At 39.6% G+C, this 72,089-nt stretch overlaps 3 protein-coding genes across 3 annotated transcripts; 2 read left to right on the top strand and 1 right to left on the bottom strand.

Moving 5' to 3' along the window:
- The first annotated feature begins 3,771 nt into the window (after nucleotides 1-3,771).
- Nucleotides 3,772-4,725, top strand: LOC143869957 (uncharacterized). Its single transcript, XM_077376497.1, has one exon. The coding sequence runs from the start codon at nucleotides 3,772-3,774 to the stop codon at nucleotides 4,723-4,725; it is 954 nt and encodes a 317-aa protein (XP_077232612.1).
- Nucleotides 4,726-27,582: 22,857 nt separating this feature from the next.
- Nucleotides 27,583-50,856, top strand: LOC143856226 (chaperone). Its single transcript, XM_077366376.1, has 3 exons — nucleotides 27,583-27,736; nucleotides 28,515-28,681; nucleotides 50,398-50,856. The coding sequence occupies exons 2-3, from the start codon at nucleotides 28,569-28,571 to the stop codon at nucleotides 50,615-50,617; spliced, it is 333 nt and encodes a 110-aa protein (XP_077222491.1). The 5' UTR covers nucleotides 27,583-27,736; nucleotides 28,515-28,568; the 3' UTR covers nucleotides 50,618-50,856.
- A 442-nt stretch (nucleotides 50,857-51,298) lies between these two features.
- On the bottom strand, nucleotides 51,299-53,613 carry LOC143869956 (uncharacterized). Its single transcript, XM_077376496.1, has 2 exons — nucleotides 52,013-53,613; nucleotides 51,299-51,905 (listed from the first exon to the last, which is right to left on the bottom strand). Exons 1-2 carry the CDS (start codon nucleotides 53,611-53,613, stop codon nucleotides 51,299-51,301), a joined length of 2,208 nt encoding a protein of 735 aa, XP_077232611.1.
- Between the last annotated feature and the right edge of the window lie 18,476 nt (nucleotides 53,614-72,089).

The raw sequence follows: 72,089 nt of genomic DNA, 5'->3' as shown, positions 1-72,089 counted from the left end.
TGTCTCCTTCCAAAGAAATCCATGCCAAATTCCACTAAAGGATAGAATTTTTCTTGAATTTCTGTGGAATGTTGCCTTTTTTTATCTCTGTCTCTCTCTCCCTCTATATTGGTAATGACACTCCCTACAACTACTTTGTGAGGTTGACAACCGAACACTACGTACCACTATTCTACATGGGAAGTTCCAAGTAAATCTAAGGTGTGTACCCACCCTATTGAGTACTTGTACCACTCCTCTACGTGGTAACTGCCTGCAATCAAACATTTCCCATTGTTAAAACAAGGGGCGTTATCACCAGCCATCATTCAAATCTAAAAGTTAATAATGTACATTTTTCATCCTTTCGTATATGGATTGTCAAAAACCATACAATAGGCAATGCCTCACATTTTGTAGGTAAAATCTAGTTGAGTGCATGAATGGGCCCCTCCTGGTCTAGCTTTGACGAAGAGGTGATTGGCAGGGGTAATCCAGGTGGTGGCCTGCAATCACAAACAAGGGTTATGGATGCCTGAAGTTGGAACTTTGGGGAAACACTTCGACACTCAAGTCAATTCGAGGCAACATATGGAGCTAAGCACAGTGAACAAGTTTTCTATGAGTTATGGGTTTTGCGTACCTAGGTCCTCCTCTTTAGAGTATGGGTTTCTCTTTTTATAGGCTGAGCTTCCGAGACTCACGGAGTGAAGGTGGCGTGAGGCCATGTGATTGATGGCATTGGTACCTATATAGGTGCCACCGGTATATCCAGTCGTCACAGTGATGATTCTGACCATCGACGGGTTGTTGCAACGTGGTGTCATGATTGGTACTTACGTTGCTCCATCCCAGGAATTCAATGGTGATATTTGATTGATAGGTGAGGCTGCGGGTGATCTCTAGGAGTGTCGTGTTGCCTGGAAGACCAATCATTAACTGAGCTGTGGCATGTCCTGTTGCGTGGTGATGTTTTCTTGGGTTCTTTATAGGTCCAGGGGCCACTTGTCATCATACGATTATAGAGTTCCTAGAACCCCACATATCTGGTCTGTTGTGTCACCATTTTTGAAATCCATCTGAAAATGACTTGAAATCCTAAAATTTCTAAGAAAAACAATAAAAAATCAAATCAAAATCCTTATTAGGACCAGATCTGATAAGGAATTGAGAGTCGCCACCTAGGATTCCTTGATTGACTCTGATATAAGGCTTAGATTGAACCAAAGCACTAGGCTGTACTAGGTTACATGGATGGAACATTTGCTAATTTTTGAAATCTCAGTTGAAAATCCAAAAACCTTCAGACTTTGAATAATCTGAAAACATCGTACGAATCTGGATCTCTTTGTACATTTTGAAACATACGAACATCATGGGAAACCTCCTCGCGACAACTTATCATTAGCATGACCTTGACAAAATGGGGTGTCTAGAGGTTGGAATACGGAAAAAGTAAATATAAGGACAGAAATGCCCTTGTGGCAAATATCAACGTGATGAACCCATTCACTTACCACAAAGGGGCTTATCAAGTCCTCAAAAGGGGTTAACAAGTCTCTAAATAGGGAATCTCAAGTATGTCAAGTCGACAAAAGGGCTTATCGAGTCCTTAAAGCCGGTTATCAAGTCTATAAATAGGGGTTCTCAAGTATCTCAAGTCCAAAAAGGGCTTATCAAGTCATCAAAGGGTGTTATCCTCTGAAGCACGGGTACCCCTAAAAAGCCCTCGTACCCCTCGTACCCGTGTCGGGTGCGTATCCGGTACGGGTACGTTCGGGTACGTCCCAGGTACGCACCCGAGGGAATGTTAAAAAAAAATGGATTTTTGTGAGTCGGGTGCGTTTGGGGTGCGCACCCGATGCACCTGACACGTTTATCTGTTTTTTTTTTAAACCAAACTTAAGGGGGGTGTTTGGAGTAAAAGGGGGGGGTTTAAAAAAAACATGACTTAAAAGCAATGATTTGGGTTTTTTTTTAAACCCTAACCTGCAACTCATCTCTCTCTCTCTCTCTCTCTCTCTCTCTCTCTCTCTCTCTCTCTCTCTCTCCCTCTTCCTCTCCCTTTCCCTCCGGCTCCCTCTCCCGACAGCCCTCCCTTCGGCTCCCTCGTCCGACGGAACCTCCGTCTCTCTCTCTCTCTCTCTCTCTCTCTCTCTCTCTCTCTCTCTCTCTCTCTACCGACGGCTCTCCCTCCAGCTCCCTCCTCCGACGGAACCTCCGGCACTCTCTCCGGCTATCCCTTCCACTCTATTAAAGGTATTTCTCTCTCACTCTCTCTCTCTCTCTCCCTCTCTATTGCTCTCTCTCTCTCTCTCTGATTCTCTCTCTCGCTCTCCCCGTGCTCTCTCTCTCCTCTCTCTCTCTCTGTTACTCTCTCTCTCTCTCTCTGTGTGATTCTCTCTCTCTCTCTCCCCGTGCTCTCTCTCTCTCCTCTCTCTCTCACAGCCTCTATCTCTCTCTCTCTTTGTTTCCCTCTCTCTGTGCCTCTATCTCTCTCTCTCTCTCAGCCTCTCTCCTCTCTATGTTTCTCTCTCTCCCTCTCTGTATCTCTTTCTCTCTCTGTTTTTTTTTATGGGTTTTGTCAATCGATTTTGATTCCAAAACAGATTATTGAGTCCAAAAATCTGCTTTGGATTCACAATTTGTTCTCAAAATCCAAAAGTCAAAACAAACAGGGCCCAATAATCATTAATCTGTTTTGGTTTTGGATTTTGAGAACATTTTTTGGATTTTGTCAATCGATTTTGAGTCCAAAACAGATTATTGGGCCCTGTTTGTTTTGGATTTTGAGAACATTTTTTGGATTTTGTCAATCGATTTTGAGTCCAAAACAGATTAATGATTATTGGGCCCTGTTTGTTTTGACTTTTGGATTTTGAGAACAGATTGTGAATCCAAAGCAGATTTTTGGACTCACAATCTGTTGAATCTAATTTTGAGTCCAAGAATCAGCTTCGGACTCACAATCTGTTCTCAAAATCCAAATCTGATTTTTGGGTGCAATACATGTTGGCTGCTGTTGAGAGTCCAAAACTGAGTTTTGGGTGCAATACTTGTTGGCTGTTGAGTGTTGACTGTTGAGAGTTCAAAACTTATTTTTGGGTGCAAATACTTGTTGTCTGTTACTCTGTTGAGACTTGAGAGTCCAAAACTAATTTTTGGATGCAATAGGCCAATACCTGTTGAGACTTGAGACTTGAGAGTATAAAATTGCTTCATTATAAATTTATAATTGCATTGCATTGGATTGCCATTTGCCATTTGCCATTTGCCATTTGCCACTTGCCTTTTGAATTTATATGGGTATGTTTGGTTGTGTATACAATTGCTTAATTTACATGGGTATGTTTGGTTGTGTATACAAATTTACAATTGGTGTTGTCTTGTAAGTTGTAACCTTGTTTGTTTCAATTTGTGTAATTGAGAATTAGAGTCCCTTGTTTTATTGGGTTGCAGCGTTGCGTACTAAAATTGTTTTTGTTGTTTAATATATTTTAGAATGTCTTCATCCGGTGCTAGTAGCGCCGCCCAAGCCGCACATACGTCTTCTACTGATGAAGATTTGTCGAAGCCTTTATGGAAGCATGTCTCTAGATTTGATAAAGATCCTAAGGGTGGAGGGAATGTGAGGTGGCAATGCAATTTTTGCAGTAAGAGTTTCAGTAGCTCTTACACAAGGGTTAGGGCGCACTTGTTGAAGATAGCGGTGCAAGGAATCAGACCATGTCCTAAAGTGAAAGCAAGTGATCTACTTGCAATGCAAGGTTTGAGGAAGAATGCAAAGAGATTATGAAGCAAAATGCTCCCAGGAAAGTGCCATTGCCGCCATCGTCGAGTACTGGATCATTGGGTTGCACAAGTATGTTTGTGGCTCCAAGTTATGATTTGAAGAAGAGAAAGACAAGTGAAAATGTGAGTGCACTTGAAAAAGCTTTCAACATGGCGGCTCGTGATCAACTACATGCCGAGATTGCTAGGATGTTTTACTCCGGTGGCTTGCCCTTTCACCTAGCAAGAAACCCATACTATGCTAGTTCCTACACTTTTGCCGCCAACAATGCGCTTTCGGGGTATTTGCCTCCGGGGTACAACTTGCTTAGGACAACTCTACTTCAAAGAGAGAGGGCTAATATTGATAGGTTGTTGCAACCTATTAGAGACACGTGGAGGGAGAAAGGCGTGAGCATTGTTAGTGATGGATGGAGCGACTCACAGAGGAGGCCTCTCATTAACTTCATGGCGGTGTCGGAAGGTAGAGCTATGTTTCTTAAGGCGATAGATTGTTCGGGGGAGACAAAAGACAAGCATTTCATTACTAACTTATTGAAGGAAGTCATTAATGAGGTTGGACATGATAAGGTTGTCCAGGTAGTTACCGATAATGCTCCAAATTGCAAGGCGGCCGGACAACTTGTTGAAGCTCAATTTCCTTCCATATTTTGGACCCCGTGTGTGGTGCACACACTCAATCTTGCTTTGAAGAATATTTGTGCGGCAAAGAATATGGAAGTAAATCAAATTGCCCATGGAGAATGTAGTTGGATCTCGGATATTGCGGGAGATGTCATGCTAGTGAAGAATTTCATCATGAATCATTCGATGAGATTGGCCATATTCAACGACTTCAATAGTTTGAAGTTGCTTTCTGTTGCCGAGACTGGCTTTGCGAGTGTTATTATGATGCTTAAGAGATTTAAACTCTTAAAGCAAGGTCTACAATCGATGGTGATTAGTGACAAATGAAATTGCTATCGAGATGATGATGTAGGAAAAGCAAAGTTTGTGAAAGAGAAGGTGTTAGATGACATTTGGTGAGATTCTATCGATTACATACTCTCTTTTACATCTCCTATGTATGACATGCTAAGAGAGAGTGACACGGATAAGCCTTGTCTTCATTTGGTTTATGATATGTGGGACACGATGATTGAGAAAGTGAAGACGGCAATCTATAGGAAGGAAGCAAAGAGAAAAGAAGAAGAGTCTAGCTTTTATGAAGTGGTGCAAGAAATTCTTTTTGATCGTTGGAACAAGAGCAACACTTCGCTTCATTGCTTGGCTCATTCATTGAATCCAAGGTTAGGTGACTTCAAATTTTATTTAGATTAATAGTTATGTTCATTGTGAACTTTATTTCATACTTTTAACATGGAACTAAATTATTTTTTCTATTCTTGAAGGTATTACAGCGAAGAATGGCTTAGTGCCAGTTCAAATCGTGTTCCTCCACATAAGGATACAGAGATTTATGCATAGAGGGTAAAGTGCCTCAAAAGGTACTTTCCCAATTCAGCAGATCGCACGAAGGCTAATGTGGAGTTTGCCCACTTCTCTATGAAGTCTGGATTATTCAATGACATTGATTCCATCAATGACCGAGCTACTTTAGAGCCTGATGATTGGTGGGCTGTCCACGGTACGTGTGCTCCTATGCTTCAAAGCTTAGCTTTGAAGCTTCTTATGCAGCCTTCGTCTTCATCTTGTGCCGAGAGGAATTGGAGCACTTACTCCTTTGTGCATTCTTTGAGAAGGAACAAGATAACTCCACAACGGGCTCAGGACTTGGTTTTTGTTCATAGTAATCTTCGTCTTCTATCAAAACGATCTCCACAGTATGCACAGGGAGAGACGAGGATGTGGGACATAGGTGGAGATTCATTTGACTCTTTTGAGGATGTTGGGGTGCTTGAAGTTGCTAGCCTTTCACTCGATGAGCCGGATTTGGAAGCCGTTGTTTTTACCGATGATGTAGATGATGATATTGGAGATGAGGCGACGGACATTGTATCTAATGAATGATGCGATCGTAACATCTTGTACTTAAAGTTGGAAGTTGGAACTTATGAAATATGGAGTAATATTAGATTTTGCTATTTTGGTGATGTTAATTGTAATTTGATTGTTCTTTAATTGTTTTTAATTTTTATAAATATATAATAAAATAATAAAAAATATTATTATATTTAACGTACTGTAGACACCCCCATTTTGCTCTGCTGTAATCAACAAAGAAGTTAGTGTTCGTGTTATCAGTCTTTTTTTCAGTGTTTCCCCATTCCCGTGTCCGTCCCTTATGCTTTCTCAATCTTTCCGATCATTTCCGCAATGTTCCGTATTTTTCTTTTCGCTAAGTGTTGAGAATGGTTATGCAGAAGAATCCAAGCCAAGGGAGAATTTGGAACCATTCGGTGGGCCTGCATTGAACATTTATTGAAATTTGGAACCGTTTGGTGGGCCCACATTGAGCATTGGTTTAAATTTGGATCAACAGGAGGCCCGCATATGGTTTTAATGAAAAATGAGTGTTGAGCCTACTCCGATCTAATGCATAAAGATGTCCATCAAGGGAGCTGTCAAGATCTCAGAGATGTCGTTTTAGCAACCAATGTTTGTTGTGACCATCAAGTTGAACAATTCGAATAATCCTTGGAACTGATTTTTGAGGCACAACTTATCATTTGGATTGTTTAGATTATTTCATAGACATAATCTAAAAGGCACAACTTTATCACCTTGCGGCCCGCTACTTGGACGGTTTAGATTACTCTATGAAGTGGGGTCCACCAATATATTTCTAAGTTCTTGCTTCCAAGTGAATTCAGCCAGTGAGAGATAATCGTTTTCATGAACAATTCAACCATGCTCATAGGGGTCCCACTTGGAATCTAACTCAAGATGTCAGGATTCTTTCTTCCTTTCTTTACTATAGTTCATGACCTGCTTTATTATTTAAAACGAAAAAAAGAGAGCAATTCAAACCATAAGAAGCAAGTTCAAGGGGGTATTTGAAGAAGTTATCTAGAGGGAGGATATTCAGACACATGGGGGAAGATCTCATGCTTTTACGTCAGCACAATATTTCTTTTTATATTCATGGTAACGTCCCTCCCACCTTAAGAAGCTGACATCTTTCTTTCCATTATAAAGAAAAGATATCAACATTGAAAAAGAATAAAAGAGAGTATTGTAGGAAAAATGGAAAGTTGAGACTTTGGAGAAGCTTTTTGAAAAATGGTAATATTTTTATAACAAAAAATAAACGTGTTTTCTTATTTTGGAAAATACACCCAAACTCAGCAGATCAACTTTCTATCTTGTAAAGAAGGCAAGTGGGGAAATTTTGGAAAGCAAGGAAAGATATCAACCTTCATTCTACAAATATGGAGGGGGACAACAATAAAAAGGGGGAGGAGAAAAAGAGGGGAGGCCGATCTTGGTTGAGTCTGCCCAACTTCATGTTTTTCAAGATATCGTACTCATCCCCATCTTCACTATTTCTGATCCATCGACTAGCCGAATTCAGGCTGCCCCATATCCTTTTGCTGTAGCTGAGACTCGTATCTTCTTCTTCAAGCCTCTTATCAATTGCATATTGGCAGCCCTCGCACACAACCATACACAGAAACTCTCTTTCTCCCTGATCCGTTGTAACAAAAATTAATTGAGTTTCTCAAACATCTTGGGCAATATCCTCATTCGTGAGATACCGACTACAATTTTTGGGGGGCTGCTACCTTCTCTCCTACTCTAGCTTTGTGACCGAACCTTTCTTTGGTCCAAAATTGTATGATCGAGTCTATTGGATTTCAAAACATTCGTGGCAAATTTCTTTTGGATCAAAGGGCTGGTCTATACCTTGGCGATTGAAATTTAGAAGAACAAAATCTTGGGACCGAAGCTTATTGGTGGACAAATTTGATGGAGTGGATCTTTCTTCTAAAGCTTGGTTCGGTTCTCTCCATAGAAGGTAGGTGTATTTTCACATGATTTTTTATTTATTCTAGATTTGTATGTCCTAGATATTTTATTCTTCAACATCACATGTCTTAGTTTTAATTTTAGCTTTCGTTTGCGTGCTTAGAATTTTATTTTCTATGCTTTAATTAAGGATCCAAATTAGATCTAATAAGAGTCTTAATTAGGAAACCTAATTAGATAACTTTTGAATCCCAGGCTCAAGGGATTTTCGGTTCCTATTGGGCAAAATCAATGATGCAAACACCCAATTTTACAGTCCATCCCATTTTATACCAGCAGCCCATTACCCAACTTAAGCTGATCCAATGGCTCATATCGCAATTGAATTTGCCAAATCCTAGCTCCCCACTGCCCAATTGTGTTGATCCATCTAATTGATCCAAAACTTGCTACCCAACGGTCCAACTCAGACTCACACCCTCTCCGAGTCTAACCTGGACTCGAGCCTAACTCAACCCAAAGCCGCACATCAAAGCTGCACCCCAATCTAAAGTGGCACGCAACTAGGTCCTGCCGGGGTTCAACTTGAGCCAACCCAAGTTCAGCCCGAGCAGCGCCCAAGCCGGATCCAACCCAAACCATGCCCTGACCGAACCCAAGTTCCCCCACTAACTCAAATGGGCTTCACCCCTCACCCTTATCCAGATCTATTATTGTGTGTACATTGTGTACATACGTGATGCACGTATGAGTAATACATACATGTGTATATCAAACCCTCTATGTGCTTCATGCATGCAATTAAAATATGATTTTGGACCCATGACTCAATATCCACCGAAACAGCCCCCCTGAATGCTTAAATCCATGCATTGTGTGTATACAATTGAACTCATCATAAATAATCAAATGCCTGGGCACCCTATTCATGTCCGTTTGTCATGCTCCATCCCATGAAGTCATAACCATAACCCATATTCCATGGCAACAGACCTCATCACAACACACGCCTAATTTTCTCCATGATGTCTCACTCACCCATGGATTTGTAACCCGTTCGATCAAGATGGCTGACTTACCTTATCAAGACCCGAACCCAATTTGAACCCAAATCTAATGCTATCCAAATTTCATTCCCAAACAATACCCTTTGGCAATTAAATTCCATTCCTAAACAGTCACCTAGATCACAAAATTTATTCCCAAACAGTCCATTAGAATGTAATGATCACAGCCCTTTAATCATTAAAAGACAAAAGGTAAAAAAAAAAAAAAAAAAAAAAACGGTAGCGCCAATATCATTCCCGCCATAGTGCTGACTGCCTGTCTTGTGACCTGATTTCGAAACTCTAAATCACAAATTCACAAACAATGCTGAACTACAAAGTTGTAGCCCTATAAATGATCTTTCCAACGCATGTTCGTACATTCAATTTGGCCAAACGGTTAAAGAGTTATGACAGTTTTAGTGGGCTGTGTTTGTTAGATCTTTTAATGGTCAATGTTTTGTCGAATATGTGGAATTGTCAAAACATGGTTGTGTTAACGTCATTTTCCAAACAAAAATCAAAAGGCACTAATCTAAAATACACCCAACCTAAAAGCCACAAACCCAAAATTCACCCATTAAAATTACCGATTTAAATCTATTAAAAGCCATCAACCAAAAGATCACTAAAAGTCACAAGTGAGACTAAAAACTTCTAATCAAACAACTTAAAAGACACCACACACACACTAAAGGCCTCAAGATAATTAAAAGCTTCAAGAAAATTCTAAAAGTTTCTACAAACCCAAAAGAATTCGAGATTCCTAAGAGCCTGTGGATTCAAAATTCCTTTAGGAACCTTTAGGCCCCCCTTAGGAACACTTACGTCATGTCGTGTATTAGGATTTAGGGAGTCCTAGAGTTAGGAGTCCAGCCTCATCACGGACGTTTGCTATGGATAGCAACCGTGCCATAGGTCTAGTTACACTAGTCACCCAATCTTTCCCTAGGACATGCCTAGTAAACTAGGATGTAGGCTAACCTGCATTAGTCTAAGGAACAACTTGCATTTAGATAAGAATCATATAGCATCTTAGATGAAATCCTAGGATAATAAAATCCTCAACTTAAATTAAATAACTTCTCCTAAAACTGTTGAAACAGTCAATCCCGTCTAGGTCGGTGTCTTAGTTGAGTTAGGCATGAGTAGCTTAGCTTAGGTGCACCGAACTACGTCGACTCTGATCCCAGTGAGGCTTGGGTACGTAGGCAGCTTGGATGTCTGATGGCATACCAACCGCGAGTCGGCACCACAACAAATTGTGGTGTTTTGTATATTAATTTTATTGTAAATGCTTAATCAAATCACTTAGGACTTTCCATGAAATTAGAATTCTAGGAGAACTTTCACTAAAGATTGAATCCAGATAAATTAATAAATCAAGATACACATTTAGGATTCACATTGAAATTAAATCATAGGATGCATGTCCCGTAGTTAACACATTAACAAAGAGTTGAATGAGCCATTTAAAATAAATTTAAAAGAGTTAGCTTTTGGAATCGAAGACCGATTATCGGGCAGGAATGGTGCATGTGGTGGATAAATCCCCATACCTTCCATTCTTGTAACCAGGTAGCGAGTCTAGATTTCTGGTTAATCATGGGTCCTAGATCCCACATCTAGGTGGCGACTCTGTCAGTCTCTTTTGTGTGGAATTCGGATTGCCTTAGTGATCCCAAGTTCACATAAAAGATGAATTAAAATCAATAAAAATGCACACGCCAATCGCGTGGGTACGAGAGACCAAGAGAGAGAGCGTGGCGGCTCGCGCCCCACCCCCTCTCGCGGGATCGGGTCCCACACGTACCCGCACCCGGGTTTTTTGAAAAATCACGTACCCGCGTACCCGTGTCGTGTCGTACCCGTACCCGTGCTTCCTAGGTGTTATCAAATCCCAAAACATGGGGCTCTCAAGTATCTCAAGTCCAAAAAGGGCTTTTCAAGTCCTCAAAAGTGGTTATAATGGGTCCTCAAGTATCTCAAGTCCAAAAAGGGGTTATCAAGTCCTCAAAAAGGGTTATTAGGTCCCTAAAAAGTGGTTCTCAAGTATCTTAAGATAAAAAGGGCTTATCAAGTCCACAAAAGGGGTTATCATGCATGGGTAATTCCCAACTCTAAAATAGATATCAAATATTAATTCCCAACTCTTATTAGTATGAGAAGAATAACATCAATAAAGATGGAATAGAATAAGCAGGGTTCTCAAGTACTAAAAGGGGTTATCAAGTTATCTAAAGGGTTATCAAGTCATCAAAAGAGGTTATCAAGTCTCTAAAAAGGGGTTTTCAAGTATCTCAAGGCCAAAAAAGGGCTTAACAAGGATTCTCAAGGATCTCAAATCCAAAAAAGAGCTTATCAAGTATTCAAAAGGGGTTATCAATTCTCTAAACAGGGCTTCTCAAGTATCTCAAAATAAAAAAAAGGGCTCATCAAGTCCTCAAAGGGGTTATCAAGGGTAATTCCCAACTCTAAAATAGATATCAAATAATATTTCACAACTCTAATTAGTATGAGAAGAATCACATCAACAAAGATTTAATAAAAGTAGGAATTCTCAAGAACAAAAAGGGGTTATCAAGTCATCAAAATGGTTATCAAGAGGGGTGATCAAGTCCTCAAAAGGGTTCTCAAGTACTAAAAGGAGGTTATCAAGTCCTCATAAGGGGTTATCAAGTCCCTAAAAAGGGGTTTCCAAGTATCTCAATACCAAAAAAGGGCTTATCAAGTCCTCATAAGGGGTTATCAAATCTCTAAAAAGGGGTTCTCAAGTATCTTAAGACCAAAAAAGGGCTTATCAAGTCCTCAAAAAGGGGTTGTCAAGAATTCTCAAGTCCAAGATAGGGTTATCAAGTCCTCAAAAGGGGTTATCAAGTCTCTAAATAGGGGTTCACAAGTATCTCAAGAGGCTTTTCAAAATAAACCAAAAGCCAAAAACAAGTACTAAGGGATAAAAGACATGCATTTGCACTACAACAGTGTCAACCGAGGCTAAAACGCCTCTAAAACCAACATCATTAGATTCGGAATGGTGCAAAACCCTAGAACAACACTTTGCGGAAGCAATCCCAAAAGAGTTTCAAAATAAATCAAGCTCCAAAGGCATGCGAAAATGCCCTTAAATACTAAAGAGCATCAATCGAGGCTCAAATGCCTCTGAAACCATTACCATTAGTTCCAGAATAGTGCAAAACCCCTAGAACATAAATTTGCAAAAATAATCCTAAAGGATTTATACAAATAATCAAAACTTGTGGAAAATACCCATAACCACGAAAACAGTATGAACCGAGGCTCAAATGCCTCTGAAACTGCCACCATTGAGTTTGGAAGGGTTGAAAACCCTAACAACCCTCACCCCTTTAAAAAATTTGGGCAAAGAGGCATTGAATCTGACCCAAACACTAATTTGACCCAAATAAATAAATAAAGATACAAGGCGAGTTATAGACTCTACGGCAGCGTCACAATGAGCGCAGGTCACGCTCGCATGGTCCGATTAAAATATTATTAATTTTGAAATTTGAAAAGACAAAAGACACGATTTGATAATGGACAGAAGGGCATTTCTGTCCTTATATTTACTTTTTCGTATTCCAATTTGGAACCCTGAATGAAAAGCTTTTAAAAGAGAAAAGTACGGAATGGGGTAATAGTTTCGAGAAATTACGGATTTCGGCTACTTTTGAAAACAATCATCAATCACAGGTGATTCTTAAAAAACGGGTGGAAAAAAGACCCCAATGCCCTTCTGACATGATATCAATCATCCTCGTATGTTGGTCCATGGTACTTGCATCATTCTCTTTACAGGTTCCTTCTAGTGGCCACACATTGTGGTTAGCAGATCGTTAGCTGGCGTATTTGTATTGTACCAGTGGCGTATCTGTATTGTTTCGGTGGCGCACAGGTGGCATACCAGTGGTGTAAGTGTATTGAATCGATGGCGCCCACGTAGTGTACCGGTGGCGTAAATATATACCGGTGGTGTACATCTCTTGTACCGGTGGTGTTGTACCTTTAGAGAAATAATGACCTGATTGGAAAGGGCACCATCATTATGAGGCGTCGTTCCAGGAGGCGGTATATCCGAACCGTCGCCAACTTATTTCTATTTATAGTGTGCCTTGGGTTCTTCTCTCCCATCCCATTCGAACCGTTCCCAACTAGTGCAATTATGCAACTCTCTTCTCTCAACACATTGTCTAAAGAACCGTTCGAAGTTAAATATGACCTCTCCTTCCCGCCAGGATTCGCGTTTGTGGATGTGGAAGTTTTACCTGACAGTAAATACCTCTGGAAGTACCTTGGAGAGCCGGTGGCCAAGAGGACACACTGGGCAACTCTCCTCAAGGCGGAGAGTTCCAATCCCCCTCTTCCCCCCTTCAATGACCAGGGTCTCCGATCTTGAGAGGAGGGTCGCCACCCTCGAGGAGGAAAATAGGGCTTTGAAGGCTCGTGTCCGAGGCTTGTCCAAAGCAGCAGGACTCTCTAGAGACTGATATCAGTGTATAGATTGTATATATAACTTTCTGGTTTGTTTTAATATAATATATGAACGTTTTGGTTACATCAGAAATGAGTGTTAGTATGATACAAAATGTTTGGGTAAATTCTATTTTGAACAGCATTTTACAAAATTATACGATAATTCTAGGCTAAAAATCAAACTAAATTGATTGACTGGATAATTTAATATCAAATATTGTTGGCGTCTTTAATAAGACGCCGGCGTCTTCATTAAAATGCCGGCGTATTTCTCAAACACGCCGGCGTCCTTAATGGAACACCAACGGTATAAATGCAGAAAATGCCGATGTCTTCATAAATTCGTCGGCACCTTATTAAAGACGCCGGCGTATTTCTTCATAAAGTTGGAACTGGGAACAGAATGCTCAATTTAAATGATGCAACCGTAAGGGTTTAAGTCTCGCAGTCCTCTACACATCAGTGGCATATTTCTTGTTATCTATCACTGATCAAATACTATTATTTTTTTGCATGTTTTTATTCTATTGACTCTTAACATGGTGGGTTAAGAAGATGGAGGGGGTAGAGTTACTTTTATGGTATACAGGAGTGTTCCAAGAAAAAATTAGACAATGTACTCGCTAGTGATTTGCTACCGCTTAATAAACTCCCTTCATGTAATAGCAAAATATTGACTAGGAATGACAATGTATGATTAATGATGATTTGGTAGAACTACGCATGTACATTAATAATGTTTGATGATCCGTTTTATAAATTTGAATAGGGGGCGGGAAAATCGCTGCCCTAACAGAATACATACAGATACCCTTGATTCATCCTATACCATACATTTTCCATCAACACCGGTCAAAAATTGATCGCATAGGGTGCATCTAATATGGGGCATGTCATCAACCGTGAAAGAAAAGTCACACTCCTTCAATAGGCAGTCCATGTACTTTACCACAAATACCACACAATCAAATCTACACGCATAGATGTGGTACTGTGGACCCCGATCCCGAGGAAACTAGCGTGGATACGAGATCCCCTCGTCAATCCTCTAAGACCTTCACACCTGAAGGAGAGCTCTACCAAGGAACTCTCGAAAGAGTGCCTCTCACAGCATGAATGGCGATGTAAAATGAGATACATCTTGATTCGGGGACTAGCCCGGAATCGAGACGTACCTAAAATAACTCAGAGTCGTCATCCAAGGAAGTAAGCCCTGAATCCCATACTATACGCTGTCGTAACGGATAACCAGAGATACAAAAGTCCGTGCCTGATGACGAATGGAGAAGGTGTTAGGCGCCCCCAATTCGCCCGAGTGTAAACACCCGGTCTCTTATGCCATTTATTTATTAACTTTGAAGAATTTTGGGTGAAAATCATATGAAATGGGAACGAATATCCCCGAGAAGACGTCTACCTAAGCATGCATATTTCGGGGATAGGCAAAAGAAAAATAAACATCCAGGTCCTAAGAAGAGTTGATATCAGTGTCATCTGTCATTGGAATGAACACTAGAATCCGCCGTCTCATAGAGGCATAGAAGACTAGTGCTTATCCAATATAAGATAACCCTACTACCTATCTCCATACATCATGTCTAACATCCATGCCTAAAGAGAGTTAATACCAGTATCACCTGTCATTAGAATGAATACTAGAACCCGCCGTCTCATAAAGAGGCGTAGAAGACTAGTATTGATATGATAACAGATAACCCTGTTACCAGTCTCTATACATTCATTTCTAGTCATAACTCATCACATCTAGAAAGCGGTAAACATACACATGCATAACTATAACTAAAGATACGAACCTGCACAGTGAGCAAATGTCAATAGATGATAGTAAAATAATAATCAAGCAATAATAAATAGCTACAGCTAAGTATATAATCAAGATAAATAAGAAGATAAATGCTACATCTAAGCATGTGAGAGCTACAGCTAAGAATGTGAGCAAGCAATAGACTAAATAAAATCGACATGCAAATGCTACAGCTAAGCATGTAAATCATCTAAAGAAAGCAATCATTCAAGTATACAAACAAGTATCAGACCACAGACTCTTATGACTCCAAGATAATGAACCCTAAGACTCTAATGTGATGCTTGACTCGGACCAGGATGGCCATCCTAGCTGCTCTACGTATCCCGGCCTAGGGAAGAATCAGAGTCAATGTAGTTCGGTGGCATATTTTAAGCTACGATGCCTAACCATCTAGGACCGCTATCCTAGACTCGATCTAGAAGACTCGACTAGTTTTTAAAGCTGCTTGTACGATTGCTTAAGTTCAAGTGAATTGTAATTTTTAGGACTCCCTATATGCCATAACTAATGCAAGTTAGCCCTAAACTAATGCAGGTGGGCCCTACATCCTATGTATCACTAGGTTGTATGTCTTAAGAAAAATAATGGGCTAACTAAGTGCATCCTAGTCTAGCCATCGGCTCGACTAAGTGTCTAACCGACCATAACTCGAGGCCTCCTATCTCTAGAGACACTCACACGACAAGACATTCAAAGCATCAACATAACTAGGACAAACTCCTAACTCTAAGACAACCCAAACATCTAGGACAAACTCCTAACTCTAGGGGAAGATCTTTTCGAAAACGGTTTTGAAGAGTTTTTTCAATTTTTTAGGGTTTTGAATTTATTAATGATTTTTGAAAGGTTTGAAATGTTTATTTTTAAAGGCTTGACTGGACCTGGGATAAGGATCCCAAGCTGGCTACGTATCCCGTGGAAGGGGATCAAGCCAACGTAGTTCGGAAACAGATTTTTCTAACCACTCCTAATGACTCTTTCCTTTTAAGATATTTTTGGATTTTCATGTCTTTCAAATATTTTTGTTGGTTTTGATACAAGATGGCAGATTCCTATCATCATAAGGGTAGGACAGACTTCTAATATCCCGCAAAGGTTGAACAGAATCCTATACTTTGCGGGGGTTGGACAGAATCACGACTCTGCAAGGGTTGGACAGAATCCTACGCCTTGCAAGGATTTGACAGAATCACATGACTTGATGATAGGTTGGACAGAATCCTAGCTCCTTATGATGATATAACAGACTCCTGAAATTGAAGGACTGACTCCTATCTAGAGGAAGAACTTTCTGGCTAAGGACAGACTCCTATGCTAGTGAACTGACTCATAAACCAGTAACTCTAAGAGAGGGGTGCTAATGAGACTGGGCAAGTCTCCTAGAACAAGAGGAGATAAACAGGGATGTTTGTAAGACTGGGCAAGTCTCCTAAAAGAGAGGACCATTATGATCAATGAGACAAAGCATGTCTTCTATAAGAAGAACAACTAAATCTAATGAGACACTGAGTGTCTCCTATGGAGGGCTCCAAGTAACCTTATCATTGTTCTTGCAATGATAAATAGGGTAGGGTAATTCACAGACCAAATTGGTCTTCAACTAATGTAGGGTGCGCTATAAGTGAGGCTAGGCAAGCCTCCTATGTGTGACTCATTAATGAGACAAAGCCTGTCTCTCAAAGGTACAACTTTTCTACCGAGACAAAGCTTGTCTTTTAAGAGAATGGGCTCTAGATGACTCTTTCATTGCCCTTGCAATGAGAGAAAGGTTCTAATGTCTAAAAGGTGTTTAAAGACTATGCTAGTCTACTAAATTAGAGGGGAGTGCTACTTGGACTAAGCAAGTCCCCTAAGGATGGGCTACTAATGTCTAAGGATGTCTAAGAAAATAAGGACTCTCTACCTATAGAAGAGAAAAGAAGACAGAGTATACAACCATGACAAGGTAAGTCCCTCTAAAGATGGGCTTGGGCTATCGCCTTCATCGCCCTTTCACAATGAAGTAAACTTATCCTACAAAGCAATGAAGAAAAGAAATGACATGATAGAATCCTGCAATTATCAAAGAGTGGTTGGAGCTAATATTATTTTGTATCAAAATGATGAACAATATGACTCTACAGCTAATTTCTATGAAATATGATGAAGATCAGAGGTTCAATGCTACAAATTGAACTTGTAACTCATTCCAACCACCATAACCTATCCAATCCAATTGCCAGTACCCAGTGATTTTTTTAACACCATTACCATCTAGACACAAATACATAAAGGATGTAAAGTGAAATAAAACAACAAACAGATTCAAAACATCTATACAGATTAAATAATGCCAATGAACACTTATAGAATTACATCGGTATTGGTTAGGCATAAAAATTTCAAAAACCTATTACCATCTAATTAAAAGTGAAATAGATATGACTGATTGCCTATCATAGTAAACCTACTGACAAGAACCTGGTTAAGATGAATATTTGACTTTTCATGTTCTAATAGACACAACATTCAATTTCACTATTCATTTTTAGACATTAAAAACGGAATTGATCAAATCCAGGTTGGATCAAAGTACTGATAAGAAAGGATATCCCATACTAGACTCAAATACCAACACAACATCGAGAGAAGGTGAAGAGAAGAAGGAAAGAAAGCTTTTGATACAAAATAATGTTTTCCTTAAACATTATGGTTTAACCTTATCAGGAACATGTTATTGAACTCAACAATTCTATTTATGTTCTTCTAAAGCATTCTTTTTCAAACTTCAGTCAAACAAGGAAAATTTAGTTGTTATAAAATAGTGTTGGACTGGACTCAAATACATACACAGATTATGCTAGGCTAGTTTAGTCACAACATAATGAGATTTGGAATAGATGGAACCTGACCTTATCCTACTAAAAATCATTTTGTCATTTTCTGAAGTCATGAAACATCATTGTCATTTCCAAATAGTTTTAAAGAAAACCTCACAACAGGGTATACAAACTGATCACGCTTCTGTCAAAACCTGATGTGTTGAGTGTAAAATAACATTAACCTCCCAGATTTTTATTTTAAATACTAATATGAGACGAACAAGAAAAAATTGCTACCTAGGCTATTGATAAAGAAGAAATAATGAAGTAATTGGATTGAAACACCTAACAAGAAACATCTCTAGACAAAATAAAGCCATAGTCAAAGAGTGTAGAAATGATAGCTGCAATCTGTAAAAGCAAGATGACAATGGATACAACTGAGGATTGGAGCATTACAAACTTCCTAAACCGATGAAAACAAGACTTACCATAGAATCACCTGTTTAGTTAACACCATCTTCACATAGCAGATATGGCACATACGAACTCTAAATTAATAGAATGTGTATATTTTCCAGCCCAAAAAAAAAAAACAAAAAAAAAAACCAAATGGATGTCATCACAAAATATGCTGGTATCATTATCTATCAGTCTACTTCTAACTACCTAAGGACAGATTGCAAAACTGAAAATGAATTACCATAACGCTTAGATTAATAAATAGAAAAGGAATTAAGCTACACAGTAACCATTATTTAGTCATGCATAATCGAATTGACCCCCAAATATGTTTGACTAATCAATTGCTAATCATACATGAATAGACAAATACTTCGAAAACTTCCCATATTGACATGAATAATATTGGAGGGAAAAGTAGGGGAGCCATATTCCAACACGGCACAAGGATTCCTCGATTAAAGATAATGCCTCTAGATTTACTCATGGCTCCAAAGCATATAAGACAAACTGTATAGAAATGAAAAGCTAACCTTTACAGATCATGAAATCCCAAGATACAAAGCACAAACGAGTATTACACTATTGACAAAAGATTATTTTCTAGTGAGGTCACCATCTTTAAAGAAAAAGAAATTCATCTAAGTTCATCCAAATTCATCACAGATAAGAAAGATATGGCCTTAATTAGGGTTTCGGCATTAGACTTTTGAACAAATGATGGCCAAAATTGCAGGAATCAATTTTCTCATTTTTTTCTATCTCTTTCACCGACTTCATAAAGTTTTAGGTTTTAAATAGATCAAATGATTCAAACTGAAAATAATGAACCTAAGAAAATGAGGAAAAGACAGATTAGGTTAAGGAAAAGCTAGATTTAACATAGAGAAACAGCTCCAAAATTTTATATAAATTCTATAAAAGAAAATAATGAAGAATCTTACCGGATTCCGACAAGAATCATAGGAGAAGACGAAATTCTACCTTTTCCTCTACCTTTCAAGCTCCTTTGCTTCAATCTCCAGCTCCAATCACTATAAAAAGTCTCATAAAATAACTAGATCTTTCTCTTTTAAACTGAAAAAATTGTCTTGCAATTGCTAAGGATAATAACACTTTCTTGAAATGTTGAAAGTATATGCCGATCAGAGATAAATCTACACTTCTCAAGGATAGATCCAAGCAACAACTAGCTAAAACATAGTTTTTTCCTTTTCTTTCATTTTGTGCTTCTGATCTTGTAGAGGAAAAAGGCTAAGCTAGGGTTTCAAGATGATGAATTTGGACGAAGAGACTAAAATTAGTAGCTGTTGTGATGAAGGTAGGGCAAAAGGAGCTAGGCAAATGATGATGTTGACGAAGAATTGGTCGGATTCTGGTAGCTTTCACCGGAGAAGATGAAGAGCAAGATTAGGATTTATAGGTTTCTTAGAGTGGTAGTGATGTCAACGATGAAGCAATTGAAGTCTTTAATGGAGGTTTGAGTGAAGGGAAGAAGAAGGAGCTGGAAAATAGCCAGAGCTTGGCCGGATTCCAACCGGAATCCCATCGGAGAAGACAACAAAAAGAGTTAGGTTTAGGGATTTTGCTTTCTCTCTCTCTCTCTCTCTCTCTCTCTCTCTCTTGATTAGGGAAAAACCTTGATTAGCTGAAAAATGAGGCTTAGCAGGTATTAATAAGAATTTTTGGTGGTTGATATCCGCACTCCAAGTGGATGAGGCGCGCGGAAAATTGATAAGGTGTGCCCGCAATTTTTGTCTTATTCGGCCCAGGCGCATCCCTCACAGGATAAATTCACCCCTTTCCCGGTTTACACTACGGTTCTCTCCCGGCTCGTTCACTGGGCAAACTTGCTCGGATTTCAACAAAATTTTGCGGAGACCCAGATGGGACCCTAAGCTGCCCTAGGGTGAAATTTGGGGTTCCAATTCAATGATTTGGTGGGATTTTGCACAAACATGGAGGTTTAGGGCACGGTCAAAATGGGGTGTCTACAGGTACGCATGATTAATTTTCAGTTGGGGAGATCATAGAGAGAATCTTTTTAAATACACTCACTCGTTATTCTGCAATGGTTGTTTTGTTGCAGTCAAAATTGGCCAGTCTCCGGAATTTTTGCCGCGGGTTGTTAAGTATACCTTAAAAAATTTAACCTGTGCCGACATTGATTATATATAATGTTAGTATGGTTTTTTCCAACTAAAATAGGAAGCAATATATGATTAATTATAGGGAACACTTACAACACTCTCCACAGGTTGGGTGCCTTCTACACCCAACGAGTCGAACATTATGAATGCATTGCATTCCATATCTACCATAAGAAGAAACCAATGGACTCTGGTAGATATCGGAAGAAGTATTTGTTTGATGTCATTAATGGGAATGCGGTCTAAGTCCCTAAGGTATGTTGCTAGAGATGGCATGGTCGGCGGGATGGTTTGATTTAGCTTTGCCTGTATTTACAAGCTAGTAATTATAATAACCATGGAATGGATAATTATAAAACTGGTTAGCAGGCAATCAATGGTTGCTTTCACCTACCACAAGGCGGGACTGAAGGGTAATGCATCGACCCTTACCCTATGCTCCGCTTTCATCCATTTGATTAAGGTGCTCACTATAAACATCAATGACCTACACAGAAAATCGGCCAGCATAAGTCAATGATCAACCACCACATTGTAAGGAAGTTGTTCCATAATGCTCACCGAATCTATAACAAGCCCGTCTAATTTATAGAGGGTTATAAGATGGCTCTTCGTTAGAAAATCCTTTTTCCCAACTACTATTGTTTCCATGTAACAGACAATTAGGTAGCTAAATTGACGTACCTAAATCACCAATATCTCATTCAAAGATTAACCGCATTCAAATACAAAAAGACAAGGGATTTTTACTTCTTCTCTACCCTTGTCCGAGTGCCAAAAAGGCGTCCAACTTCTCATCTCAACTAGGCTCATAGATCTCCAGCCCCTCGAACACTATTGTTCTATCGGACCGATCAATAGCATTTGCATCCCTTTGTAGAACACTCACACGGTTAACTTAAGTTGCTCTCTTTAATCACATTTACTTCTCTCGCAATCTCACTTAGCTTCCGACCGTATTCGCGATACTGTGACTTAACTGTCTGTGGCTCTCCCTTCAAAACCAAAGTCTTTGCTTCGGCAGCTTTACTTAGCAACCTCTCATGTAACAGCTCTTGATGAAGATGATACATAATGTCGCCTGATGGTTCCTATTGGAGGATACTATCATCAGCTTCATGCGTAATATCGCAGCGTTCATGCGCAACGGAAGCAAGGGTCATTAGATTCTGAAGGACCGGTATAGGCTTGGGCTGATTCGCTTGGCCATGGTCATCTTTAGGAACTCGTACACTAGTGGTCTGTCACAATAACGGATGTGTGGTGAAAATCCCGATGTACCGAAGGATGAAATGTATACAATATCGGTGACGATGATACATTACCGGGTCCATGGGATGCATAAACGTAACCTCATCCCGAATCAGTTGTAGAACCCTGATGACATAGACATTGATTGCAACCAACTGCTCAGAATAAGTAAACGTGCAGATTAAATTCAATAAGTGCTGTAACCCCTCACCTGGGAGTCATCCAACTGCATATCCTTCACCAATTTAAATATTCGTTTATGCTCAGTCCTCCTGTTGTGTACAATACCTTTCCATTTTAATATTCGTGGCATCGCATCAGCGTAATTGCAAGTGTGCTCAAACAACCATACCTGAGGTAATGCGAATATATGGTTTAAGATTTTCATTTATGATCTTACAATTGTACTGCTGGATTCGCCAGAATGTGATGGCTTACCTGAAGGACAATCGAGCATCCGGCCAGATGTCCTTTCCTAGTTGCACTTTTATTTATAAATTTAATCGAATTACTCTCACAATCCCACAAACCTAGTAGCATTGTCAGTATAGATTTATGTAATACAAGACCTTCGAGTTTAAATAGATGTCCGAATGGAGTTCTATAGAACACATCATAGTGAACATCCCTAAGCTCTAATTTTAGAGACTTAAGATGCGATAGAAAATTCCTTGGATAGCATCTAGTCATCACTTAACTTTTCCTTTTCCCTGCAATATCACAGTGGTACAAGAAAGTGTGGATTAGTATGGTTTCCATAGGATATATATATTCTATATACGAAGTTGCAGCAATGCACCTGTACTCTTTCTCTTGTGGTTGCATCGTCTGTCCGATTCCGTTTCATAGCTTCACTCGGTTTTACCAGCAAGATGATTATGAGCTCACCCCACTCGCATAGAAAGAACATGGAATGGTATCTTACAACTTAAAGAACGCAATATTGGATTTATGAATCCCACGCTTGGCCAGTGGATAGCCTATGATAAGGTTTGGAATGGAAGAACTCATAAACATCTAAAACCCTAAAGTGGGTTCGTGTCTTAAAGGAGGATAGTTTACAGTAGGTACGCCACTGTTATCACTTAAAACCCTAATGTGAACAATTTGAAATTTACAAAACGGGCGCCACCATTATAGTAGGGATGCCACCGTTATCATTAGGTACGCCACCAGAAGTTGTCCTTTTTTTATTTTACATTGGGTACGCCACCGGAAAATAAGGTACGCAGGCGTAAAGTAAGTAACGCCGCCGGAAGTTGGTCAGTTTAAAATTTTCACTTGGTACGCCACTGGAAATAGTATTTACACCACCTGATACATTGCGTACGCCACCGGAATTGTGACTTATTTAGTTCGTAATTCAATTGAACCAGCACCGTTATCAACTAGTCGAACCGTCGACATAGGGTTTAGAACCCGACTTTTAAATAGTCAAACCCTAATACTCTGCCGAGCCGCGAGAAGCTAGAAACCCTAATACTCCACCGACCCTGTTGGAGATCTCTTTGAAGAGAGAGAGAGAGAGAGAGAGAGAGAGAGAGAGAAAACTCCCCAAACTCTTGAGGTGCTCCTTCATTGTTCAAAAATCTGTAAGACCTGCTTTCCTTTCCTGCTTTCTATTTTTTGTTTGGTCTGCGGAGCTCCATTGCAGATAATTGGGCCTCTTTTGCGTTGCATTTAGAAGAACTTTGTAAGCGGAGGTTAATGTGAACTTCGATTTTTTGTTTCAGGTGTTCTGAAGAAAGAAAAGAAGAATGTCATCTGCTCAGGGAAGGAAAAAGTCAGCTGAGGTCGCTGCAGCGGTAGATCTTCCCTCCGTAAAGTCACGATGCTCCACCAGTAAATTGCAAGATGGGGTAGAGGAGACGAACCTTGGAGCGTCGACCCAGGTTCTGCTTAACAAAACCCCCTTTGCACACATGTTTACATTTCCTGATATTACTCCTCACAGGGGAGTAATGGCTGCTATGCTCCCCCTGTGGGACAAAGAGAAGAAGGCATTTAAATTAGGGGAGAGATATGTCCCATTCAGCATAAAAGATATTAGCCTAATATTAAGGTTGAGCAATGTCGGAGAAGAAGTTTCTTTAGATAGCCAACTCGTGCAATTTCTGCTACATATCCGGTTTTTTAGTAAGATTAAACACATAACTAGTGTAGATATATTGAGCATAAGAGGCCGTGAGCTAGAAATCACGGCGAAGTTATTAATTTTATATCTTTTCTCGTCGTTCTTGTTTTCCGACACATCCTACGTTGTAAACCACAAATTTGTTAGATATGTAGATGACCTGACCACTATTGGTAACTATGTGTGGGGAAAGGCTGTGCATGAGTATATAATACGCGGCATTGATAGGATCTCGTGCGGTGGAGGATCCAAAAAGGAGGTTTAACTCCCTGGCTGCACCTACTGTATGCAGGTAAGAGTGAAAACCATAGTGGTAAAATGCATATCTAATGTTATACCCTCTCACTCACGTGTTTATTTCTTATTAAAAGGTCTGGTTATACGAGCACTGACGACCTATACCAGTGCTAATAACAATTATCTCAGATTCCTGAGATGGGAAAAAACAAAATCTAAACGCAAACCAGCCAACCCGTTGGAGGTGGTGAGAGGGCTACAAGATGACGAGGTATAATAATCTAACACTGTTATTCATTATCTTATTTCGTTATGCCAGGTATGTAATTTCGAATTCTAAGTAATTGTCTCTCTATTAGGTGCGACTGGAGATTATTCCAGATGATTGTGAGGTCCATCTACTTACAACTCCCGCAGAGCAGGTAAGCATATAATAAAAGATAATATATGTTTATTTGCCGTCCGCTATTTAAGCAATCAAAATAAGAAAACACTTGCTTGATGGTGCAACCAGATGTGAACTCCAGTCCCGAGGAAAGGGAAAACGACCAATAGCTCGTTGAATTGGAGATGGAATTGTCGGAAGACGGGCAGCAAGTGGTTGAGCCAGAAATGGAAATGTCGGAAGACGACCAAGAGGCCGTTGAGTCACAAATGGAATTATCGGAAGAGGGGGTTGTCAGTACAAGATTTATGATCAAATACAGAACGTCGTGGGTGGAGAGGAAACTAACCTATGACCTATCAATCCCCATATTCAGGGGAAAGTTATCTCTGATTACTTCAGCAGCGAATCCGAGTATGTAATTTAGAACCATAACACAATTTATTTACTCTATTCCATAGTGCATACATAAACACTGTGATTCTTTGTTCAGTAATACTCTACAAATTACCAGTAGAAGTCACTGGTCAAAGGAGGAGTTGAGGACACTGTATCATCCCCAGGGTCTAATGCACAGCTTTAAGAGTCTAAGGACTTACACATATATCGCCGATGCATATTTCAAATTATTTTTTTCATGTAGCGTTCCACTATAAATCTCATTCCCTTGAAGGTGATAAATGTGTACGCCGATCTTTCCATATCCATGACAGCGGACAAACTATGCGTATGCCTCCCTACCTATGTCTCAATAAGTTCTGAACCTGAACGCTTTAGCATTATCATATCCTTTATTTTTATCCCATGCTTATGAGTTGCCCTTTAATTGCCATGGTTTTTAGGAGCTTGGGAAGCATGGTAAGGAAGATGCGAGCATCATCTGTTCCTTCCTAAGCGACATGAATGGGATGAACAGAATCCTGGTCCCAATCGAGGACGGCAAACACTGGATATTATTAATGGTCAGTAGGAAAGAAGGAAAATATATAATGTATGATTCACTGGCCAGAGCTCATTCTTGGAAGCTTGCAAGGGGAATGGTAGGTTTCTTGCTTAGTGATATTCCATAGTTCGGTACGTTTTGATGGATTTTCTCAGTAATTTCTACGTGCAGATTACTTTCTTTAGGAGGGTTCTAAAAAGATTTCAACCTGAAGCGAGTACGTGGGAAGATATCGTTGAAACAAGAAAACCTATGAGTACTCGTCCTGCACCGTTAAGACAATATACTCTTCATCTTTTTCTCGGTGCAGGTTACATAATATCAACTACTAAAATTTCAAATGCTAGGTTCGATTGTGGGGTATTCGTGATCGAGTTCATAAAAGCTCTATGCCATTATAAACAAATCGACTTCACTAAGGTACTAATTTTTAGAAGCTTACAAAGAAATTACTCATTAGTCGAGTACTTACACTTGTAACCTATGGCAGAAAGATATACAACGCCTATGCGTGGAGAGAACATTCGAGATGATTTGGGAATGCAAGCATAAGTAGCTTCTCTTCTTCACTATTGCAGTTTCAGCGGGGATTATAAGATGTAGGGAGTACAGATGTTCAATACCAATGTTTGGAAGGTTGAGTGTTAGAAGATATGTAGTAGTAGATGATTGATTGTTCAAACCCGTGTATAGATGATTGATTAATCAATACATGTGTATAGATAACATTCTTGTTTGTTCTGTTCATGTCAGGGCCCAACCCATTTGATATGAACTTCTGGTTACATCACAAATGACTGTTAGTATGTGATACAAAATGTCCACGATTATTCAATGGAAACTCACTCTCACCACAGGTTTCTCTGGGTAAACTCCAGTTCGAACCAGATTGATTAACTGGATAATTTATAGGGTAAAAAATTAAACCAGATTGATTAGCTGGATAAAGGTAGGTAGAAATAAGAAGAAATTGATTAACTGGGTAAATTTTAGGTACGCCGGCATAAATATGTAAGTACGTTGGCGTAAATGTTGGTACATCGGCGAAAATTCAGGTACATTGGCGTAAATATGTTGGTATGCCGTCGTAAAAAAAGTGGGTACACCACCAGAAATATTGGTACGCCGGTGTAAATATTTGGTACACCGACGGATTCTCACTGCACACCTTACCAAAATGATTGGTTCATGCGTTCTCTCAATTTCCGGTGCCGTTATGTCCCTAAATCCAGAGACAATGTCCTAAGTCTTAAATATTGATGAACAAATGGAAGACGAGGTTGAATAGACAGTAGAAATGAAATGAAAGAGTTCGAATGAAGAAAATGGTGAATACAAAGAGATGGCGGTATTACTAAAAGATGCCCCCGTTCCAAACCCAAGGGACTCTGGCTTCAAAGGGAAATTTCAAATCCAAACCGAACCAGCTGTGAATAAAGGCGCCACCGTTCCAAAAAGCTTTTTTAAGACGTGTCAAGCATCCTTCCGTCTCTAGTTATTTCAGACGGCCAAGATCCAAACGAATCCAAGTTTCTATCGGTTCAAATACAGGGGGATTTTCTCTCCAAAGAAAATACTAAAATAATGAAAAAGGTCAATCATGAAGGACCAACATACAAGGACTCAATCTTGGTTCTGATAATGTCAGAAGGGCACTGGGGTCTTTTTCACCCGTTTTTGAAGAATCATCCGTGTTTGATGATTGTTTTCAAAAGTACGCAAAATCCATAATTTCTCTAAACTATTACACCATTATGTACTTTTCTCCTTTTTGGGTATCTCAGTTAGAAATTATACTATGTCGTGGTCTGATTAAAATATAGTTAATTATGAAATGTGAAAAGATAAAAGACACGAGTTGATAATAGCCACAAGGGTATTTCTGCCATTATATTTACCTTTTCCGTATTCCAACCCCAAATGAAAAGATTTTAAAAGGGTAAACCAGACCTGGTAAACGCGACCCGTGCCTGCGGGTCGACCCAACCCACCTGCAAACTTGCGGGTAAGGGTCGGGTTTTTAGTGACCCGTCAAAAACGATCCCCGGGTGACCCTACCCGCAAAAACACGGGTCGGGTCGGATCAACCCGCGGGCACCCGGGGGTTTTTGGATTTTTTTTAACATTTTTGATTTTAAAAGAGAAAATGAGATCAAGGGCTAAGATCAGAGCTAGGGTTTTAAAACTTAAAAGAGAGGCCATTTCTCATTTTCTCTGTTTCGTTTATACTGTTTAGATAGGGTTTGATTCTTTGAGACGAGTAGACTTGAGAAGAAACGAACGGAACTGCTGAAGCTTGAAGAGGGCTTACTCTTTCCTTCAACACAGGTAATTTCATTCATTTCTCTTTGATTGATGGTCTGAAACTCTGAATAGAGATCTATTTTCGTTGCTAATAGTTTGGGTTTCTTCATGTGATGGTACAAGGTCTGTGATCCGCTTTTCATTACCCATTGGTAATGGATTTGTTGATTTTAATGTGAGAAAATACATAAAAAATTGAAGGTTAGAAAGAAGTTTGTTCATGAGACAGAGTATTTTGAGTTGTCTGGTATGCGTATGTTTTATGAAGAGATTTTGCGATTTTTCTGCGAAGGATGCAAAAGAGAAAAAAAAAGCTTGGTGTTATTATCTAGGATGATTCTAACCCTCCGATCTAAAGAGGGACTCACAATATGGAAACTTCTATAGATCGAACGGTTGAGATCATCTTATGGCAATGATTTTTGGGGCACGATCTATTTACGTTGTGGCCCATCAAATGGACGGTTTGGATCATCCTATGGTGTAGGCTGTACCGTCCATTTTGAAAATTAGGGGGTGAATTCATACATAGAAGGGGGTGAATTTATCACCACCCAATAAAAACACTTTTTTGGAAAAAATTGCGGGTCAACCCGTGGGTCGACCCGACCCACCCGCACTGGGTACGGGTCACCGATTGCTGACCCGTAGGAATGCGGGTCATTTTGACCCACGGGTCGACCCGACCCGACCCACCCGTTTGCCAGGTTTAGGTATACCCAGTTAGAAATTTGAGGGTTCCAATTATCCCCAGTTAGAAATTATACTATATCGAGGGTTCCAATTGGAAGTTTTTCCTAAGTTTGTTAGAGATAAGAGGCAAGAGGGAGAAGTGAAGAGGAGCAGAGGAGGGGTAATGGAAAATATCACAGCAAGTGAAGTAGCAGGACTTGGAGTAGGGGCTCTGCTATTTTGCGCCACTATTGCAGCCCCCAAAATCGACGCCCTTATTTCAGCTTCTCAAAGGAGGTACTTTCCTTCCTTTCCCATTTCCCCTTTTATCTTTTTCTTTTCATTTGTTCTTCTTGCATTTGTCTATCTAATTATCCATTTCTGGTTTCATAGTAATTTGGGTTAAAATCCAAGATTAATTAATTTGGACCATGATGATTCAATTTACTTGCAGTGTTCGATTTGGGTTTTGTTTTTGGGGTTAGTTAATGTCCAAGATTAATTAATTTGGACTGTGGTGATTAAATTATTTCTAGAGAACAACTAGAAAGATCATTTATTGTCTTGTCTTTGAGGGAATTCTTTTTCATTTTGAATAATTGTATAAAGTAGTAATGAGACCTTCCTTTGTTGAAAGTTAATAGTGCCAAAGATAATCACCTTTTTGATAGAAAGAAAAAGTGGGTACTGTAGATCATGATAACTTCTTTTATTCCAGTCATGATTGTAGGTTCCAAACATTTTGTCCATCAATTTTGATGGTTAAAATTTGTGGTTTTCTAAATATTTCCTTTTATGTATGTATATATATTTGTTTGTATGTATGCATGTATGTATCAGTTATGGCACAAACTAGTTTTCGAGTGGCTTCAAGTTGATTGGTTTTTTGTTGTTGTTGGCAACGGTAGATTCTACGCTACTTGACTCCGATTGAGCTAAACCACTTAGATATCTCTTGAATTCCTTAATCAATTGTTTTTTAGCTTAACTAAAACGCATTAAGTGATTAATGCATAGAAGGCCTGGTCATATGTGCCATCGTCTAGTACGATGTGCAGACATGTGTTGTATAATCCAATCTACAAAATTTGCATACGAATATGGTTCGTGTTCAACTTATCCTTGAACCACAGGATATTGAGCAGACCTTGTGCTAAAATTCGTGGGTATGCAATGTGTACACAGGCATTAGCATGAACATGCTGAACTATTTGAAAAGCTTGTCTTAAACTTTCATTTAATTATTTCATGATGTGTTAGTGTCCCTATTAGTATTCGCTAAGCTGAATATACTTCTTGAGGTGTGCGGCAATGGTTTCAGATAACCACTTTGTTAGAAGTATGCCCCTCTGTACATTTCTGATTCCGAAATTGACGTATTTTAGAATATCTACAAACTTTCTGAAACTCGTGGGAGTTCTTCATTTGTAAAAGTTTGCTTAGGAGAGAGAATCATCGAGTTTGCAACAATTTTTTGGCAATGGACTCGGAGCCCTTTATTGAGGGAGGAACATTATTTCTCCACATAAATTTTTGGAATAAAACAGTTGGTGTCGTGTTAATATTTTTAGTGGTGGGGTTGGTCCTGTAGCTCAACGGTTGAGGCTTTGTTTCTCAATGTTGAGGTCTCAGGTTCGATCCTAGCTTACCAGAAAAAAAAATACATTTTTAGTGGTGAAGCGTTATTAGTTCATAGTGTAAAAACAACCTCAGCTGAGATCATCAAGGGCTACAACCAAAGAAACAAAAGAAATAGAAAGGCCACTCCAGGGAAAATGAGCAATCACCTCCACAATGGCTCTATCAACCCATAGACGATCCAACTGATCTGCCTCATTATTGAAAGAATGGGAAACATGGTAGAAAGACCTCAAGCAGCCTCCACCGTGAATAAAATCTCCTCCAATAGTGTTGACACAATCGCCCTCAGCAATCATGGAATCCAAAAGAGAATCCAAAAGAGATGGCCATGTCAAGGATGCCACCAGAGGGACTAGTGGTAGCTAGGATGTGTTGGTTGGTGGATCGACCATGACCATGGCCATGACCGTGGTTACTTTGAGTGGTGATTGCCACGGCTTGAGATTGGGCCAGGATGGCTTGTTGTGCAGGTGCAATCTCTGAAGCACGGGTGCTTCAAAATGGCCCGCGTACCCGTATCGGGTGCGTATCAGACACGGGTGCGTGTCGGGTTGGCACCCGATTCAAAAACTATTTTTTTAATAATTTTGACGGTTAGGTGCGTGTCGGGTGCACTTGGGGTGCGCACCTCGACGCACCCGACATGTTTTTAAGTGTTTTCGTGTCGGGTTGGCACCCGATTCAAAAACTATTTTTTTAATAATTTTGACGGTCAGGTGCGTGTTGGGTGCACTTGGGGTGCGCACCTCGACGCACCCGACACGTTTTTAAGTGTTTTAAAAAAAACAAAAAAAAAGAGGGCTGCCAATAACAATTTTTTGTTTTTGTTTTTGGGGGGGGCGGGGTGGTTTAAATTATAAAAGGGGTTTTAAAACCTCCTCACTCACACAACTCTCTCTCTCTCTCTCTCTCTCTCTCTCTCTCCCTCTCCCTGCAACTCTCCTCTCTCACTCTTTCTTGGGCTTTTCTTTTTTTTATTTCCTCTCCCTCTCGGTTTCTCCTCTCTGTCCCTGCAACTACTACGGCCGCCTCCGCCACCGTCGGAGCCCTAATCTAACCCTACTTAAAGGTACTCTCTCTCTACTTCTCTCTTTCTCTTTGTATCTCTCTCTACTCTCTTTTTTTTGTATCTCTAATCTCTTTCTCTCTTTCCTTTATTTTATTTGTGATTTGCATTATTTTTATTTGTGATTTGCCCTAAAAGTTACCCTAAAGCCCTAACCGATTGTGAGTCACATAAAAATCAATTTGGAGCTCACAATCGGTTGGCATAATCTTAAAATGAATTGTGATTTTGAAGCCCTAAACTGATTTTCAGTTTGGAGGTCACAATTAGGAATTTGGGATTTAGGGCTTTAGGGCCTAAAGCCCAAAATCCCAAATTTCCAATTGTGAGCTTTTAGGCCATGTTAATTTGAGATTGTGACATTCAATTGGGAGCCCTTTAGGGCTCAATTACAGGGGTTAGGTCGTTAGGGCTTTACCCTTTGGCCCTTTACCCTTTAGGGCCATGTTAATTTAAGATTGTGACAATCGATTGGGAGCCCAAAAGTGATTTTAGGAGTAAAAAATTATGTTTAATTTTGACCCCCAAAATCCGTTTTGGGCTCAATTAGAGGGGTTAGGTTGTTAGGGCTTTAGCCTTTACCCCAGTGTTTTAAAACTCGGCGACTCGGCTCAGAACTCGGCCGAGTCGACGCGGATTTGTGGTGGCCGCGTTTTGGAGTCTCGGACTCGGTGAGTCCTGGCCGAGTCGTGGCCATTTTGAAGTTTGAACTCATATTCCATCCTAACTTCAACCATTCAAAAAAAAAAAAGATAAGATTTACAGGAGAGAAACGTACGTAAAGCCGCAGAGAAAACCCTCTATAATACCCTAACTCATGAAGAAGAAGAAGTAGTTCGTTTTTTTACTCAATCTGATAATATGATTTTGTGAAATGATAAATACGCCCCCTTTCATTACCTGAGACAGCCCCTCCAATGTAAAATAGTAGTCATAAATACCCTAGAGAGGGCTGTCCCGAGTAAAACGAAGGGGTGATTCGAATAAAACAAAGGGGCAAATACATTTTTTTTTTTGGGCAGTGCAATACACAGTGAAGTTGTCAATTCCAACCTGACTTTTGCAGCTTTGCTTGTCTTATTCTCTACCTCGTTCTGGGTGTGGGTGCTTGGACAGCCATTTAAGAAGACAAGGATATAATTCTTTTATATGGTGTAAGCCTGCCATGGATGGTTTGGATCATCCTCTAGTGTGGTTCGTACAGTACTTCTAGAAAAGTAAGGGACTATAAGGGCTTACACCATATAAAATCTCCTTTTTTGATATATATAACCTCTTTCTTTTGGTTATTAAAAAGTATTTCTAAATTTTCTTACATTTTTAACACCTGAAAAACAAAAAGATAACTTAAACTAAACCTATTCAACATTTACTTAGATGGACCTTCAATTTATGAGAATATGCCTCCAATTAAATCATAATCATATCATTATACTCAAAATTTTTCCAAGAAAAATTTCCCATCAAAAATGTTTTTCTTGCATGTATTTTTAAAAAAATTAGAGGGCTTGCACTTGGTTAGATGATCTAAACTATTCATTTGTTGGGCCCTACTTAAATGGGTTTGGATTTTTGTATTTTGTTTCATTTATTTTTTAATAAAAAATAACGACTCATCTAATTTGGCCGCGTCAACCGCGTTCTTGGCCGCGTCAACCGTGTCCGCGCCGAGTCGACAAGGATTTTCTTCGGCCGCGTTCCGCGTAGAATCCGCATTTTTAAACACTGCTTTACCCTTTAGGGCCATGTTAATTTAAGATTGTGACAATCGATTGGGAGCCCAAAACTGATTTTAGGAGTAAAAAATTATGTATAATTTTGACTCCCAAAATCCATTTTGGGCTCAATTAGAGGGGTTAGGTCGTTAGGGCTTTAGCCTTTACCCTTTAGGGCCATGTTAATTTAAGATTGTTAATTTAAGATTGTGACAATCTTGGGAGCCCAAAACTGATTTTAGGAGTCAAAATTATGTTTAATTTTGACTCCAATAACTTGATTTGGGCTCACAATTAGGGGCTTAGGGTTTAGACCATCAAGATATAAGATTATGAGTCTTGTGACAACCGATTGGGAGTCCAATAATCTTATTTGCTTACTAAATTTGTGTTTGTTCTTTTAATAGAATGTCTTCATCCGGGGTTAGCAGTGCCGCCCAAGCCACAAATGCACCACCTTCTACTTCTAGTGACGAAGACCTCTTGAAGCCCTTATGGAGGTATGCCACTAGATTTGATAAAGATCCTAAGGGTGGAGGGAATGTGAGATGGGAATGTATTTTTTGTCATAAGAGTTGGAATAGCTCCTACACAAGGGTTAGAGCGCACTTGTTGAAGGTATCGGGACAAGGAATCAGAGCGTGTCCTAAGGTGAAAGCAAGTGACCTACTCGGAATGCAAAAGGTTGGAGGAAGAATGCAAAGGAGGCTATGAAGCAAAATGCTCCCAAGAGAGTGCCATTACCGCCATCATCAAGTAGTGGATCATTGAGTTGCCCAAGTAATATGTTTGTCCCTCCAAGTTTTGATCTAAAGAGGAGGAAGACAAGTGATCCAAGTGGAAGTGTGAGTGCTATTGAAAAGGCATTTAACATGGCGGCCCGCGATCACCTACATGGCGAGATTGCCCGGATGTTTTACTTCGGTGGCTTGCCATTTCACCTAGCAAGGAACCCACACTATGCGAGTTCATACTCTTATGCGGCCAACAATCTAATTTCCGGTTATTTGCCTCCGGGGTACAACTTGCTAAGAACGACTCTACTACAAAAAGAGAGGGCAAATGTTGATAAGTTGTTGCAACCCCTTACAGAGACATGGAAGGATAAAGGGGTGAGCATTGTTAATGATGGATGGAGTGACTCACAAAGACGGCCTCTCATTAACTTTATGGCGGTAACCGAGGGTAGGCCTATGTTTCTCAAGGCGGTAGATTGTTCAGGGGAGACAAAGGACAAATATTTCATTGCCAACTTGTTGAATGAGGTAATTATGGAAGTTGGGCATGAAAATGTTGTCCAAGTAATTACCGACAACGCCGCAAATTGCAAGGCGGCCGGGCAACTTATTGAGGCACAATTTCCTTCCATCTTTTGGACCCCATGTGTGGTGCACACCCTCAACCTTGCTTTGAAGAACATATGTGCGGCGAAGAATGTGGAAGCAAATCAAGTTACATATGACGAATGTAGTTGGATAACGGATGTTTCGGGAGATGCTAGCATCATTAAGAATTTCATAATGAATCATTCCATGAGACTAGCCATATTCAACGAGTTCAACACTTTGAAGATGCTTTTCGTGGCGGAGACTCGATTTGCGAGTGTTATTGTTGTGCTTAAGAGATTGAAACTCTTAAAGCAAGGTCTTCAAGCAATGGTTATTAGCAACAAATGGACTTGTTATAGGGAGGATGATATGGGAAAAGCGAGGTTTGTAAAAGAGAAGGTGTTAGATGACGTACGGTGGGATTCTATTGACTATATACTCGCATTTACATCCCCTATCTATGACATGCTTAGAGAGTGTGACACGGATATGCCTTGCCTTCACTTGGTTTATGATTTGTGGGATACCATTATAGAGAAAGTAAGGGCGGCGATATATAGGAAGGAAGGAAAGAGGAAAGAAGAGGAGTCCAAATTTTTTGACGTGGTGCACGAGTTTCTTGTTGCTCGTTGGAACAAGAGCAACACTCCACTTCATTGCTTGGCTCATTCATTGAATCCAAGGTTATGTGACTTTAAATTTATTTGGATTATTAGCTATTTATGTTTATTTCTAAGTTCTAACTTTTGACTTGAAATTTGAAGCTAAATTAGTTTTTTCTTTCTTGAAGGTATTATAGTGAGCAATGGCTTAGTGAAGATTCAAGACGGGAGCCTCCACATAAGGGTGCAAAAATTTATACCGAGAGGATGAAGTGCTTCAAGAGGTACTTCACCAATTCTGCGGACCGCACGAGAGCTAATGTGGAGTTCGCCCAATTCTCTATGAAGTCCGGATTATTCAATGATGTTGATTCCATCAATGAGCGGTTCACTATCAAGCCTCATGAGTGGTGGGCCATCCATGGTACATGTGCCCCTATGCTTCAAAGCATAGCATTGAAGATTCTTATGCAACCTTCATCGTCATCTTGTGCTGAGAGGAATTTGAGCACTTACTCTTTTATGCATTCTCTCAAGAGGAACAAGATAACTCCACAACGAGCTGAAGATTTGGTTATCCTTCATAGCAATCTTCTGCTTCTCTCAAGACAAACTCCACAATATAAGCAAGGAGAGACAAAGATGTGGGACATAGGTGGAGATACATTTGATTCCTTCGAGGATGTAGGGGTACTTGAAGTTGCTAGTCTTTCTTTGGATGAGCCGGAGTTGGAGTCCATTGTTTTTACCGACGACGTAGAGGACGATGTTGTCGATATTGGAGATGAGGCGATGGACTTCTAGGATTGATGATGCATTGATGCTTGATGTTATTTTGGTGCTTTAATGATGAACTTAATCACGTATGAAATGAAGAGTAATATTAGAATTTTTCATTTTGGTGAATGGTGATGTTATTGTTATTTGATTGCTTTCCTATTTTTTTTAATTTTTATAAATATATAATAAAATAATAAAAAATATTATTATATTCATTGCACCCGAACACACCCGCACCCAAGTTTTTTGGAAAATCATGTACCCGCGTACCCGTGTCGTGTCGCACCCGCACCTGTGCTTCATAGGGTGCAATGCATTGTTCATGATGTAACAAAAGAGAATGTGGTTCTGAAAAAAGAGATGGGATCAGTTCTCACCAAGATAGTGGATGGATTCATAGTCGAATATGAGTCCATTTATAGCATAGAGGACAAGATCCATGTCTGAAATCTGTTGACGGATAAGAGAAGGGTGTTTGCTATGGTCTTTAACTATTAAAGTTACTTGGTTATGGAAAGAGAGCCTTTATGCATTGCTTGCAGTCTGTAGTGAAGGCTCATTACACAAGCATTGGAAAGACATTAGAAGGCTGATTTAAGAGAGATCCACAAGTCATGAGTTACAGGGAGACCAACAACATGAGCGAGAATAGTGTTGAAGAGAGAAGCATTAAGCCAGCTGAGAAGCATCTGATCAATGCGGGTCCACGTAACAAAGTCGGGATACGGGACCATGATATCTCTTTTTTTGTCTACTTTCTCGGGTGAAGAGGAGCGGCTAGTGTGCTTTCGACATACTTGAGCAGTTCCTGGCTCTAGAAAATAGGTAGAAGCTGGTTGCACAACAACAAATAATTGTATCGATCAAGTTTGATCGATTTTAGTTGAGCAATATTGGTCAAGAGACCATACGGAGGCATTATTGAAGAGGAAGTAGAGCTGAGAGCAGCGAAGGGGCATTGAAAAAGAGGGAAAAGGAGTGGATATGTAAGAGTCAATGGAAACAGAGGTGGCCATTGTTAGGATGGAAATGTAGAGAGATAAGGTGGATGGGAGAGGGATTGACTAACCATGTAAGCAAACCAATATTTGTTTTGACTTGAAACCCATTAGAGATTGTAATGGATACAATTATATGTAAAGAATAGAAACTGATTTACAATAGTTTCTATTAGAGATTGTTAAGGATGTCATCAGCAAGAGTCGGAGAGAAGGATGACTCTTGCTAATATTGGCTGAGGAAATCACGTGATTTGAGATCATGTAATTGGATGAGACGCAGGTACGCTAACGCTTTGAACCTCCAAAGCCACTTGCCCAAAAGAGCACTATTTATTTCCTTGAGACTACAGATGCCAAGCCGACCTTCACGTCATGTTAGTATGTTCGAAAACGTCAAACAGTCATAAAATGTAGGTAGTTAGCTGATTCTAGGATATAGTGGGGCATGCTATGAACATTATGCATTGATTGAAGTCATTACGTATGATCATGCATTCATCGCTTTGGAGTAGCAACAAAGTAGAAAATGTATGTGTTCGACAAAAGCATCAGGCATCTCTGTTTATATGCTTGTGCCTTCTTGTAAGGTATCCTCTGACTCCCAAGGAAGATTTGAAAGGATATGATCGTATGGGTTTTGTAATCTGGATGTGACATGATTGTCGGTATCAGAGCTGAAGCATTAGATCACCCACAGATACGTATTGTAATCCTTAAAGTCTGTCATAATGCTAAAGATGGAGCCTTGCGCGTGATGACACCTCGGTTATCTTTGAGGCTTGATCTTTGAGATAACCAATATTTTACCTGGGTTCTTTCTTTTTATGATCTGTAAACTGTACGGTCTTTCATTGGTGATTTTGGGTTCTTTGATGGGCTTTCTTGCGGGACATCTTGTCCCCATCTACTTGTAATGATTTCTTTTTTGGATTAATATATTTTACCTTCCAAAATAAAAATAATGCGTATTAGGTAGAAAAAGTATTTAAAAGGTATTACATACACAGACATGCTGACATATTTAATGCAAATAAACCGTGCCAAGGAAAAATTGGATAAAATGAAGCCACAATGACTAATCGATGAAAGAGCATCATTGGCGATTTTGGGTTCTTTGATGGGCTTTCTTGCGGGACATCTTGTCCCCATCTACTTGTAATGATTGTTTTTTTGGATTAATATATTTTACCTTTCAAAATAAAAATAATGCGTATTAGGTAGAAAAAAGTATTTAAAAGGTATTACATACACAGACATGCTGACATATTTAATGAAAATTAACCGTGCCAAGGAAAAAATGGATAAAATGAAGCCACAATGACTAATCGATGAAAGAGCATGCAAATTTTGGGGCAGTCAGTTACCTGCCTTAAACAGGCAATCCTGAAAGAGCAATCGTCCAAGATGTCACAGAAGGGAAGGGAAGATGACTAAAGTTTTATGGGTTCGATGTCTTTAGACAGTCAAATGCTGATCCTGTCCAATGGTTTTTCACAAGAGCTTGGAATACTATGTTGTATGCTCTGAAGCTGCAACTTGAGTTAGGATTTCTTGGTGTTCTATTTATTTTGAAAGTGTAGCCTGGCACATTGCATTCTCCAGCATTCTATGTAGATATATTGGTATTTACATATGCATATTGCATGTTGTAGCTATATTTTGACATCAGAATGTCGTGATTAAATGAAGACACTACATAATATACATATATATATATATATATATAGAGGAAAGTGTTTCTAGTCCGGCCGACTAGAGATCATTCTCTAGTCCGCCACCAAAAAACACATGGGTCCCACATATTTTGGTGATGCAAAGCATTCATTTGATGGGCCCTGACATAGAGACGGTGTCCACAAGAAATTAGCTTCATAGGATCATCCCAACCCTATGATTTGTGGAGCTTAAAATGGACGGCTATAAACCGCCACAAATCTGTCCATTTTTTAACTCCACAAATCGAAGGGTTAAGAAGATCCTATGAAGCTGAATTTTGTGGACATCAAATGAATGCTTTAGATCACCCAAATATGTGGGACCAATGTGTTTTTGGGTGGCGGACTAGAGAATGATGTCTAGTCAGCCGGACTAGAAACACTTTTCTCATATGTATCTATATACATATATATATATATATATATATATATATATACATATATGAGAAAAGTGTAGCTACACATACGTGTAGCTAACTTAGCTACACCGACGGCTTAAAATACAGTGGGCCCCACATTGTTTGGGTGATGCAAACCATTCATTTGATGGGCTCTCACATAGATAGGGTGTGCCCAAAAAATCAGCTCCATAGGATCATCCCAACCCTACGATTTGTGGAGGAAAAAATGGACGTGTAAAAACCTTCACAAATCTGTCCATTTTTGCCTCCACAGTTTGAAGGGTTGAGATCATCCAATGGAGCTGATTTTTTTGGCACACCCTATCAATGTGAGGTCCTATCAAATGAATGGTTTGGATCACCCAAATAATGTGGGCCCACTGTATTTTAAGCCGTCGGTGTAGCTAAGTTAGCTACACGTACGTGTAGCTTCACTTAACTCTACATATATATATATATATATATATATATATATATATATATATATATATATATATACATATTTGGGTGATCTAAAGCATTCATTTGATAGGCCTCATCATAGATAGGATGTCCACAAAAATTCAGCTTCATAGGATCATCCCAACCCTATGATTTGTGGAGCTTAAAATGGACGGCTATAAACCGCCACAAATCTGTCCATTTTTTAACTCCACAAATCGAAGGGTTAAGAAGATCCTATGAAGCTGAATTTTTGTGGACATCCTATCTATGATGAGGCCTATCAAATGAATGCTTTAGATCACCACAAAATATGTGGGACCCATGTGTTTTTGGTCGGTGGACTAGAGAATGATCTCTAGTCGGCCGGACTAGAAACACTTTCCTCTATATATATATATATATATATATATAGAGGAAAATGATTATATGCTTGAAGCGCATTTGCTTAGGTAGGCTTGAAGAGAGAGAACTGTTCTTATTGGCTGCAATGGTGGGCCCAAAACATTTGGGGAAAAAAAAGTTGCGGCGTTACGGAGGGTGCGTCTTCAACGTACCCTCGAAAAAAAAAAGAAAACCCAATTATCTTCATCTCTCTCACTCATTCTCTCTCTCCTACCCCCCTCTCTCTCTGTCTCTGAAGAAATTTGGGGAAAAAAAAACCTAAACCCAAAACCTACGCTCTCTCTCTCTCTCTCTCTCTCTGTTGGAACCCAAACCCATCGGCTCTCCTACCCCTCTCTCTCTCTGTCTCTGTGAAGAAATTTGGGGAAAAAAAAAACCTAAACCCAAAACCTACGCTCCTCTCTCTCTCTCTCTCTCTGTTGGAACCCAAACCCATCGGCTCTCCTACCCCCCTCTCTCTCTGTCTCTGTGAAGAAATTTGGGGAAAAAAAAAACCTAAACCCAAAACCTACTCTCCTCTCTCTCTCTCTCTCTCTCTCTCTCGACCGATTTGGGTGAAGAAGCAAACCCAAATTGGTCGTAGCAAACCCTCTCTCTCATACGCTCCTCTCTCTCTCTGTTGGATTTTTTGGGTGAAAAAAACCCCCAAAAGCTCTTGTATGCTCTTCTCTCTCTCTCTCTCTCTGTTGGAAGAATTTTTGGATGAAAAAAAAAACCCAAATCGGTCGTAGAAGCAAACCCTCTGTTCGAATTTTTGGGTGAAGAAGCAAACACAAATCGCTCGTTCCAAACCCTCTCTCTCGTACGCTCCTCTCTCTCTCTCTCTTTGTTGGAATTTTTGGGTGAAAAAAACCCCCAAAAGCTCTCGTACACTCTTCTCTCTCTCTCTGTTGGAATTTTTCACCGAAAAAAGCCCAAATCGCTCGTTGAAGCAAACCCTCTTTTGCAGAAAATCAGAAATCTGGAAGAAGAAGAAGCGAACCCTTGCTGAAGCTTTCACCTCTTGTACCAGGTGCATTTCTTACTCTTTCTGCTATCCATCTCTTTTATTTTATTTTATTTTTTCATCTTCATGAAAAAAGAGGGTGAAATCTTCTTGATTTTTCTGCAAAAAGAGGTTTGCTCCATGAAATGTTACGGTTTGCTATTCCAGTCAGTAGATGGCTTGATTTCATAGACCCGAGATTGGTATTGGGTTGGTGGGATTTGGTATGATTTGTAGAATGTGTTTTCTTTGCTGGAGAGATTTGAGGGTTTTCTTAGTGTTTGATGATTTTTGTTAAATGAAACCCTAGATTGGTAAGAACATTAAGAAGAAACCCTAGAAATTATTTTTGAGGTTTTTAATCTTCTTTGTTTTTCTGGAAATTTGGGATTTTTTACTTATTTGTGGTCTTCTGCCAAATGAAACCCTAGTTTCTCACTTTGCAAGTTTCATTATTTGCACCTAAATAATGTATTCATCTGTAATCAGCTGAACAGAATAGTGGAAATGCCAAATGGGCAGGGATTAGTGGGCATTTTTTGTTGTAAAATAATGAATATTGAGTTCATATTATTTGTGTTCCTTTTGAGAGCACTTAGAGATATTAGATGTTTTTTTTTGGTATTCAATTGTGTCAATTTTTTTTCTTCTCTGTGACACCAATTTGATGGGATTTGAGATGGATTCATCTTTGCATTGCTCAGCTGAACGGAATAGATGGTTAATAAAACTTGCAAATAATGAAAAGCTCGTTGAAGCAAACCTGAAAAGCTCGTAGATGGCATGATTTCATAGACCTGATTTTTTTTATAATTAGAGCCACTACAAATTCTGTGCATATTAACTTGTGCTCTGGAACCATTAGCTAGTTATTTTAAGAAATGATCTGTATGCTATCCAGATGGTGTCAAAAACTTGTACTTTGCTTTTGTCTTTGTTCTCCGAGCAGTGACTAAGGTGAGTTGTCTGTTTATTTTTATTTTTTTTTGCTCCATGAAATGTTAGGGTTTGCTCCTCTTCCAGATTTTTTAGGTTATATTGTTGCTAATGTGAAAAAAAAATGTGATTATCTTTATCATCTATTCTTGTCTCTGATTTTCTTAGCTGTACATTTAACCATTTCTAATTATGATGATGGGCCATGTCTATGTTGTAGTTTTTAGGTATAAAAAATGGATCCATCTATTGACGAAGTAGATGCAAATGGTTTAATTGAGTTTGGCGATAGATTTGATCTCTGTGATGTTAATTTAGTGTGGGATGGGACTATGGTTGAGGTTAATGATGGGGTGAATCTCAATGATGATGAGCTAGTATCGGAGGCTAATGATGGGAAAGACGGAGATGAGGGTTGTAGTCACGAAGTTAGTAGTCCCAACGAGGTTGCCAGTCAGAAAAGAGTTATGAATAAGCCGTTTGTGGATCGAGTTTTTGAAACTTGGGAAGCTGCATATGAGTTCTACAATAATTATGCGTGCGCTACTGGTTTTGGACTACGAATATCTAGTACAATGAAGTCAAATATAACGAAGGAGGTGATATCGAGACAATATGTATGTGACAAAGAGGGACAGAAAAGAGTTAAGGAGAAGAGAGATGATGTTAAGGAGTTGAGGGAGCGTCGCCTTACCAGAATGAATTTTAAAGCGAAGATAATCATCAAGTTGAGAGATAATCAGTGGAAAATTACAACTTTCAACGACATTCATTCTCATGAGCATACTTCTCCACTTAAAAGCCAAATGCATCATTCACATAGTTAGTTCCGTAATAACAAAAATTGTAAGAATTTGATTGAACAGCTCGGTGGAAGTAATTTCAAGCCTGCTCAGATAAAAAACGCCATTAACTGTACTTCCAATGCTCACGTGGTCTCAACAAATCAAGTTATTGCCCATTTGAGAGCACTTAGGGAGAAGAATATGGGTAAAGAAGCGGTGACAGTGGCAAACCATTTCCAAAAGAGAAAGTCTGAAGACCCGAACTTCTATTTCGAGTTGGAGTTAGACGCGAATGGGACTTTGCGTTCAATATTCTGGGCCGACTCAAGGGCGAGAGAAGCATACCTTACCTTTAGTGACGTGATCATATTTGATGTCACTTACAAAACGAACAGGTTTAAAATGCCGTTCGCACCTTTCACTGGAGTTAACCATCATAGGCAGTCGACTCTATTTGGATGTGCACTTCTTGCAGACGAGAGAGAGAGGAGACTTTCACCTGGTTATTTGAGCAGTGGCTCACGTGTATGTTTGGTAAAGCTCCAGGTGCTATAATAACTGATATGGACGGAGCTATGCGAAATGCAATTAGGAAAGTGTTACCACAGACCAGACATCGATTTTGTTCGTGGCACATAAAGAAGCATCTCCTTGAGCATGTTGCAGACATGAGAGATGCCGACAGTGATTTCTACAAGGATTTCAATCATTGATTTTTTAGGAGGAAAATAAAGGATTCTGAGACAGAATGGAAAACTATGGTTGATAATTATGGTATTGATGAAAGTCATTGGTTAGGAAAAATGTGGGATCTCCGTGAGCATTGGGTCCCCGCCTATTGGAGAGACACATTCACAACAGGAATGACATCTAGTCAACGGAGTGAAAGTATAAATTCATTTTTTGATGGTTATGTTAACCAGAACACCTCCTTAGTTGAATTCTTGAGTCAATACGATAAGGCACTGGTTGAGCGGCGTAAGCTGAATCCGAAGAAGATTTTAAGTCTAAAAATACAGTTGCCAAATTGAACACAACCAGCCCATTGGAACGAAAGGCTGGGGAATTCTATACGAAGAAGATGTTCACCATATTCCAAGATGAGATGATGGGTAATTTTGCTTATGGAAAGATAAGTTGGGAAAGAACGGTAATGTTGTTGAATACAGTGTAGGAATTAGGACAGATGACAAGAAGAAATACGTCAGGGTTCTGGTTGACAGTTCTAACGATGTAACTGCGACATCTCAATGTGCTAAGTTTGAGACGGAAGGAATATTGTGCAGACATGTCATTCACGTTATGGATAGAAAGCAAGTACCTACTATCCCCAAACGCTATTTATTAAAGAGATGGTCAATTGATGAAAGGTATCGAGCTGGGGGCACAACATCTGTAACCCAAGGAGATACTAGTGGCGTGAATGGACTGAAGAGGTGGTGTCTAATGTCAACATGACAGCAACTGATTGAAAAAGTTGGTAATGACGAGATTCTCTTCAAGAAGATGACTGATTTTTGTACAGAGCTTGCTGTAGAAGTTGAAAAGAAGAAGGAGATTGTCTCTCCGCAGAGTGACTTGGTAACAGTTGGTAGCCAAGTGCAGTCAAACATTGGTCCTAGTCAAATACCTCAGTCAAACATTGGTCCCAGTCAAATGTTTGACAGAGGTATTTGAGTGACTTACAACTTCGGGGTCGCGAATTGTAAACCCAACTATTTGACCGGAATCAATGTTTGACAGAGGTATTTGACTGGGACCAATGTTTGACTGAGGTATTTGACTAGGACCAATGTTTGACTGCACTTGGCTACCAACTGTTACCAAGTCACTCTGCGGAGAGACAATCTCCTTCTCCTTCTTTTCAACTTCTACAGCAAGCTCTGTACAAAAATCAGTCATCTTCTTGAAGAGAATCTCGTCATTACCAACTTTTTCAATCAGTTGCTGCCATGTCGACATTAGACACCACCTCTTCAGTCCATTCACGCCACTAGTATCTCCTTGGGTTACAGATGTTGTGCCCCCAGCTCGATACCTTGCATCAATTGACCATCTCTTTAATAAATAGCGTTTGGGGATAGTAGGTACTTGCTTTCTATCCATAACGTGAATGACATGTCTGCATAATATTCCTTCCCTCTCAAACTTAGCACTTTGACATGTCGCAGTTACATCGTTAGAACTGTCAAACAGAATCCTGACGTATTTCTTCTTGTCATCTGTCCTAATTCCTACACTGTATTCCACAACATTACCGTTCTTTCCCAACTTATCTTTCCATAAGGCAAAATTACCCATCATCTCATCTTGGAATATGGTGAACATCTTCTTCGTATAGAATTCCCCAGCCTTTCATTCCAATGGGCTGGTTGTGTTCAATTTGGCAATTGTATTTTTAGACTTAAAATCTTCTTCGGATTCAGCTTTACGCCGCTCAACCAGTGCCTTATCGTATTGACTCAAGAATTCAACTAAGGAGGTGTTCTGGTTAACATAACCATCAAAGAATGAATTTATACTTTCACTCCGTTGACTAGATGTCATTCCTGCTGTGAATGTGTCTCTCCAATAGGCAGGGACCCAATGCTCACGGAGATCTCACATTTTTCCTAACCAATGACTTTCATCAATACCATAATTATCAACCATAGTTTTCCATTCTGTCTCAGAATCCTCTATTTTCCTCCTAAAAAACCAATGATTGTAATCCTTGTAGAAATCACTGTCGGCATCTCTCATGTTCGCAACATGCTCAAGGAGATGCTTCTTTATGTGCCACGAACAAAACCGATGTCTGGTCTGTGGAAACACTTTCCTAATTGCATTTCGCATAGCTCCGTCCATATCAGTTATTATAGCACCTGGAGCTTTACCAAACATACACGTGAGCCACTGCTCAAATAACCAGGTGAAAGTCTCTTCTATCTCGTCTGCAAGAAGTGCACATCCAAATAGAGTCGACTGCCTATGATGGTTAACTCCAGTGAACGGTGCGAACGGCATTTTAAACCTGTTCATTTTGTAAGTGACATCAAATATGATCACGTCACTAAAGGTAAGGTATGCTTCTCTCGCCCTTGAATCGGCCCAAAAGATTGAACGCAAAGTCCCATTCGCATCTAACTCCAACTCGAAATAGAAGTTCGGGTCTTCAGACTTTCTCTTTTGGAAATGGTTTGCCACTGTCACCGCTTCTTTACCCATATTGTTCTCCCTAAGTGCGCTCAAATGGGCAATAACTTGATTTGTTGAGACCACGTGAGCATTGGAAGTACAATTAATGGCGTTTTTGATCTGAGCAGGCTTGAAATTACTTCCACCGAGCTGTTCAATCAAATTCTTACAATTTTTGTTATTACGGAACTGGCTATGTGAATGATGCATTTGGCTTTTAAGTGGAGAAGTATGCTCATGAGAATGAATGTCGTCGAAAGTTGTAATTTTTCACTGATTATCTCTCAACTTGATGATTATCTTCGCTTCACAATTCATTCTGGTAAGGCGACGCTCCCTCAACTCCTTAACATCATCTCTCTTCTCCTTAACTCTTTTCTGTCCCTCTTTGTCACATACGTATTGTCTCGATATCACCTCCTTCGTTATATTTGACTTCATTGTACTAGATATTCGTAGTCCAAAACCAGTAGCGTACGTATAATTATTGTAGAACTCATATGCAGCTTCCTACGTTTCAAAAACTCGATCCACAAACGGCTTATTCATAACTCTTTTCTGACTGGCAACCTCGTTGGGACTACTAACTTCGTGACTACAACCCTCATCTCCGTCTTTCCCATCATTAGCCTCCGATACTAGCTCATCATCATTGAGATTCACCCCATCATTAACCTCAACCATAGTCCCATCCCACACTAAATTATCATCACAGAGATCAAATCTATCGCCAAACTCAATTAAACCATTTGCATCTACTTCGTCAATAGATGGATCCATTTTTTATACTTAAATAATACAACATAGACATGGCCCATCATCATAATTAGAAATGGTTAAATGTACAGCTAAGGAAATCAGAGACAAGAATAGATGATAAAGATAATCACATTTTTTTTCACATTGGCAACAATAGAACCTAAAAAATCTGGAAGAGGAGCAAACCCTAACATTTCATGAAGCAAAAAAAAATAAAAATAAACAGACAATACTCACCTTGGTCACTGCTCGGAGAACAAAGACAAAAGCAAAGTACAAGTTTTTGACACCATCTGGATAGCATACAGATCATTTCTTAAAATAACTAGCTAATGGTTCCAGAGCACAAGTTATTATGCACATAATTTGTAGTGGCTGTAATTAAAAAAAAATCAGGTCTATGAAATCATGCCATCTACGAGCTTTTCAGGTTTGCTTCAACGAGCTTTTCATTATTTGCAAGTTTTATTAACCATCTATTCCGTTCAGCTGAGCAATGCAAAGATGAATCCATCTCAAATCCCATCAAATTGGTGTCACAGAGAAGAAAAAAAATTGACACAATTGAATACAAAAAAAAACATCTAATATCTCTAAGTGCTCTCAAAAGGAACACAAATAATATGAACTCAATATTCATTATTTTACAACAAAAAATGCCCACTAATCCCTGCCCATTTGGCATTTCCACTATTCCGTTCAGCTGATTACAGATGAATACATTATTTAGGTGCAAATAATGAAACTTGCAAAGTGGGAAACTAGGGTTTCATTTGGCAGAAGACCACAAATAAGTAAAAAATCCCAAATTTCCAGAAAAACAAAGAAGATTAAAAACCCCAAAAATAATTTCTAGGGTTTCTTCTTAATGTTCCTACCAATCTAGGGTTTCATTTAACAAAAATCATCAAACACTAAGAAAACCCTCAAATCTCTCCAGCAAAGAAAACACATTCTACAAATCATACCAAATCCCACCAACCCAATACCAATCTCGGGTCTATGAAATCAAGCCATCTAATGACTGGAATAGCAAACCGTAACATTTCATGGAGCAAACCTCTTTTTGCAGAAAAATCAAGAAGATGTCACCCTCTTTTTTCATGAAGATGAAAAAAGAAAAAAAGAAGAAAAGAGATGGATAGCAGAAAGAGTAAGAAACGCACCTGGTACAAGAGCTAAGAGCTTCAGCAAGGGTTCGCTTCTTCTTCTTCTTCCAGATTTTTGATTTTTCTGCAAAAGAGGGTTTGCTTCAACGAGTGATTTGGGTTTTATTTTTCGGTGAAAAATTCCAACAGAGAGAGAGAGAGAAGAGCGTACGAGAGCTTTTGGGGGTTTTTTTTCACCCAAAAATTCCAACAGAGAGAGACAGAGGAGCGTACGAGAGAGAGGGTTTGGAACGAGCGATTTGGGTTTGCTTCTTCACCCAAAAATTCGAACAGAGGGTTTGCTTCTACGATCGATTTGGGTTTTTTTTTTCACCCAAAAATTCTTCCAACAGAGAGAGAGAGAGAGAGAAGAGCGTACGAGAGCTTTTGGAGGTTTTTTTTCACCCAAAAAATCCAACACAGAGAGAGAGAGGAGCGTAATGAATGCTTTGGATCCCCACGAATGAACCAATAGGGATGTCTTGTATATCCATGCACAGATAGCTCATTTGTGCAGCTGCACATACTTTATTTTCTCATATATATATATATATATATATATATATATATGAGAAAACAGTTTCTACAGACAAGTGTAGATAAGTTATCTACACACAAGCTTAAAATACAGTGGAAGGCATATTGTTGGGTGATCCAAACCATTCATTTGATTGGCCCTCACATAGATAGGGTGTCCACAAAAAATCAGCTCCATAGGATCATCCCTACGCTACGATTTGTGGAGGTAAAATGGACATGTATAAACCTTCACAAATCTGTCCATTTTTTGCCTCTGCGGTTCGAAGGGTTAGGATGATCCTATGAAGCTGATTTTTTGTGCACACCCTATCTATGTGAGCGCCCATCAAATGAATGCTTTGGATCACCCAAACAATATGCCTTCCACTGTATTTTAAGCTAGTGTGTAGATAACTTATCTATACTAGTGTGTAGAAACCGTTCTCTCTCTCTCTCTCTCTCTCTCTCTATATATATATATATATATATATATGGGGTTGATTTTTCTAGTTGGCCGACTAGAAAAGTTTTCTAGTCCGTCCGCCAAAAAATCAGTGCGGGCCCACAGTTTTTGTGTGATCCGAAGCATTCATTTAATAGGCCCTGACATGGATAGGGTGTGCCCAAAAAATCAGCTCCATAGGATCATCCCAACCCTACGATTTGTGGAGGTTAAAATGGATGGGTATAAAACTTCACTAATTTGTCTAATTTTTAGCTCCACAAATCGAAGGGTTAAGATGATCCTATGGAACTGATTTTTTGGGCACACCCTATCTATGTGAGAGCCTATCAAATGAATGCTTTGGATCATCCAAACATTGTGGGCCCACTGTATTTTGGGTTGGCGGACTAGAGAAGGTTCTCTAGTCGGCCGACTAGAGAAACTTTTCTCATTATATATATATATATATATATATATATATATATATATATATAGGAAAATGATTGTGAGCTTGAAGCTCATATAGCTTATATGAGCTTGAGGGCCCAAACACATGTGAGCCTCCACTGTATTTTAAGCTAGTGTGTAGATAACTTATCTACACTTGCGTGTAGAAACCGTTTTCTCTCTCTCTCTCTCTCTATATATATATATATATGAGTTAAGTGAAGCTACACATACGTGTAGCTAACTTAGCTACACCAACGGCTTAAAATACAGTGGGCCCACATTGTTTGGGTGATCCAAATCATTCATTTGATAGACCCTCACATTGATAGGGTGTGCCTAAAAAATCAGCTCCATAGGATCATCCCCACCCTTCAAACTGTGGAGGCAAAAATGGACAGATTTGTGAAGGTTTTTACGCGTCCATTTTTGCCTCCACAAATCGTAGGGTTGGGATGATCCTATAGAGCTGATTTTTTGGGCACACCCTATCTATATGAGGGCCCATCAAATGAATGGTTTGCATCACCCAAACAATGTAGGGCCCACTGTATTTTAAGCCGTTGGTGTAGCTAAGTTAGCTACACGTATGTGTAGCTACACTTTTCTCTCTCTCTCTCTCTCTCTCTATATATATATATATATATATATATATATATATATATATATATATATATATATATATATGGGAAAGGTGTGCGTACTCGGTCGAGTAGATAAGCTTATCTACTCGGTCGGGTTAAAAACAGTGGAGGCCCACATTTTTTGGGTGATCCAAACCATTCATTTGAAAGGCCCTTACCTAGATAGGGTGTCCACAAAAAATCAGCCTCATAGGATCCTCCTAACCCATGCAACAGTGGAAGGAAAAATGGGGAAAAATGGACAAACACAGCTTGTCCACAAATCTGCCCATTTTTCCCTCCACTGTTGGATGGGTTAGGATGATCTTATGTGGCTGATTTTTTGTGGACACCCTATCTAGGTAAGGGCCTTTCAAATGAATGGTTTGGATCACCCCAAAAATGTGGGCCCCCACTGTTTTTAACCCGACCAAGTAGATAAGCTTATCTACTCGACCGAGTACGCACACCTTTCCCTATATATATATATATATATATATATAGGGATTTGCTAGGGACCATAACAAAAGGCATTTTGTGGACGGTCTATTGCATGAGAGAGCAGCCACATAGGCTCACTATTCAACTGATTTTGTCTTTATTCCTAGAAAATCCCATATAAATATATTTGTAGATTGACGGAAGTGTGTGGTTTGATATATTTCATACATGTAATGCAATATGCTGGTGTGTATGTGAATATCAAGAATGAATTCAATAACACACAAGCTACATATGTGGCTTAACAGAATTACACATACATATGTCAACACATGCATAAAGTGTACAGACCTCTCTGGATACGAGCAAAATTTATCTGCATATAATCTTATGTACAAATGGTTTGGGATTTTAATTTGATTATTAGCAAATGATGGTTATAGTAGTTTTAGAAATGGCATAGTTAATGTCTTCAAAAAGAGGCCTTAATGTCCCATTTGCAAATAAGATTAGATTAAATTTATCTAATTTTCATATAAGAACTAATTTTAGCTGTGTAGCCATTTTCAGTTCATTTTTGTTTCTATCCCCGTTTGGATAATGACTAATTCTTGAAGGTGCACATTGTTTACGACTCACACGCACATGTGCAGCTCTTTGGGTATGTGCAAGAGATGTGGTGATCTGAGGATGATAGCATGCTCAAGATGTAAAGGGATGGGTTTGGTTAAAGGAGGGCCAATTAATCTTAGCATAGTGGACGACCTCTACCAGTCGTTTGGAGGTGGGAGCTCAACAATGGGATCCGCGTCATGCACCAAATGTCAAGCTAAAGGATGTATGAGCTGCCCTGATTGCTCTAAGCTATCGTGAAGTCCTTCACACTTGGAGGAACATTTTAACTTGAGCTCATGGCTTTTTTTTATCTTCCGAGTTCATCGTCTCCTATGTGTTCTTACATGTACTTCCATGTTTCTATCATATAGCTTATACTTTACTTGACAGTTACCTTTTTTTTGTTGCCTATACAACGACCAAAGAGAAGACTAATAACCTACCAAGAAAATTAAATAAATACTTATAAAAATAACATGACCAGTCTTTTATTTATTTATATTCTTGTTCATCATCCTGTTTCACTCAACTATTTTCAGACTCCATAGTAGTGTGTGTCATTACAATCACCTCATCATACCTTGGTCATAACTCATAAGGTATGCTAAGAATAACTTAGGTATCATCTATGAAGCACGGGTGCGGGTGCGGGGTGCGGGTGCGACACGACACGGGTACGCGGGTACGTGATTTTCTAAAAAACTTGGGTGCGGGTGCGTTCGGGTGCGTTGAATATAATAATAATTTTTATTAAATTTTTTTTAAAAAAATAGGAAAGCAATCAAATAACAATAACATCACCATTCACCAAAATGGAAAATTCTAATATTACTCTTCATTTCATACGTGATTAAGTTCATCATTAAAACACCAAAATAACATAAAGCACCAAAATAACATAAAGCATCAATGCATCATCAATCCTAGAAGTCAGTCGCTTCAGGCTTCAGCTCCAATATCGACAACATCGTCCTCTACGTCGTCGGTAAAAACAATGGACTCCAACTCCGGCTCATCCAAAGAAAGACTAGCAACTTCAAGTACCCCTACATCCTCGAAGGAATCAAATGTATCTCCACCTATGTCCCACATCTTTGTCTCTCCTTGCTTATATTGTGGAGTTTGTCTTGAGAGAAGCCGAAGATTGCTATGAACGAAAACCAAATCTTCAGCTCGTTGTGGAGTCATCTTGTTCCTCTTGAGAGAATGCACAAAAGAGTAAGTGCTCCAATTCCTCTCGGCACAAGATGACGATGAAGGTTGCATAAGAATCTTCAAAGCTATGCTTTGAAGCATAGGGGCACATGTACCATGGATGGCCCACCACTCATGAGGCTTGATAGTGAACCGTTCATTGATGGAATCAACATCATTGAATAATCCGGACTTCATGGAGAATTGCGCGAACTCCACATTAGCTCTTGTTCGGTCCGAAGAATTGGTGAAGTACCTCTTGAAGCACTTCATCCTCTCAGTATAAATTTCTGCATCCTTATGTGGAGGCACCCTACTTGAATCTTCACTAAGCCATTGCTCACTATAATACCTTTAAGAAAGAAAAAACTAATTTAGCTTCAAATTTCAAGTCAAAAGTTAGAACTTGGAAATAAACATAAATAACTAATAATCCAAATAAATTTAAAGTCACCTAACCTTGGATTCAATGAATGAGCCAAGCAATGAAGTGGAGTGTTGCTCTTGTTCCAACGAGCAACAAGAATCTCGTGCACCACGTCAAAAAATTTGGACTCCTCTTCTTTCCTCTTTCCTTCTTTCCTATATATTGCCGCCCTTACTTTCTCTATCATGGTATCCCACAAATCATAAACCAAGTGAAGGCAAGGCGTATCCGTGTCACAGTCTCTAAGCATGTCATAGATGGGGGATGTAAATGCGAGTATGTAGTCGATAGAATCCCACCATATGTCATCTAACACCTTCTCTTTTACAAACCTCGATTTTCCCATGTCATCCTCCCTATAACAAGTCCATTTGTCGCTAATAACCATTGCTTGAAGACCTTGCTTTAAGAGTTTCAATCTCTTAAGCATAACAATAACACTCGCAAATCGAGTCTCTGCCACGGCAAGCAACTTCAAAGTGTTGAACTCGTTGAATATGGCTAGTCTCATGGAATGATTCATTATGAAATTCTTAATGATGCTAGCATCTCCCGAAACATCCGTTATCCAACTGCATTCGTCATATGTAACTTGATTTGCTTCCACATTCTTCGCCGCACATATGTTCTTCAAAGCAAGGTTGAGGGTGTGCACCACACATGGGGTCCAAAAGATGGAAGGAAACTGTGCCTCAATAAGTTGCCCGGCCGCCTTGCAATTTGCGGCGTTGTCGGTAATTACTTGGACAACATTTTCATGCCCAACTTCCATAATTACCTCCTTCAACAAGTTGGCAATGAAATTTTTGTCCTTTGTCTCCCCCGAACAATCTACCGCCTTGAGAAACATAGGCCTACCCTCGGTTACCGCCATAAAGTTAATGAGAGGCCGCCTTTGTGAGTCACTCCATCCATCACTAACAATGCTCACCCCTTTATCCTTCCATGTCTCTCTAAGGGGTTGCAACAACTTATCAACATTTGCCCTCTCTTTTTGTAGTAGAGTCGTTCTTAGCAAGTTGTACCCCGGAGGCAAATAACCGGAAATTTGATTGTTGGCCGCACAAGAGTATGAACTCGCATAGTGTGGGTTCCTTGCTAGGTGAAATGGCAAGCCACCGGAGTAAAACATCCGAGCAATCTCACCATGTACTTGATCGCGGGCCGCCATGTTAAATGCCTTTTCAATAGCACTCATACTTCCACTTGGACCACTTGTCTTCCTCCTCTTTAGATCAAAACTTGGAGGGACAAACATACTACTTGGGCAACTCAATGATCCACTACTTGATGATGGCGGCAATGGCACTCTTTTGGGAGCATTTTGCTTCATAGCCTCCTTGCATTCTTCCTCCAACCTTTGCATTCCGAGTAGGTCATTTGCTTTCACCTTAAGACACGCTCCAATTCCTTGTCCTGATACCTTCAACAAGTGCGCTCTAACCCTTGTGTAGGAGCTATTCCAACTCTTATGACAAAAATTACATTCCCATCTCACATTCCCTCCACCCTTAGGATCTTTATCAAATCTAGTGGCATACCTCCATAAGGGCTTCGAGAGGTCTTCATCAGTAGAAGTAGAAGGTGGTGCATTTGTGGCTTGGGCGGCGCTACTAGCCCCGGATGAAGACATTCTATTAAAAGAACAAACACAAATTTAGTTTTGGGAGTCAAGTAAGAATGAGAGGAAACAAGATTAGGGTGGTGTGGCACTTGTATTGAGACAAAATTAGAAATTAACAATGGGAGAAGATTATTAAGAAAAAACATCAACTACTGAATTACACCAGCCTTGTGACCCATGATCCCAACCAACCAAGCTGATTAGTGAATATAGGTTATTTCATTGATAACTTTCTCAAGCATGCAAAGATATTGCCATATTGGCAACCACCAAAGCAAAATCACACACAATACTACAGTGCAAAACCATGAAGAGTAACTTGTCCTCTAATTCCTTGAATTGTTCCAATGTAATAGCTAGCAAAAAGATAGTCTATTCCCTAATTTTCATCTTCCAAGAGCATATATTCATTTGTTGAGCTTTTTATGTTTTGATCGCTCATCAGTTCTTATATCTTCGTTCCCAATCAAGAAAATGAAACCAAACTATGCAAAGATTGCAATTTTCAGATAATAAGTGATAAGCTTTATGGACAATTAATGATCATAATGTCTATTTATCTTTTCTTACCAATAAAAGAATATAAATCAAGTCTACTAGCATTTGATGGTTCAGATGAAAAATAATATAAATCAAGTCTAAAGCCCTAATGACCTAACCTCTCTAATTGAGCCCTAAAGGGCTCCCAATTGAATGTCACAAGCTCAAATTAACATGGCCTGAAAGCTCACAATTGGAAATTTGGGATTTAGGGCTTTAGGCCCCAAAGCCCTAAATCCGAAATTCCCAATTGTGACCTCCAAACTGAAAATTAAATCAGTTTAGGGCTTCAAAATCACATTCCATTTTAAGATTATGCCAACCGATTGTGAGCTCCAAATTGATTTTTATGTGACTCACAATCGGTTAGGACTTTAGGCTATTTTTTAGGGCAAATCACAAATAGAATAATGCAAATCACAAATAAAAATAAAAGAGAGAGAGAAAGAGAGTATAGATAATAATAAAAAAAAAAAAGAGGAGAGAAGTAGAGAGAGAGAGTACCTTTGTAGGGTTAGCTTAGGGCTCCGACGACCGACGGTGGCGGAGGAGGAGGCGGAGGCGAGAGAGATCTCTCACGGAGAGTTGAAAATGAGAGGAGAAAATGAGAGAAGCTCGGGCCGGGCCGAGAGAGATCTCTCACGGAGAGGCAGAGAGAGAGAGAGAGAGAGAGAGAGAGAGACGAGAGAGAGACGAGAGAGAGAGACGCAGAGAGAGAGACGTAGAGAGAGAGAGGAGACGCGGGGAGAGAGAGAGAGAGAGAGTTGCAGACGAGAGAGAGAGAGAGTTGCAGACGAGAGAGAGAGAGAGTTGCAGACGAGAGAGAGACGGGAGAGAGAGTTGCAGAGAGGGTGAGGGAGAGAGTCGGTGGGTTTTGGGTTTTAATAAAAACCCTTTTATAAACTTAAAACCCCCCCCCCCCAAATTGCTATTGACAGCCGTTTTTTTGTTTTTTTTTTTTAAAACACATAAAAACCGTGTCGGGTGCGTCGGGGTGCGCACCCCAACCGCACCCGACCCGCACCCCACCCGCACCCCACCGTAAAATTGGAAATTTTTTTTTTTTTTAAATTGGGTGCGCACCCGACACGCACCCGGGACGCACCCGAACGCACCCGTGTCGGATACGCACCCGATACGGGTACTTTAGGCAATTTGAAGCACCCGTGCTTCACAGGGTATCATATAACTGAGCTGTAAAGAAGAAAGTTGCAAGTTTCTAGCAAATCTACAATATGTTGGCTGTTTCTTGACCATAAATTTGACCATACAAACTTCTTAATTGTTTGTTCTTTCTGGTGAGTAAGTAAGGTCTCTATGAAATGAAAAAGATAGCATGCAGGAAATACAAGAGGCACACTAGTACTCCTGGGTTAAAGATCAGCCCAGCTCTTCTAAAGAACTAGAAAGCAAGCTATTGGCTCAAAGATGTGGAACTTTTGAAGTACTTGATGCTTGAGAAACCTGATAACTAACTACTTCATTTTCATCTTCCCATGCTATTGTTTCTTTGAACCAACATTATATTCACAATTTCATTTCGTGATGCCTTGGTTCTCAACCTTACTTTATTAGTCAGCTGTTTTGTTCCCTCCTCCTAGGGTATGGTTGCACTTCCACTCAATTGCTTATAAAAGTCTCATAATTATGAAGAAACGATTCGATAAATTTATATGAGATGAGTTTTTTTTTTTATATATATTTTTATTTATTTTTTCTGTTGAATGTATTCAAATTTGCTGTATTTGACATTTCTGAAAACACGTTTATCTAGCAAATCCCAATCCTAAACTTATTTCTCTAGCTGTACTGTGCTAATTGAAACTCAGCCATTCTAGTGATATAATTAGAGGATATTCCCTTATGTTGGCTAATTCGTTATGACATGTGTCCTTTATCATTCCCTGGTATTCTGTATCACATATTGGAAACATGAGCTTACACATCTTGGAAACATGAGTGAGGTTTTAAATTTCGGGGTTTTGGTCATCACGGAAACAGAAAATTTCAGTTTTGGTGAAAATTTCGGTGGAAATCATGAAAATGTATGGAAACATATGTAAATGATGAAATTTTAAGATGAAACTTTGGGAAATGCTACAATAAGCACAAATGCATACTTAAAAACCATCACATAAGCAAGAAAGTTATCCATAATGGCTAAATCACATCGAACACCTAGTGACATGCAGATGGTCTCAATGCCGATCTGACATCCTAGGCATAATATACAATTACTTTGTTGTGCAGTTCAGTTATGTTGCCTCCCAAATATCGTTCTATACATTAATGAAATGTAAATCATTACATATTTTCCAGTTTTTGTTGTTCCAATCATTTCAATCAAATTTCGGGAATTTCGGTCGAAATTTCAAAACTTTCGATAGAAATAATGACGTTGAAGGACTTCATGTAGATTTTGTTTCGGTGGGGATGGAAACGAAAGCATTTCGGGGAAATTTTAGAGAAATTTAAAACCACGAACATGAGTTGAAACTCGAAATAATGAAAGAATAAGCTCACTGGACTGAATTAGGGGAAATCCCCACTGAATTAGGGCAAAACCCCTATGAAAATTAAAGAACATTGAAATACCTATAATCCCCTATATTCTTGCATATACAAGGAAAATCACTTAAAGAATGACAAGAAGACTACGCTCTGTACAGGGATACAGTCAGTACTGCCCTTGAAACTATGAGGTTTCCAATTGAAGACAGTTTGTCTAGTCAGAACCAATAAGGCTAAGATGGCAGCCTTAGTGAACAGGTCAAGCATCTGTTGCTCTCTGGAGGTGAGGGTTCAAATGATAACTTCCCTCGTCAGTTTCTCTTGAATCAAGTTATAGCCTGCTGTGTTTTCTGTAGTTTTTGACTTCATGTTTTGAAGTGATCTTAGATGCATTCAAATTATCAGAAAAGGAGTGTTGGAGATGGAAATGTAGAGCCTGAATAATAGGGTGCAAGTTTGGCCCTGTCAGCCCTAACCCGCCCTGAGCCTGAACAGGGTCAGGGCTGGATTTTCCAACCCTGAGGGCGGGTCAGGGTTCATTTTTTTAGACCCTGACTCTGGTCGGGTCGGGTTCTGGGTTAATGCCTCGGGTACGGTGACCCGGCTCGACCCTAAGTTTTCTATTATAGAATTGAACCATCTATGCATGTTTCTTTTGCTAATGTTTTCTATTATCTTGGATTGGTGTTTCTTTAGATTATTATTATTAATTGTCTCTGTTGCCCGTCATGTTGTTGAATTCATTTGGTCTTATTTTGTTCCCTTTCTCTATTTATTGATCATTTTGTTCTATATGATAAGTGGTTGCTTTATTTTTGGCACTCTTAACAGGTATTTGCACTAGGGTCAATTAGGGCCGTCCCGGCCCGGCCCTGCCCAATCAGGGGCAGCACTGAGCCCTGTAGGGCGGGCCATGGGTTGAGGTTTTTCGGCCCTGACTCAGGGTCAAGGCGGGTGAGGGCCGAGATAATGGGATCCAGGGTTGGGCTAGGGTTTTGAAAAACCCGACCCAATCCGACCCTGTTGCAGCCCTACTGAATATGATCTCACTACATAGCTGTATACACTTGTTCAGCATCGGACAGAGAAACTGAATCTCGTTTCTTTGTCCACAAGACATAAGAGGAAGCAAGAAATACATGTGATGGGTTGTTGAATATCGATCACAAACAACATAATCGAAGTTAAAGAGTGATCGATGTTACTTGAAATGGTGTTGATCCCATGAGAGTTTAGTGACTTTAGGCTGGAAAAGGAAACAATCTATTTGTTGTGGTGAAAATCGTCTCTTTTTCTTTTCCCTTTCAAAACAGAAATCATCTTGTGTTCTTCAAACATGGTGATCATCCTTTTGCTGTGGCGATTAATCTCTAATTCTCACTGTAAATGGATTGCTACTTATTTGAATTTGTTTGCCACACGCTCAAGCTCTTCTTAGAGCGATGATTTGGGCTAGGGGTGCAACTCGGGTCGGGTTGTGTCGGGTTGAGGCTAACCCAAACTCAACCTGAGTAACCATTTACTCAACCGGAACCTGACCCAACCAGAGTTCCAACCCAATAAGGTTCAACCCGAGGAACCCATTTTTCCAACTTGACTCCTACCCAAGCTGAGTTCCAACCTGACCCAACCTGAGTTTTTAAGCTGTAAATTTACAAACTAAAAACTTAAAAATATATAAAAGAATGTCGGGTTTCACTCGGGTCGGGCTGCCCGAGCGCTCAACCTGAACCCGACCCAGGTTAGGAAAACTCAACCCGAACCCAAACCTGGCCGAAAGATACCTTACTCGACCCGATTTTTGTTGGGGTTGTACCCGACCCAAGTTGCACCCTTAATTTGGGCTAGGAGAAAAAGTGTAGAGAATGGATGTTTTTATCACTCAAGGGGTGATTTAACTAGTACTTTTCCACAATCCAACTATTCAAGTGTTTGCTCGTCTTTGGGCTAAAATCTCTACAAGCAATTAGATCAAGAGATGTTGGTGGATAGATAGAGAAACCGTGCTTTTAGAAGTCAAGTCATTACCTTTTATCTAGTTTCTTTGAAGTTTTCTACATTGACGTGTGGTAGGCCCCATCGTTATTGATAGATGGATTTTGTATGGTGTGTAGCCTCACTGGCAAGAGATGGAGGCCTAGTGGCATTGGAGACATTTTTAGTCGCTACTTGGATGCATGGAATTTTTTTATTTGGAAATTCTTCTCTGTAAAATGAATTTTTGTAAACTCATTTGTCATGGAAACTTTTTTCAAAATAAAAATTTTTCTTTATTTTTAAGGAAAATTGCAAACCTATGAGACCTGAGAAATATTCCTTATACAAATTTTTTCCTTTTTTGTCCAAATAAGGCTGTTCAGATGTAGGGGAGAAAAAGTAGAGTGCTGGAAAACTAACTTAGAATCACATCAAAGTTCTCTTGGACATCATACATTCATACCTTATGATATGAAACATCACACTTCAGAAGATGTATCAAATCCGATCAATATATGAAAATAATAATTTTTATTTATATTCAGGTATTTTCTTCCCCCACCCCAAAAAAATAGGGGAAAAACAACGTTAGGATATATGAAGGGGTGGAGGAGCAACTGTTAACTTCAAAAGCATTAAAACTTAACGATTTCTATCCTTGTTTTTTTTTTCTTTTTTTGTTGGGGGGCGGGGGAGGGGGAGATACTGCCCTAGACCTTTCATATTTATAGACTATCTAATCATATGAAAATTAAGAAGAAAAACCTCTACCGGTTCATTGAAACAAAACTCCTCTAATTAAGACTCTTATTATATGAACTATACCTACCATATGTAAGTTAGCATTCTTCAAACCCACTAAGGTCATATCTAGCAATCATTAATTTTTTTTATGACAAATTAGTTTCTCCAAGTGGGAGAAGTAGGGGTGCAACTCGGGTCAGAGGTTGAGGCCAACCCAACCCGAGGAACCTTTTTTTTTCCAACCCGAACCCTCCCTGACCCGATTTCCAACCCGAGGAGGTTCAACCCAAGTTGACCGAAGAAACCCGAGGAGGTTCACTCGGTTTGGGTTGCTAATCCCTCAACCTGAACTCAACCCGGGTTGGAAAAACTCAACCCGAACCCGACCTCGACCCGAACTCAACCCAGACTTGTTTCTTGTTTCAACCCATCGGGTTCAAGTTGAACCCGGCCGGAGTTGAACCCCTAGGCAGTAGAGAGGTAGTGCGGGTGGGAGGAGAGACTTGAGAGGGCACGAATGAGAAGTTGCTAAAAACAAGAAAAAAATATCATATTTTGGGTAGAGGTTTTTGTTTCGTTATATTTTCAGGCTTTTCTAGTCGGCCGACTAGAGAAGCTTCTCTAGTCCGCCGACCAAAAATAGAGTGGGCCCATGTTGTTTGGATGATCCAAAGCATTCATTTGATGGGCCCTATGATAGATAGGGTGTGCCCAAAAAATCAGCTCCATAGGATCATCCTAGCCCTTCGATTTGTGGAGGTTAAAAATGGACAGTGGAGGTTAAAAACACAGTGACCCCACGTTGTTTTGATGATCCAAAGCATTCATTTGATTTGCCCTGACATAGATAGGATGTGCCTAAAAAATCATCTCCATAGGATCATCCTAACCCTTCGATTTATGGAGGTGAAAATGGACGTGTATAAACTCCACAAATCTGTCCATTTTTAACCTCCACAAATCAAAGGTTTAGGATGATCCTATGTAGCTGATTTTTTGGGCACACCCGATCTATGTCAGGGCCTATCTAATTAATGTTTTGGATTATCCAAATAATGTGGGCACACTGTGTTTTTTGGTCGGCGGAATAAAGATGCTTCTCTCTCTATATATATAGGAAGAGAAAAGGGTTCCTGAGGCTGCGCTCACAAAACATAGGGGGGCCACTTTGTTTGGATGATCCAAAGCATTCATTTGATAGGCCCTCACATAGATATGGTGCCCACAAAAAATCAACTTCATAAGATCATCCTAATCCTTCCATTTGTGGAGGTTAAAATGGATGGGTATAAACCTCCATAAATCTAAACTTCCACAAATGGAAGGGTTAGGATGATCCTATGGACCTAAATTTTTGTGGGCACCCTATCTATGTGAGGGCCTATCAAATGAATGCTTTGGATCATCCAAACAAAGTGCCCCCCTATGTTTTGTGAGCGTCACCTCATATAAGCTAGCGCTAGCGCCACCTCAGGAACTGTTTACTTATATAAGAAAGTGTTTCTAGTCGGTCGGCTAGAGAACCTTCTCTAGTCTGCCGACCAAAAACACAGTGGGCCCATGTTGTTTGGATGATCCAAAGCATTCATTTGATGGGCCCTGGCATAGATAGGGTGTGCCCAAAAAACAGCTCCATAGGATCATCCTAGCCCTTCGATTTGTGGAGGTTAAAAACATAGTGAGCCCATGTTGTTTTGATGATCCAAAGCATTCATTTGATGGGCCCTGACACATATAGGATGTGCCTAAAAAATCATCTCCATAGGATTATCCTAACCCTTCGATTTATAGAGGTTAAAATGGACACGTAAAAACTCCACAAATTTGTCCATTTTTAATGATCCTATGCAATTGATTTTTTGGGCACACCCTATCTATGCTAGGGCCTATCAAATGAATGTTTTGGATTATCAAAATATTTTAAATTCCTAGAACTTAAAAGTTTAAGGGACTTAGAAGACACCTAAAGAACACTAAACAATTTGAATATGAATCCTAAGATGGTCCCATCACAGTTACACTGGGTTTGGTTGTGATGATCCATCGGATCAATAGTCTTGACCCCTAATAGCATATGCCATATGTGCACTAAGGATCTTATCGTTTTGAATTTTGAGAATTAATTTTTAATCCAACAAAATTAACTTTGAGTCTAATAATCAATTTGGGACTTAAATCCAAATTGAGCACGACCTATGTCATGGTCATTGTCATTGTCGCTCGCAAAAAAGAGATCGTTTTACAAGCTGTCCACGTATCTAATCAGCTCCAATTAGAGCTAAACAAGCTTATCACTATGCTTTTCTAGTACAGACAAAATCCTGATATATCATAATGCTAAACTCGGAATGGAATGACCCACATGGTCTTGGTCCCATCATGAAATGGACATCCGATGTGTAAAATAAAGGACTCAAGAGATCAATAGATTAGCTTTTGTTGAGAAAATCTGCCAAGCAAATCTGATCGGATAGTGCACAAATTAATGGAAAAATAAAAATAAACACAAGCAACAAGATGAACACCGATATTTTATGTGGTTCGGACAATGCCTACATCCACGGGTGAGAACAAGATATTCCACTATGAGAAAACAATGTACAAGGATTACAATGGATTAATTCAAAACTCACAAACATGCAACCCTTTCCTTGCCCTCTCAATCAAGAGCGTGCACAAAGAGATAACCTGAGAAAAAACGCATGAGAAAACCCGAGAAAACCCCATAAAAGAACTCTGAAAGAAAACCCCTCTCTCCTTCTCAATCTCCTCTTCCCTCTCTCTCTCTCTCTCTCTCTCTCTCTCTCTCTCTCCCCCCTTGAGGTAGCCGATACAGCCCAATACTCTTCTATAGCCGACCCTCTCAAGAGACCAGAAACCTTCTCTTTATACTAGCTTTCAATAAAACCTTAAAAAAGCTTTCTATTTTTGCCTCTCCATCGTAACCCACAACACGTGGGAAACAAGGCAACTTTCCCAACAATCTCTGTTGGGATTTATGGTATTTTGTGTTGTCATGAAATACCATTTCACTGCCACTAATCTAGTTTCACCCTGTTGTACTCTAATATACATCACGTTATTGATGGAATCTTGGAAAATCGACTTAGTCGGTTAAACCTATTTTCCACGGTGAGTGGGGTGTCAGGAATGTTTACCGATAAAATTGGTGCCGAGACAAGACCATGGAATACATCGGCCAGTGGTGATAGGATCATCGGACATGTCGATGGAATTAAGCCCTGAACGTGGTACATGGTCTATCTGAAGGGATTGGCTCCTAAAGACTAGTGGCCCTCTGTTTTTGAGAAAACACGTGGATCATATTTTGGCGTGTCTCACACCGGAAAGTGCTCACACTTTAATAAGTATGATTGATTGGAAAGTAATTACGTGATTGGGTAGTGGGATCGGAAAGTAATTCGACGTGATTGGGCTAATGTACGTTTTTCCAGAATACGTTTGAATTACGTACACTGTATTGTGATAGCGTGTACACGACATACTTAACTAGAGAAACCTTCGTGGTGAACTCTTTGGTATTGGACATAGGGCACTACACGAGACAAAGTGAAGAATGCCCATGTTGGGACTCATTGCAATGTGCCGATCGAAGTTAAGGAATTAGCTGTGGAATTTTGGATTAAGTTATATTTAATTATATTCAATTTGAGCGTGTTTATAGGGCTCATTCAAACCCAAAAACTGAATATAATTACCCTAAGTATACTTGACGATCAGTCAAGCCTAATTTGAATTTTACGGGAATACTTTTGAAGAAAATTAGCGACGTAATTTTTGTAAATTTAATATATTATTAAATATTTATTTTCTTATTATGTCAAAGGAATTTGAAAAATGATTTACAATTTGGCTGATCAAGTCGAGGAACACTTTGAATTGAGGAAATTCAGAAATATTCGGAGGAACTGGAAAAGCAGAAAAATCCCATGTTTAGATTTGATTCAAGGTGGGGTGGGGGGGGGGGTGGGGTGTTGGGGTTTAATAAGTATGATTGATCGGAAAACTATCTAAGGGTGTGGACCCCGATCCGGAGGGCGACGGACGAGGGACACGAGATCCCACGTCAGTCCTCTAAGATCTCCACAATGTGAAGGAGAGCTCTAACAAGGAACTCTCGAAATGATGCCACTAACAGCATGGGTGACGATATAAATGAGATACCTCTCGATTCAAGGACCAGCCCGGAACCAAGATGTACCTATAACAAAGAAGAGTCACCATCCAAGGAAGTAGGCCCTGGATCCCATGAAATACTCCGTTGCAATGGATAACCAGAGATACAAAAGTCCGTGCCTGATGACGAATGGGGAAGGTCTTAAGCGCCCCCAATTCGCCCAAGTGCAAGCGCCTGGTCTCTTATGCCATTTTTAATTAATTTTGAAGAGTTTTGGGCTAAAATCATGTGAAATGGGAACGAGTATCCCCGAAGAAACGTCTATCTAAGCATGCATGGCCCGGGGATGGGCAAAAGAAAATAAACATCCAAATCCTAACTCACCGCATCTACTCCTAGCCCATCACATCTAGGAAAGCAATAACATCTGCATGCACAGCTACAGCTAAGCAAGTAATAGCAGATATGATAAGCAGAAAAGCAGTAAATATCTACAGCTAAGCATGTGAAACTAAACGCACAAGGAATAAGCAAGCTGAAAGTAAACACACAAGGAACCAAAGACAAACACACGATAAACTAAAAGATGCGAGGGAAGAAAGGAATCAGAAAATAGACGGTATGCGCAAACCCAAAATGCCAGGGAAAAGAAAATGGGACATACGATAAACTCAGGGAGCGATTATAAAGGAATCGAGCTCAGTGATCCTGATCCGCTGAAGATCGGACAAGTCTCGCGATCGTCATAGCCTATCGTTGGGTTCAGCAAGGACAATCCCTGTAAAGGGGCCACGCTACGTCGTCGCCCATCCCAAAACCTGATAAAACGTCGGAAAACCGATAAAACCGGCAAACCACGATCAAAATCGGAAATGAAATGAAAAGAAGGCTCCGAGTGACCTGGCAATCACCATCCCTGCCCATTTTGGTTTTTGTATTTTTGGGAAAAGCTTGAAAGATATTTTTAGATGCTGAAATGATTTTTTTGAAGGGTTTAAATGATTTTATTAAAAAGTTTGACTGAACTTGGGACGAAAATCCCAAGCTGCCTACGTACCCTGTGGGAAGGGATTAAGCCAACGTAGTTCGAAACAGCTTTTCGAAAAACGCTTTGAGAGTTTTTGAATTTTTGTTGTTTTTGTTGTTTTTATCCCTTTTGATTGAAAGGGAGTTTTAGCTCAAGAGGTTGCCGTCCATCATCGCCTAAAACCCGACAAGATGTTTCCAAAATCGATGGGATCCCAAAATGCAAAGAGTATCCCAAGGAACGTCCAAAGAGTAGTCCCGAAAAGAAAGGAAAACCCCTCAAACCCTGTGAAGACCCCAAGATAGGGAAAAAGGTAGGAAGGGCAAGGGGTTGGCTCAAGAAAAATTCCGTCATCGCCAGACACGAGAGGAACTACAAAGAAGATCTCTAAAGTGAAAGAAAGAAAATGAGGGACTCCAAGTAGCTTCATCATAGCCCCTCTTCTCCACTTAGGCGCCACAATCGAAGCCACCTTCCCAAGGAAATCAAATTTGGAGGCCAAATCTTAGGTCTCATTGGTTCAAATACACATATCCAGGGTCAACGAGTACCGAGAGAAATTTGAAGAGCAATTATCGATCTTCAAGCTCATACTCACACTAGCAATTAAAGCTGTGAGCAAGGAATAAATGCTGCCCTCAAATCATAAGAATGTGTGTAGGGAATTTCAGAATCAAAATAAAATGAACCCAGAAATGAAGTGTCGACCTTTGCAATTCGTATGATCATAGCAGTGCAGCGTCGAACAAACCCAAGCGTTTGAACCACAATTTTATACACAAATACAGGGAGAAGTAGGCATAGATATAAATTTCAGTCTTAGAAATCGCTAGCTGACATGAGAAATCAATGAAATCGAATCTCTGATCAAGAAGCAACGATAGACTCCAAGATTGAGAACTCAAAATATTCAAATTGAAATAAAAGCATCACATGTCCTCTTCTAAACCCCATAAATTGTGATGACAGGTCTAACTCATGCTATCAGAGCAAGCATAACATTTCAAGAACAAGTAAATACACACAGCATCACCATAAACACTAAAAATTAAAAGGGAATAAAATGCCAAAGCTTGAGGGAATGGATCATACCTACAGAATGCAGGGGATTACGCTTGCAATGAAACAGAGCGTCGGTGATTGCGAGATTGCCAAAAATGGCGAAAATGCAGGTAGGAAAAATGACAAAAATGGGTTTTACCTGGAAGAAGGTGAGATGGGTTTGAGTAGGTAGCAGAGGTAGGAGGGAAGAAGGAAAAAGATTGAAGGTGGGCGGCAATGGCGGAGGTGGGAATCCGACACCAGCGAGATCACCGGAGAAGAGAACCTGCGAAATCCCTCCCTCTCTCTCTCTCTGTGTTTCTCTCTCTCTCTCTCTCTCTCTTCTCTCTATTGGTCTGTTTTTTTTTTTTTTTTAAATCGAGGAGAAGAAGTTGGAGGTGAGGTGGAGGAGGCACGGCTTGGTCGGGTTTTGGATGTGGGTTTTGAGGAGATGAGTTTCGGTTTTGGAGTTGGGAAGAGAAATTATGTGGCAAGAATGAGGTGGGTTTGGTGGTGGTGGAGGAGGCACGGCCCGATGGTGGGTTTTCGGATTCGGATGGGGTTGGGTGTGGAAATGGGTTTCGGTTTTGGGGGTTGAGGAAGGTGAAGGTGGATGAGGGTTTTGAAGGGTGGTGGTGGTTCGGTGGAGGTGGGTTTCAGTTTTGGAGGTGAAGAAAATGGGTTTAGGTTTTGGGGGTTGAGGAAGGTGAAGATGAGGAGACTTTTGTAAAGGGTGGTGGTGGTGGTGGTTCGGTAGAGGAGGGTTTCGGTTTTTGGAGGTGCAGAAAATGGGTTTAGGTTTTGGGGGTTGAGGAAGGTGAAGGTGGAGGAGGGTTTTGTGAAGGGTGGTGGTGGTGGTGGTTCGGTGGAGGTGGGTTTCGGTTTTTGGAGGTGCAGAAAATGGGTTTAGGTTTTGGGGGTTGAAGAAGGTGAGGGTGGAGGAGGGTTTTCGAAGGGTGGTGTTGGCGTGGAGATGGAGGTGGAGGATGGTGGAGGGGCGAGGTCGGAGTTCCGGTGAAGATGGGGATGGCGATGGCGATGATCGAATCGGCGGCTCTCTCCCTCTGCTACTATTTTTTTTTCAAGAAAAACCCCTCCCCTTCAAAATGAGGCTCTGCCCTTTTTTTAATCCCTAATCGACCTTCTTTTAAGGGGAAATGGCATTTTTGCCCCTACTCCTTTTATCTTTTGAAATGGTATCAGCACTACCATATTTTAAGCCCTCTTGTCTTGCCTAACTAGCACCACTATGTCTCGATATTCGCACAATCTCAGCTTGTCTTTTCCCAACTTCTTTGTCCATTTTCTTTGAAAATTTGCAGAGACGAACTCAGAAACAACAAGCATTCACAGGTCGCACAATTAAGCATCGGAACTCGGAAATTTAGGGGGGGGGGCAGTACCAAAGCTCCAGGATATTTGGTAAATTTTGTAAATTTTGGGGAATCATTTGGGCTTACAAAGGTTTTGACAATAATCTGCAAATGAAGATTTGTTGGGGTGTTTTGCATTTTGGGTTCGGCTATTCAATTTTTAAAGTTGAAGTGCGGCTTTAGGACATCAGGGAATTATTTTTGAGATCCAAGGGTTTAGGAACTTTACTCGATTTCAGGATTTTTTTTCGATCTTGGGAATTAGGGCCTGGTCAAAATGGGGTGTCTACAAAGGGTTGTGCACACTTTGGCTTTGTAATTACCGATTGATTATGGTTATATTGGTAATTATGTGACCGGTGATGGGATGACCAATTTGCCCCTCACAAATTGAGAATTGACCAGGAAGACTTAACCCTCGGCTAAGGATTTTAGGGAAGCCTATAAAAGCCATGAGATTCCATCCCCTAGTAACGGTTCAAAATATACAATCTCTGGAATTTGGAGATTGGCATTGGACTCATGGTTGAACAGGGAGTGGATAAAAAACGGTTGTCACTTTATCTTTCTACAGATCGTCGATTTATCTACTTCAAATCCAAAAATTGATATTCCGCTCTGCACACAAATCGAGGTACGCTTTTATCTCTTCGGAATTTCTTACAACCTCCACCTTGGCTTATTTCTCAGCCACCTGAAGATTTTTCGTTGATGTCACCACCGGTCCACCGTCGTCGCAAACCGTCATTGGCCTTCCGCAGTACAAACTACACACCCTGGAATCACCCTGGTTCTGACTCCTCCCGATTCAATCAACATGGCCAATGCACATTTGTAGCTACCAACTCGTTGACTCACCCAGTCAACCATGGAAAGGGATCTTGAACCATCCTCCCCAACACAGGTACCATCATCTCCTCAGAATTGTCTGCAACCTGAAAACTCATATGTGCATCAATTGCGAAAGAGACCCTACGCGTGCACGCACTACTACTCCGTTTCCAACTAGCTATCGAGATCTTAGGAATACTAGTTACCGTGCTTCTTTCCAAACAATTGCATCTAATGCACTCGGTATCCGTCATCTTCTCCGGTCTTAGCCAATCCCTATTGAACAAGGATGTCTTGCACTCTCATCTCCCAAGGATAAAACTAATCTTTCCATAAAATTTGTCGATGTAGAACTAGGTAGAACTCGGTTTTACCACAATCTCAGATTTTTTAGCACTTCCCAATGTAACGATCCACCTCGAACGAGAATCCTTTGGAAAATCTTTCTACCACCAATATTGCTCTAACCGCGATCCAACGACGACACTCACGATCACTCCACCTAACCTCGACGATTGCTTCAACCTAGGCTCTGATACCACTTGTTGAGAAAATTCGCCAGGCAAATCAGGTCCGATCATGCACAAATTAACGAAAAAGTAAAATAAACGCAAGGCAGAAGATGAACACCGAGATTTTACGTGGTTCGGCCAATGCCTACATCCACGAGCAAGAACACGATCTTCCACTATGAGAAAACAATATACAAGGATTACAATGGATGAATCCAAAACCCACAAACAACTACAACCCCTTCCTTGTTCTCTAAACCATGGCCATACACAAAGAGATAACCCTAGAAAAAGATGAATGAGAAAACTGGAGAAAAGCCTAAGAAATAACTTTGAAAGAAAACCCCTTTCTCCTCTATGTCCTCTTCTCTTTCTCTTTCCTTCACTCTTTCTCTCTCAGCTTAAAAATAGCCGACACACCCCAAGACTCTTTTGTAGCCGCCCCTCTCAAGAAAAAAAAACCTTCTCTTTATACTAGGCTTCCATAAAACCTAAAAAAAGGTTTCTATTTTTGCCTCTCCACTATAGCCCACAACTTTTGGGAAACAAGGGAAATTTCCCCGCAACTTTTTTTGGTGTAAACCTAATTAAACAAGGCTTGTGTTAATGTATTTTCAAAATAAAATAGCTTTTGAAAGTAGTTTACAAAGAAAAGTGCTTTCGTGTTGTAAAAGTGGGTTCTTTTAGAAAAGAGAGTAAAGTAGAATTGAAAAGATAGGCTTTTCCCACTTCTCTCTATTGCTTTATGGCACAATGAGTTTTAGCCATTGGGTGGACCCACGGGATGGTGGAACGCACTTTTTGCACACGTGCGGCATGGCTGTAGGGCGCTAGTGGCACACTTTGCACTTCGCACAACGCATCGTTGCAAGGAGCAATTGGAGCACTTAAAGGCGTGATCTAACGACTAGAATCAAACCCGCTCTGAATAGGTGCTCTGTAGGGGTGCAAATCAAACAGAAAGGGTGCCCGAAACTGTATAAAAACAGTAGAAACGTTCCATTGCATACATAATTCGAAATTCACAAGTGGGAACCAAATTTTCAAAGCAAATTACTCTCATTAAAGCCTTTCAAACTACTGTATACTTTCTTCAAAAGAAAAACATTCAAGTATATTATTTTCTGCAAAAATAGTAACTTATATCTCAAATACTTGTTCCTTCCAAAGGTGGTTCTTGGGTTTGTTTCCATTTAGTGCAAGGGGTCAACAAACATTTTGGTGTAGACTACACCAGGCGTCATTGTATCTTGGAGGTAAATTCGTGGTACCCCTTGCACACTTACTGGTGGGGGCGAATATTGTCTTAAGGAAAGTGACATCGCACCTTGAAGCATCTCTTCTATTCTCTTATTTCCCACCAACTCCACGGCAAATCCTTCAGCAATCTAGTGATCACGGGTCTAGGATTATCCGATCAATGTGTTCCCAACAGCTGTCCATACTAATGGTTTCCATTCAAATCAGCGGTTCTGATCTCATAAATGAGGCAAGAGGCACCCGACAAGTGTCTTTTGGGAATAAGAGCAACAGTAACTTCCTTTTTTTAGCATTTTCTAGTTATAAATAGAAATGTATTGTAGTTTCCCACATAAATGAACTCATCCAAACAAAAAAAAAAGGCATAGGAAGAACAGTTTAGATAAAGAAGAACATGCACATGATTATGATCTCTTTCAAATCATATGAAAAATGATAAGACTACAATCATAGTGGACAAGCTAAAAAAAGGCCTTATAATTATTGAAAAAAATCAAAGATAGCTACATTTCAACAACCTCTATAAGGGTGACAATGCCTCCTTTGATATGAAAGATGGTAGGAAATGCTTCCAAGTTTCAATTACTTGCCATATAGCTCGCAAGGGAACATAAAAAGCATCTAATATTATCTCATTCATCCAACATAATTTCTGTTGGGTCATCCAACATAATGAATATTGCATGATTATGGTTAATTTATACAATTATGACTAATTAGGATATGGCCGACATGCAATCTACTTGTGGAACATAATGAATATTCCAATATTTTTCAAAAAGTACTGTAGGGCCCAACTTCATAGGATGATCCAACAACTAGGGGTGTAAATGGATCGGATTCGAAGCGGATATGGCTATATCCAAATTCGATTACAGTATAGACTATCTGAATTCAGATTCGAATTTGAAGGATATTTAATATCTATTACCGAATTCGATTCCGGCGGATATTGTTCAAATTCAGATACTATCCGTATCCGTTTATTCGGCAAATTTGAACATTATCTTTCTTCTCCTTCTTACTCCTCGAATGAATTTTCCAAACCCTAAAGCCAGATCTTTACCTACAAAGAAAATTCACTTTTCTTTTAGAAACAAAAGATAGTGTGTCATTACTAAAAGTAATTATTAATAATATTATTAATAATAAATAAAAAAGGATGTACTTCTCGGATTCGGATGTTAAGCGGATCAGATATAGCATTTACCATATTCGCATCCGCTAAGAGCTGGATATCTCATAAACGGATTCGGATAATATCCGTTGAAACGGATTCGGATGCGGACGGTAATCAAATTTTCGAATATCCATTTACACCCCTACCAACAACCATAGCCAAAGGATTATAAATGTTTGCTTTTACTGTAGTTCAATACTTTGTTTTTAAAGCATTTAGTTTTATATATGAATCAAATTTCATATCGTTACAAATTTCAAAAGTTACAAGTTACAACGTATTTCTTTTATAAGCTTTTTTTTTTTTTTTTATGTTTTGTATGTTTTGATTTGCACTATATAGATTATTTAATATTTCAATGTTTCTTTTTTGCATCTCTTTTTGACATGAAGGGCGAGAGACACCAAGGAGGGTTGACAGATACACTTTTCACAAACATGTTTATATATTTCAATTAATTCCATATTTATGATTTCAAGGCTTGTAATTTCTTTCTCAAAGGCATTGGATCTTTGAAATAAGTCAACATTTTTCTTTATTAAAAATATGCTCAATTGACTTAATTTTTCATTTCTTTTCAAACATACATTTATTTCCGATTTTAAATTTTCAATTTGAATTTCCAACTCAGAAATTGAATGTTTGAAAGAACTTTCTTTTGCAAAAGATTTTTTAAAAGTCTCTTTTTGACTAAAAATTTTATCATTTGAAAAGAGACAGATATTCTTCTCATAAATGTTTTCTAATGAAATCCAAATATCTTTTGCAATGATGCAATTTGAAATATTGTCAAAAATATTTGGAGTTAAACCACAACACAATAAAATAATTGCCTTTGATTCAAGGAAAATAATTTCATATCACCTTCAGTGCATTTTCTTTAAAAAAAGTCCCTCTTTAATGACATCTAAAATGTCATGAACTATGATTTTGAGATAGGCTTGCATTTGTGCTTTCCAAGCTCCATAATTTGTTCCATCAAAGAATGAAGGAATTAGGGTGGATCGGCCTTTCTAAAAAACTATTAGGATTGTCACAGGTCTTTTCTCTTGTAGATTTTTAAAGTTAAACATCTCTTTAAGAGCTTAAGCTCTTATACCAAATGAAATACAGGTGTGACAAGAGGGGGGTGAATTGGTCAATTAGAAATTTTAGGCTTAATTAGGGGAAGATTAAAAATTAATCCATTTAATGAAGCACTAATTAGTCTAACCCTTGTTCATATAGTTGTGTTAATGAAAGCTAAGATTTAGACATTCAAATCATGCACTTTTGCTAACCCTTGTTCAAAAAGATATTATAATGCAATTAGGGTTTATATATTTAACTTGAGTGCATTTACTAACCCTTG

The sequence above is a fragment of the Tasmannia lanceolata genome, unplaced genomic scaffold, assembly GCF_043159265.1.
Source record: "Tasmannia lanceolata isolate RefF3 unplaced genomic scaffold, GAP_Taslan_0.1 ptg000003l, whole genome shotgun sequence".
NCBI classification, from domain to species: Eukaryota; Viridiplantae; Streptophyta; class Magnoliopsida; order Canellales; family Winteraceae; genus Tasmannia; species Tasmannia lanceolata.
This window is presented reverse-complemented; position numbering and strand designations above follow the sequence as displayed.

Bases quoted from the DNA above. Each gene is read 5' to 3' on its own strand.
- LOC143869957 (XM_077376497.1), top strand. From the start codon at position 3,772: ATGAAGCAAAATGCTCCCAGGAAAGTGCCATTGCCGCCATCGTCGAGT.
- LOC143856226 (XM_077366376.1), top strand. From the start codon at position 28,569: ATGGAAAATATCACAGCAAGTGAAGTAGCAGGACTTGGAGTAGGGGCT. The intron at 28,682-50,397 runs GTACTTTCCTTC...GCACATGTGCAG, and splicing joins ATTTCAGCTTCTCAAAGGAG to CTCTTTGGGTATGTGCAAGA.
- LOC143869956 (XM_077376496.1), bottom strand. From the start codon at position 53,613: ATGTCTTCATCCGGGGCTAGTAGCGCCGCCCAAGCCACAAATGCACCA. The intron at 51,906-52,012 runs GTTAGGTGACTT...TCTTTCTTAAAG, and splicing joins GCTCATTCATTGAATCCAAG to GTATTATAGTGAGCAATGGC.